This window comes from Mobula birostris, chromosome X, assembly GCF_030028105.1.
Source record: "Mobula birostris isolate sMobBir1 chromosome X, sMobBir1.hap1, whole genome shotgun sequence".
Lineage (NCBI taxonomy): Eukaryota > Metazoa > Chordata > Chondrichthyes > Myliobatiformes > Myliobatidae > Mobula > Mobula birostris.
In genome coordinates, this window is record NC_092402.1 from 26,616,587 (window position 1) to 26,688,675 (window position 72,089).

Sequence of the window (72,089 nt, forward strand, 5' to 3'; positions counted from 1 at the left end):
TGAGCCAATTACTCTTTGTGTAATAAAACTCATCAATATTTCCAAAATAGCCAGTCTTTTCTGATTTTTTTTAATGATTATTATCACCCGGTACTCACTCTTTGGGAACCCATGATTTTTTCCGTTTTCTGACTTGCAAAAAAGAACTCAACTGTGTCTTCCTTTCAAAGACTGACTCTCCATGTGCTGGGCTGCATTAAACTGTTTTTCACTTTGAACATCTCACTCCACTTTAACAGGTCGGCAGCTGTAACAGGTTCATATTATAAATACCTTGTCACCAATGTTATGTTTTGTAACTTCAAAATGTTAAATTTATTCAAGGAAAAACACAGGAGTCTGAAGAACGTGGGTCTGGCGTCGAATATAAGCACCTCACCTCGTGCACGTATCATGTGGCATCCTGCTGACATATGCAATGGATGTATTTTATATATAACCCAAAATCAATTATTTAAACAAACATAAGTGCTTAATTAAACAATATATACATGTAAAAGATTACTCAAATGTTATTTAAGTATTAAATACACAACAGCTTTGATCCGGTATGAAGTCTGCTCCAGCAATGGCCACCACAGCCTTACTTGCATTCTCGATGTATTGTTCAGGATACCATAAAAATGCCAGGTCACACAGATGGTTCAAAAGCACAGCCCCCAAAAGGGAAATTACAGGCTGAAGATTGTAGTAACCATAGTCCAAAATGTGTAATAATAGAATAATTCATAGAATCGTTAGTTGTTTCGTTGGCTACCCACAAAGCATTGCCATATCTCACCAGTGCCATGTTTGTCAGAGAAATGTTTCAGCATGGGCTTATTAAAAATTTTGTATCCAACAAAACAACTTTCAATTATCATCAATTTTAAGTATCCCTTTCCTAGTCACTGATAAAATATTTAACTGCTAAAATAATTTTACATCATCTATTAAAAGTTTCATTAATTGCAGGAAAAGAAAATTGCTATTTTGAAATTCTGAGAATCACTTAATTAATCCTAATTATCAATGCCATTTTTTTATTTAGAGTAACAGGCCCTTCTGGCCCAATGAGCCTGTGCTGCCCAATTACACTCATGTGACCAATTAACCTACTAACCCATACGTATTTGGAACATGGGAGGAAATGGAAGCAACAGAGAAAATCCATGTGGTTACGGAGAAAATATACAAACACCTTACAGACAGTGATGGAATTCAACCTGGGTCGCTGGCTCCACAATAGTATTATGCTAACTGCTACACTACCATCTCACCCCTAAATGAGCTCCTATTCAGGGAGAAAGTTTGGTGTTTCTCCCTATCTTCTAGCAGCTATCTTCTGCTTTAAACAGTAGTCAGCAGTACTTGGGAAGGACCAGGAAGAATGCAGATTTTTTGTCAAAGGGAGATGAAAGTCACCATCATGACCTGGGTTTATTAAGATAAGTGAACATTGCTCTTATCTCCAACACACAGACAGAAACACTGTCAGCCAGCTGCATAAGATACTATCTTATCTTTACACATCTCTATATCCTTTAAAATGTTAGAACAAATCAAGACATCCCTCATGCTTGATGTACCTTTCACCTTCTCTGGAAGCAGCCCGGAACATTAAGGATGTCCCACTCATATGTTTCAGCCATGATTTTAACATGTAATGTCCATGTAGTGTGCAGGAGTTGGGCTGAGTAGGAAGTATGAATAATAATGTTCCTGTGATGTCCAGGCCATTTTAATTCCCCAACCATTCCCCCAACATTGAGAATGTCACTGGACACGAGCATAAAGTTTTACAGCACAAAGCTGCCTCTGGAGAACCAAGAAAACAGCTCCCTGCTCTAAGGGAATGAGGCGTAGGAAGGGGCACTGGGTAATGATGTTTGGGAAGAGGGGATTTGATGCATGTGAGATTATTGAAGAATGGGACAGAGTACATTTGTAAAGAACCCTGCATCCCACTTCTTCAACTTTTCATCAAGTTAATCTTTGTGATGCTTACATATTTTTTTAGAAACATTATACTTTATACTTCATTGTCTCCAAACAATTGGTACTAGAACATACAATCATCACAGCAATAATTGATTTTGTGCTTCACACTCCCTGGATTACAAATATTAAATATTAAAAATAGTTAAAATTAGTAAATATTAAAAATTTAAATTGTAAATCATAAATAGAAAATAGAAAAATGGGAAGTAAGGAAGTGCAAAAAAAACAAGATGGAAACTTGGCTACACATCATGGGTGTACAGTGAGTACAGCAGGGGGCTGAGTACAGAGCCTTGTGGGGCACCGGTGCTCAGAGTGATTGTAGAGGAGAGCTTGACCCCTATTTTTACAGCCTGGGTCCTGTCTGTGAGGAAGTTGAAGATCCAGCTGCAGATCTGAGTGCTATGGCCCAGGTTCCGGAGCTTAGGAATCAGTTTATTTGGAATGATGGTATTAAAGGCAGAGCTGTAGTCAATGAAAAGGAGCCTTACGTATGCGTCTTTATTCTCCAGGTGTTCTAGGGAGGAATGTAGGGCCAGAGGGATGGCATCTGCCATTGACCTGTTGCTCCGGTAGGCAAACTGCAAAGCGTCGAGGTTGACTGGTAGGCTGTGGTTGATGTGTGTCATAACCAATCTCTCAAAGCACTTCATAGCAATTGATGTCAGAGCCACAGGTCAATAGTCATTCAGGCATGCCACCTTGCTCTTCTTCGGCACTGGGATTATCGTTGCCTTCTTAAAACACGAGAGGATCTTAGACTGAAGCAAGGAGCAGTTGAAGATGTCAGCAAACACTCCAGCTAGCTCGCTTGCACAGGCCCGGAGAACCTGTCCTGGGACGCCATCTGGGCCCATCGCCTTCCTTGGATTTATCTTCAGGAAGGCTCTTCTAACGTCCTCCTCGTTGACAATGAATCTCGATGCCACCAGGTCCAGTTCATCCAGAAGGAGCGGGACGCTTCTCTTCTGTTCGAATCTTGCGTACAACACGTTAAGTTCATCAGGAAGAGAAGCGCCACAGCTATTGATATTCCCAGCCTTTTCTTTGCGCCCAGTGATCTCACTTAGACTCTGCCATAGTCTACTGGCATCCCTTTGGTTAGCCTGGGCTTCCAACTTGGCTCGATATTGTCTCTTGGTGCCCTTAATGGCTTTCCGGAGTTCACGCCTGGATTCCGTGTAGCAATTGGTATCCCCGGACCTAAAAGCCACAGCTCTAGCCTTTAAAAGGGACTTGACCTCATAATTCATCCAAGGTTTCCGATTAGGGAATACCCGGATCGTCTTGCGAGACACACAGTCCTCCGTGCATTTCCAAATAAAGTCCGTGACAGCTGAGGCATACTCATCGAGGTTAGCTGCCGAGTCCTTGAATACTAACCAGTCCACCGATTCAAAGCAGTCACGGAGGACCTCATCCATTTCCTTGGTCCAACGCTACATTACTTTTGACACCGTGACTTCCTGCTTCGTTTCTGTTCGTACGCCGGGAGGAGGAGTACAGCCTGATGGTCCGATTTTCCAAAGTGAGGTCGTGGGACGGAACAGTAGGCATCCTTGACTGTTTTGTAGCAGTGGTCAAGTATAGTCGGGCCTCTAGTGGGGCAGGAGACACGTTGGTATAACTTTGGCAGCGCCTTTCTGAGGTTGGCCTGGTTAAAGTCCCTGGCTGTAATGAGCAAAGCCTCCGGATACCTGGTCTCAAGTTCACTGATGTTGGCATACAGTATGTTCAGAGCACACTCCACGTCCGCCTGGGGGGGAATGTAGACTGCTGTCAGTATGACCGAGGTGAATTTCCATGGCAGATAGTAGGGACGACATTTCACCGACAGGTGTTCCAGGTCCGGGCTGCAGGAGCTTGTCAGTGCCACTGTGTCCGAGCACCACGCAGTGTTGATCAGTAGGCAGATACCACCTCCCCTCGCCTTGCCCGAAGATGCCGTACGGTCCATCCGATGGATCAAGAATCCCTCCGGTCGGATGGCACAGTCAGGGGTGGCAGGGGAGAGCCAGGTCTCGGTGAAACAGAATACACAGCAGTTCTGCATCTCCCTGCAGTAGGTGAGTCTCCCTTTAAGATCATGCACCTTGTTCTCTATGGCTTGCACATTAGCTAGTAGAATGGTGGGCATAGGGACCCTGAAGCCCCTCAGCTTCAATCTGACCAGCAGCTCAGCTCTTTTCTGATGCTTCCTTGGTAAGTAGTGCATCTTTCCAGGTTTCCATCGATGCAGTGTGCTGTTGGCAACTCTTCGATGTTGCTGGACGTGCCCCGCAGGAATCGATCAGCCGGTTGCATCGTCATGCTCTCCAGGTCGGGCCGAGTAATGGGGGAGGCTCCGCTGCCACTTCCAGTTGCCGGGGGCCCGGGCTTTCGATTGGGTCGGACCCCGAAGCCGACACTTAATTCCGAATTGCCGGGCTCCTGGCTGAAACAAGTCCGTAAACTGAGTCATGGTTGCGGAGGCCTCTGCTCCAGTCAAGCCTTGGGCTCAATTTCCGAGGTCAGCGGCGGAGGCCTCACTTCCGGCAGCTGTGGATGGCCACCAACGGGGCTTTACGGTGGTCGCTCCGGGGGAACGTCTGGGGCACCTTGAGGTCTCCACCGTCACTTCTGTATAGTCGTCTGCTCTGGAGAGGTGCTGGTCGGAATGGGCCATGTCTCCAAGCGCTCCGGCACGGTAGCAGACCACGGGTCTCCGGGAACGTGGTCGGGTCCAGGTGCGGTCCGGAGTTTAAGAGGCAATTCTGGCGTGGTGGTCTCCAGCTCGGTCAGTAGCTTCGCCAGGGTGTTGTTGATCTTTATCTTGCTAGATTGGAGGTTTAGAAGGGCAGTGACAACTATCCATAGCCCAGCAATCATGGAAGTGAATGACTCCACATTGGAAACATGGAGATCACATTGGCCATGATAGACTTTTTCCCCAATATTACCTTTTCTATTATTTGACTCTTCATGGAGGGTCAGGGAAAACTGGTAGGTGTGCACACAGGTATTCAGTTGTGTAAATTCACATGTTTGTGAATTAAGGAAATAAAGCTAGTTGTCAGTAAATGCAGATTCTCTCTGTGCCTAACTGATCATTATTATTATGGGTTTAATATCTGAGGAGTAGTCTATGTAACAAGGAAATCAAGGGATATGGGTATTTAGAGATCAGGTGGAAGATCAGCTGTGCTCTTGCTGAATGGTAGTGTAGACCTAAAAGGCCGTATTGCCTAATCCAGCTCCTAATTCTTATCAAAATGTTCTTAGTGAGTTTTAGTGATATATTAAGAAATAATTGCTGCTTACCAAACTTGCTAATCCGAGAAGCTTTATATGTGTGTTGTAATTTCCTTACATAAATATTCAAACATGAAAGAGACTTTAATTATATTTACTTTGGTAGTTTGTTTATATATCAGCTTCTTGATTTATCACTGATAATGATAATTATGAAGTGATTCCAAGTTCCCTGTTGATCAGAATTCTTTAAGGGCCTGAAATTTTCTCATACCACTTGACAACTCTGTTTTTCTCTTGGCTACTTCCCATACCTGCTCCTAACTTCAGAAGATTCCCCTGGAAGAAATTCCTCACGGAAACTTGCTCCATTCTGATTACCTGATCGTACTGGGGCATTTCATTCACAAATGGCCATGGAATTGCTTTGGTAAGTGCTGAAATCCTGATTCTAGCTGAATCAACTCCCAAAATTCATAAGCATTCAAACACTATTAAAATTAAACATGCAATTAAAGCTTATAAATATTACAATATTTATAAAAAGTAAGAACACTGAAAATCACCATGAAACAATCAAAAGAAAATAAAAGCTATTAAAAATTGCATATAAAATTTTAAAATATTTAAATTATTACAATTTAAGAATAATTAAGGTAATAAGAGTCATCATAAGTTAATTAAAATCAATTAAAATAACTGAAACATTAAACATAACATTTAAAAAATATAAATCATTCTAATGTTTTAAAAGTTTTAAAAAACTAAAAATCACCATAAATTATGGAATACCATAAACACCTTAAAAGCAACTGAGTGTATCAAAATTAATTCAATCCATTCATATACTGTAACCTACCTGAAACTTGCCTGTCTCCATCAACTACTCCCCATTGAAATGAAGGAGTTGCATAGCCTAATTTGAGTAGTTTATACTCCATCATAGTAACAGAGTCAAATGACACCAGTTCAGCATAGAGCTGACAACTTTTCAACAGATATTTTTGGCCAGTATTATTGGTTGTTCGGCCAGCTTTAAGACATCTGCTGTACACTTGAGATTCTCTAATCTTATGCCTGACTGCATGAGTATTGGAAATGCCGAAGTCCTTTGCCACAGACTGTCAAATCACTTTGAGAAAATTTTTCTCCTGATTAGTGAGAAGCACACTCACTGACTACAAATTGCCAGACATTAGTGGTATGTATCAGTAAGTATTCAAAACATCGCCTTTCCAGCATGAATTTACCCAGACCTCTTTTTGTTGAAGTCTGAAGTATTTCCCCCTTTTTTATATATTTTAGTCATTCTCACTTCCAAATGAGCATTGTTGTAAACAACATCTATTTTTCAATTGCAGTAATCTCATCCACGTGGACACAGTCATAGAGTAAATTATTTATTTATTGAGTGAGATACAGTGTGGAATAGGCCCTTCCAGCCCTTCAAGCCGTGGCGCCCAGTCACCCCCAACTTAAACCTAGCCTAATCACGGGACAGTTTACTATGACCATTTAACCTACTAACTGATATATCTTTGGACTGTGGGAGGAAACCGGAGCATTCGGAGGAAACCCAGGTGGCCACGGAGAGAATGTACAAACTCCTTACGGACAGCTGCAGGAATTGAACCCTGGTTGCTGGAACTGTAAAACGTTGTGCTAACCACTATGCTATGCTACGCTATCTCTGTTATTCTCCTGGAATAAAAATAACTCCTGTTGTATTCTTTCCTCTTTTTTCGAAGACTTCCAAAAGACAATGCAGTATAAATTTGGTATAAATGAGGAGCCATTAACTTTAAACAATCAGTCTGTTTATCTCACTATAGATGCCGCCTTAAAATACTGGAACTCTTCCATACACGTAGCCTGAGATCCGTCAGCAGGACCGTGACACCAATCTGGAAGTCCTAGAAAGAGCAGATAGCACAAGCAATGGTTCAAAATGGCCCTGCAAGTACAGCTTTGCTGGACATGGTATGTTATTCACATGGAGGATTCCAAAATACCCAAAGAATTGCTATATAGAGAGCTGTTGCAAGGAAGAAGAGACAGGGGGTGGCCACCTAAGAGGTTTAAGGACTGTGTGAAAGCCAATCTCACGCATGCTTGACATGGCACCTAAGAGCTTAAGCTGCTCAGGACTGCACTGGATGGTATGCTCTGGTGAGACGAGCCTCCAGCAACTTTGAGGATAGTCATCATGCAGATCTGATCACTGCTTAAGAGAGGAGAAAAATAGCCACATCAGTTGCTCTAACAGTGGCTGGGTGGTTTACTTGTCCTTAATATCAAAGCTCACACCTGTCTAGAATCGGACTGAGGAGTCACCTCAGAACGCACAACTGATGAGCTGCACAGATAAATGTCATCGTTAGTAACGATGGACAACCAATACAGATGCTGCCTGACCAGCTTACCAGGACTTGTTTTTTTTTTCTGTTTCGAGTCATACAGCACAGGCCCTTCAGACCAAATTGTCTGAAGAAGTTGTCTGTCTGAACTCGTCCTATTTGCTGCATTTGGCCCATAGCCCTCCAAATCATTTTTACCCCTGAACTTATCTAAAAGTCTTTTTAGCCTCTTAATTATGGCCTATTCAACCTTCTAACTCTTAAAAAACTCTCTCAACATAAACACCTGTGACCATGTGTTTGAGATTGACAATCATCATAATATGTACACTGGGGCATTAGTCATAGTCATAGTCATAGTCATACTTTATTGATCCCGGGGGAAATTGGTTAAATTGCCCTGAGTTTAGCAGTGGCCTGCACCTTTGATAGGTTTGCAGTTTTCTCTAGACAGCTGGTCACAGCTCAGGACAGCATAGTGATGGGCTATACTAAAAGAATGGCTTTGACAGCAAGGGCCACCCTCTCCCCAGGTTCAATGCCAGTCAAAGCTGCCTTTTAAATTGAACTTCCATAAATGTTATTGACTTCAAAATTATTATAAATTACTTGAAAACTGTTAAAAATTAAAATTATTAAAACTTATATTTGTAAAGGCAAACGCACATAAAATAACTAAAAAGTTCAAAGTAACTTAAGTGAATTAAATCAATTCATCTCATCACAGTACATGCAGGTCATTAACCTGTTGCAGCTTTAGCAGATGGGATACATAGTTACTTTCTTCACAGTTACGCTCTGGGATCTGGACCAGCATTTATTGCCCTTCCCTAACCACCCTTGAGAAGGTGGCAAAGTGTCACCTTATGGAACCATTGCAATCCCTCAGGTGAATGCTCCTACCTCATGGGACAGGGGTTCCAGGATTTGGGCCCAGCAGTGCTAAAGGTCTGGCAACCTGCAGGTGGTGCTGTTCCCATGTAATTGCTGTCCTTGTCCTTCTTCCTGGTAGAGCTCATGCATTTTGGAGATGCAATCAGACTGATGATTCTCTGATGGGTTTTGTAGATGACAAATTGTGAAGGGAATAAATGTTAGTGGGGTTAGATGTAGGTTCAAATGTTTTCTCCTGGATGGAATCACACTTCTCTGGGCTACTTGGAGCTTCACTCATTGTTGAGTAGAAAATATTCCATCATGTTCCTGACTTGTACCTTATAAATTGTGGAAAGTCTTTGTGCTGTCAGGAAGCGAGTCATGCTACAAGATACCCAGCCACGCACCTGTTCTTGGAGCCACATTATTTTTATTTCTAATCTAGCTGAGTTTCTGGTCAGCAATGGCTCATGATAGTAGTGGCGGGAATTTGGTGATGATTATGTTATTGAACGTCAAGGAAAAGTGATTAGATTTGGCCAACAACAGTGATGTCACCAACAAACAAATATGGCATTGGAACTGCACGTAGCTTCACAGTCATAAATATAAAGTGAGTAGAGCAGAGGAAGCAATCATAGTCATAGTCATACTTTATTGATCCCGAGGGAAATTGGTTTTCGTTACAGTTGCACCATAAATAATGAAATAGTAATAAAAATCATTGCCTGGCACTTCTGTGGTACAAGCGTAATCTATATTGAATCCTGGAGTTTTTATGATCCAAAGGTTCATAACACTATTGTTCCCTCAAAGCTATTCAATAAGCTCCAAAACCTTGGCCTCAATGCCTCCTTGTGCATCTTTGATTTCCTCACTTGCAGAGCCCAGTCAGTTTGGTTTGCAACAACATCCCCTCCCACAATCTCCATCAGCACAGGTGCACCACAAGCTGCGTATTAGTCCTCTGCTCTACTCACTTTATATTTATGACTGTGAAGCTACGTGCAGTTCCAATGCCATATTTGTTTGTTGGTGACATCACTGTTGTTGGCCAAATCAAAGCATACAGGAGAGAGACTGAAAATCTGGGTGAATGGTACCACAGCTATTTGTCGTTCACTGTTAGCTAAACCAATGAGCTGATTATTGACTGCAGGTGGAGGAAACCAGAGGTCCATGAGCCAGTCCTCATCAGGGGATTAGAGGTGGAGAGTGTCAGTAACTTTAAGTTCCTCAACACACACAAAATGCTGGTGGAATGCAGCAGGCCAGGCAGCATCTATAGGAAGAAGTACAGTCGACGTTTCGGGCTGAGACCCTTCATCAGGACCTCATAAATTCCTCAGTGTTATTATTTCAGTGCATCTGTCCTGGGTCCAGCACATAACTGCCATTCCAAAGAAGGCACAGCAGCTGCTCTACTTTCTTAGGAACTTGCGAAGATTTGGCATGTCATCTAAAACTTTGACAAACTTCTATAGATGCATGACGAAAAGTATATTGACTGGTTGCATTACAGCCTGGTATGGAAACACCAATTCCCTTGAATGGAAAATCCTACACAAAGTAATGGATATGGTCCAGTCCATCACAGATAAAGCATTCCTCACCACTAAACACATTTACAAGAAGTATTATTGCAAAACAACAGCATCTATCATCAAGGACCCCCACCATTCAGGCAATGGTCTCTTCTCACTGCTGCATCAGGAAGAAGGCACAGGTACCTCAAGTCCCGCACCATCCGGTTCCGGAACAATTATTACCCCTCAACCCTCAGGCTCCTGAATCAGAGGGGATAACTTCACTCACCTCAACACTGAACTGATTCCACAACCTACCGACTCATTTTCAAGGATTCCACAACTCATGTTCTCAATATTTTCTAATTTATTTATTATATTTTGTGGGGCTTTTTTGTAATTGCACAGTTTGCTGGTTTTTGCGCAGTGCTTGTTTGTCCATACTAGTTTATGTGCAGTTTTTCATTGATTCTATTGTACTTGTATTTCCTGTGAATGCCCACAAGAAAATGAATCTTTTCATTTGAGAAAATGAGAAAGTGATTTATATGCATTTTGATAAAAAAGTTATATGGACTTTGAACTTTTAACTTTGAATGGTTCTACAGAACTCAAGAATGAATTGCTTATGGCCATTTTGTTAAGTGCTATAAGAACGATGAGTGAGCAAAGAAAAAAAAAAGTTGTGATCATCTCATACTCATTAGAGAGAAGCAAAATGCCAGTGATAACAATTAACCTATAAAATAGCCAGATTCAAGTGGAGTGACAGTTACTACAGAAAAAACTAAGAAGCTTCTAGAAAAATACAGAAGCAACTATACTAAAAATACTGTAATATTCATTGAACAACTACATGTATATAGGTGATTATATAAAAAATAAGGTAAGCGTAGGAGAGTTCTACAAGAAAAATAACAATTCTGCACCCTAATCCAACACTTGCATTTATTAGCCCATTTGTGAAAGCTGTCTATGCATTGCTCATTGCATTGTCTATGCAGTCCTCATTGCACACATGAGGAGTTACAAATAGACTTGAATGTTGTGCAAATATCAGTAATTACCCTCACATCTGAGTTTAGGAAGGTCATAGATGAAAATTAAAATAGTTGGACCCACGTAGGTCATTGCTCTGAGAAAGCCTTTCAGTAATAACCTGGGTAATTTCCAACAACTACAAGCATCACTAAAGACGCTTGCAAATGTCTATGGATGAATGATGGTGAATATTCTGACAGGCTGCATCACCATTTGATAGGAACCTCCAGTGAACAGAATCACCAGTGGCTGCAGAAGGTTGTAGACTCAGTCATTTCCATCATGGGCACAGCCTAACCTACCATTAAGGACATCTTCAAGAGGCAGTGCCTCAAGAAGGCTGCTTCTATCCATCCACCCTTACCATCTGTGACATGCCCCCTTCTTGTTGCTATCATTTGAGAGGAGGTACAGGAGCCTAAAGACTTATACTTAACGAATCAAAAACAGCTTCTTCCCCTCCATCATTAGAGTTTTGAATGGTCCATGACATTATTATTCCTTTCTTCTGTACTAATTGTTTTTTCTTTAATTCACAGTAATAATTATTCTTTGTGTGTACTGCTGCATCAAAAGAACAAATTTCATGTTATGATTGACAGTTATTACAAACCAGATTCTGACTTTAAGTTGACCAGGGCTTCTTTATGCCATACTTAGTCTGGCAGACTGGCAGGCACTCTGTGAGCCACATGGAGAGGATATCGATGGGCTCACAGAGTGCATCACTGATTACATCAACTTCTGTGTGGACTGCAATGTTCCAACAAGAACTTTCCTTTGTTATCCAAATAACAAGCCATGGGTGACAAAGGACATTAAGGACATCCTGAACGCTGAAAGAGGGCATTTAGAGATGGAAATAGGGAGGAGCTGAGGGCAATACAGAGGGACCTGAAAGCCAGGATCAGGGAAGATAAAGATAGGTACAGGAGGAAGCTTGAGTGGAAACTCCAGCAGAACAACATGAGAGAGGTCTGGAGGGGGATGAGGACCATCACTGCGTTCCGGCAAACTAGCAACAGAGGAGCTGAAGGCAGTGTGGACAGGGCCAATGAACTTAACCTGTTCTTTAACAGATTTGACAGTGTGGCCCCTGCCCACCCCCACATGAGCCATCTGTTGTCGGCCCCCAACCAACACATATTCCACTCTCCCCTCCTACCCCTCCTCACAGTCCCCCACCCTGCTCTCATAACTATACCCCTTCCCCACATGAAACCACCACGGTGGGCTTCATAGCTGAACAGGTGAGAAGACAGCTGAAACGTCTCAACCCAAGCAAGGCTGCAGGACCGGATGGTGTCAGTACCAGGGTGCTCAAAGCCTGTGCCCCTCAGCTATGTGGAGTACTTTGCCATGTATTCAACCTGAGCCTGAGGCTCCGGAAGGTTCCTGTACTGTGGAAGACGTCCTGCCTCGTCCCTGTGCCGAAGACGCCACGCCCCAGTGGCCTCAATGACTACAGACCGGTGGCATTGACCTCCCACATCATGAAGACCCTGGAGAGACTTGTTCTGGAGCTGCTCCGGCCTATGGTCAGGCCACACTTAGATCCCCTCCAGTTCACCTACCAGCCCCGACTAGGAGTTGAGGATGCCATCGTCTGCCTGCTGAACCGTGTCTATGCCCACCTGGACAAGCCAGCGAGCACTGTGAGGGTGATGTTTTTTGACTTCTCCAGCACGTTCAACACCATCCACCTTGCTCTGCTAGGGGAGAAGCTGACAGTGATGCAGGTGGATGCTTCCCTGGTGTTATGGATTCTTGATTACCTGATTGTAGACCACAGTACATGTGCTTGCAACACTGTGTGTCCGACAGATTGATCAGCAGCACTGGGGCTCCACAGGAGACTCTCTTGTCTCCCTTTCTCTTCACCATTTACACCTCGGACTTCAACTACTGCACAGAGTCTTGTCATCTGCAGAAGTTTTCGGATGACTCTGCCATAGTTGGATGCATCAGCAAGGGAGATGAGGCTGAGTACAGGGCTACGGTAGGAAACTTTGTCACATGGTGTGAGCAGAATTACCTGTAGCTTAATGTGAAAAAGACTAAGGAGCTGGTGGTAGACCTGAGGAGAGCTAAGGTACCGGTGACCCCTACTTCCATCCAGAGGGTCAGTGTGGACATGGTGGAGGATTACAAATACCTGGGGATATGAATTGACAATAAACTAGACTGGTCAAAGAACACTGAGGCTGTCTACAAGAAGGGTCAGAGCCGTCTCTATTTTCTGAGGAGACTGAGGTCCTTTAACATCTGCCGGACGACGCTGAGGATGTTCTACGAGTCTGTGGTGACCAGTGCTATCATGTTTGCTGTTGTGTGCTGGGGCAGCAGGCTGAGGGTAGCAGACACCAACAGAATCAACAAACTCATCCGTAAGACCAGTGATGTTGTGGGGATGGAACTGGACTCTCTCACGGTGGTGTCTGAAAAGAAGATGCTGTCCAAGTTGCATGCCATCTTGGACAATGTTTCCCATCCACTACATAATGTACTGGGTGGGCACAGGAGTGCATTCAGCCAGAGACTCATTCCACCGAGATACAACACAGAGTGTCATAAGAAGTCATTCCTGCCTGTGGCCATCAAACTTTACAACTTCTTCCTTGGAGGGTCAGACACCCTGAGCCAATAGGCTGGTCCTGGACTTATTTCATAATTTACTGGCATAATTGACATATTACTATTTAACTATTTATGGTTCTATTACTATTTATTATTTATGGTGCAACTGTAATGAAAACCAGTTTCCCCCAGGATCAATAAAGTATGACTATGAATATGACTAGTCAGATGCTGCCTAGATGTCTAGGTCAATCACTCTCAGCTCACCTTTGAAATCCAGCTCTTTTTGGAGCAAGGCTGCAAATCTGTTTGGACCAAAATGGCCTTGGCAAAACTTTAATTAGACATCAATGAGCAATTTATTGATGGTAAGTGCCTCGTGATAGCACTGTCAATGACATCTTCTGTCACTGACGCTGGCTGAGGTTAGACTGATTAAATTTTAAATTAATTAGGCAGATAGGTTTTCCTATTTTTGTGAATAGCATATACAGAGCAATTTTTCACAATGTTGTGTAGATGCCAGTGTTTTAACGGTGCTGGAACAGCTTTGCTTGAGGCACCACTAGTTCAGGAGCATAGGTCTTCAGTACTACAGTTGAGATACTTCCTGGTCCCTTAACACTTGATTTATCCAATGCTCCCAACTATTCTTTGATACCACATGAAGTGAATAGATTTGGCTGAAGAGCGGTTTTGTAATGGTGGGACTCTCAGAAAGAAGCTATTTCACACTTCTCAACATGGCTTGAATGTCTTGCCTTTAGCACTCACATGTTGACTTTCACCATTGATAAGTGTGAGTATATTTCTGTGGCATTACCCTCCCATTTCATTGCCTATTACAATTGACAACTCAAATTGATAAGACTGCAGAACTTCAATCTGATCTAATGGGTTGTAAGACCACTTAACTCTATCTATTCCATGCTGGTTTTGCAACAACATGACCTTCTGCATTTTCCTAAATGATCCAGAATTAATCCTCTAGTTTGATAGAAATGGTAGAGTGAGTTATATAAGACCCTAAGACACAGGAGCAAAATCACCCATCAGGTCTGCTCTGGGATTCGATCAGAGCTGATTTATTTTCCCTTTCAACCCCATTCTTCGGCCTTCACCCTGTAACTTTTGGTGCCCTTAGTAATCAAGGACCTATCAACCTCTGGTTTAAATGTACCCAATGACTTAGTCTCCACGGGTATCTGTGGCAATAAGTTAGCCAGATAACCCTCTGGCTAAAGAAATTTCTCCTTATTTCTGTTCTAGAAGGACGTCTTCGACTCTAAGGCCCTCTAGTCCCAGACTATCCCACTATTGGAAACATCCTCCCCACATTCGCTCTCTCTAGTGCCCTTCAAAGCTCTGATATGGGTTTTTAAAACCCTGCTATGCCCTACCATGAGGTTACGTATTGTGCCGGAGTTGATTTCTGCTGTTGCTATTGGCCCACAATGACTCATGGATTTCAGGTTTTAGATGTCACATTTGTTCAGATTATATCCATTTTTCTACATTGTAGTGCCACACATCATAATGGAGGGTGGCCTTGGTTTAAGGGTGGGAGCTTGTCTCTACAAGTTCTATGTAGTAATTTTACCAGTACCAACATGGACAGGAGTGTCTGCCATAGGTAGATTGATGTGGGCAAGTAAAATCATCCCTTGTGTGTTGGTTTTCTCACTTTCTACCCAATACAACAGCTGTGTCCTTCTGGCAGCTTGGCCTGTGGGGGTGCAACCAAGCTGCCCTTGGGGATGGATGTTGATGTTCCCCATTCAGAGAACATTCTGTGCTCTTGTTACATTCACTACTTCTTCCCAGTGCTTTTCAACATGGACAAGCATAGATCCATCAGCTGGGGGAGAATAGAAGGTGGGAACGAGTAGGACTAGCAGTTGGCATGGTGTCCTCAGGTCTGGAGTTGAGGTAAAAGATTTCAAGGACTACCCTTTCCAGTCAGTAAACCACTGTGCTGCCATTTCCAGTGTATGTGCCCTGCCAGTGATACAGGACGTACCCAAGTTTTATGATGGAGGAGTCTGGAACATCACCTTTCAGATTTTACTCTTGAAGTATGAATATATCAAGCTGTTGCTTGACTAGTCTGTAGGACAGCTCTCCCAATGTAGACGGTGCCCAGGTGTTTGGGCAGAGAACTTTGCAAATTTGACTGGGCTTTAAACAACCTTGCAAGCTCTAATTTTGGTGACTACTGCATTAGAGATACCAAATGAAGATTAGATGATCACTTTGTGCGAATGGCCCTGAGCTTCTGATTGCCTGACACTTCTACTTACCATCACACTCCCACTTTGACCCTTCTATCTACACACCACTGCTTTGCTATGATGAGGCTCAACTCATCTTTTGTCTGGGCTTGTAGTTGGCTTCAAATTCTCCAGCTTTAGGTACCTCACCCTATCTTGGTGTTTTTAGTAGAGTTGATTGTTTCTATTAGTCACCCATCTGTGATTTTCACTCAGTTTTTCTCTTTCTTTCTTAGTTTCATCTGGGTTTCTGGGCACATTCTACAGTTCTGTTATTAGCAACACATAACAACGAAGCATAATCTGGTCCTCACTGCCATCTTAACTCATTGTTCTCTTTGTCCTACTCAGCCTTACTCCATCTTCCCTGCTCCTGAAAACTAACATGCTGAGTTTCTAGTATTTTCTGTTTTTATTTCAGATATCCAGCATCTGTATTTTTTTCACAGAATCATAAACTGATTGCAGCATAGAGGGATATAATTTGGTTATTTGTATGGTGTTTCTATGTAATGACAATCCAACTAATCCTGCTCATCAGCACCCTCATTGATACCTTTGCATGAATTTTCTAATTCACTTTTAAATGCTACAATTGACACTGCTTCTAGAGACACTGCTGGCAATGCATTCCAGAGCCTAAGCATATGTTGCTTAAAAAGTTTCTCCTTATTTCATTTGTATTCTATTCCTTTATTCTATGTCTTCCTTGCCTTAATCCATCTGTCAACAGAAAGTCTATCTTACCACAATTCTGATGTTACCGTAATTCTGCGATTTATGGATTGAACTGGACTTTTTTCAGTTTTATGTCTGTTATATTCTGTGTTTTCGCCTGTTCTTTCTGAGCTGTTTAGTCTTGATCTCTATTTGCTTTGCCCATGTCCATAATTTGAGATATCTCAGTCAAATCATTTCGCAACATTCTCCGGTGCACGGCGAACAGCCCCAGCTTCTGCAGTCTAACCACATTACTCAAGTCCCTCTTCCCAGAATCAGTTTAGCGTTTCTTTTTCACACTCTTCCTAAAGTCTTTACAACTTTGGCTCCCAAAATATGGCACCCAAAATGAGAAATAATAGTTCAGCTGTGGTTGAAGCTATATTTTATAAAAGTTTGCCATGACTTGCTTGCTCTTGTATTTTATGCCTTTATTTATAAGCTCACAATTCCTCATGCCCTTTTACCAGTTTTTCAACCTGCCCTGCCATGTTCAATGATCCATGCGTATTTACCCTCAGATCTAGTATGATCTTGTATCCCATTTACGTTTATGCAATTGCTTCTTATTCTTCCTACCAAACTGTAACACTTCACAATTTTCAGTATTAAATTTCAGCTGCCATCAATTTGCCAATTTTGCCAACCTTTCAGAGTATTACTATCTTTCATTGTGACTGCAAGAGGCAGAGCGTAAAAAGAGCTACCTTTCAGGTCAGGTCTGTGTTTGAGATTTAAAAATCAGAGCTTCGAGCCACTTTTCTCTGAGTTGGACAATCCACACCAGAGGTGCATAAAAGGAGCTACTTTTTAATCAGGGCAGTGATCGAGATTTTAAAGGCAGAACTATGTGGCAGTTTTTCTGATTTGAGGAGCAACCAATCAGCAAGAGAGCAAACACGAGGAAATCTGCAGATGCTGGAATTTCAAGCAACACACATAAAAGTTGCTGCCTGGCCTGCTGTGTTCACCAGCAACTTTTATGTGTGTTATCAGCAAGAGGGATTCATTAGAAAGAGCCAATAAGAATAATTTAAGCGCAAGCAGCACAGCCATTGGTTTGGAGTGTGTCAGTCTTCAGAGTGGCTTTGGCTCAATGGGCTTGGGCGAGATCACGCTTGGGTGAGGAAAATTGTCTTGTAAGTTACTCTCTCTCTCTCTCTGTTCGTATTTGTTCATTCCTCAGCTATTAGTGCATAGTACAGTGAGAAAGGGTCCGGGGCAGTGACTTGTTCTGCGTGTGAGGTGTGAGGATTCTAGGAGACTTCCAGCCTCCTGAATAAACACGTCTGCACCAGGTGCACTGAGCTGCAGCTCCTGACAGAACGTGTTAAGGAACTGGAGCTGAAGCTCGATGACCTTTGACTCATACAGGAGAATGAGGAGAAACATAGAAACATAGAAAATAGGTGCAGGAGTAGGCCATTCGGCCCTTCGAGCCTGCACCGCTATTTATAATGATCATGGTCGATCATCCAACTCAGAACCCTGTACCAGCCTTCCCTCCATACCCCCTGATCCCTTTAGCCACAAGGGCCATATCTAACTCCCTCTTAAATATAGCCAATGAACTGGCCTCAACTGTTTCCTGTGGCAGAGAATTCTACAGATTCACCACTCTCTGTGTGAAGAAGTTTTTCCTAATCTCAGTCCTAAAAGGCTTCCCCTTTATCCTCAAACTGTGACCCCTCGTTCTGGACTTCCCTAACATCGGGAACAATCTTCCTGCATCTAGCCTGTCCAATCCCTTTAGGATTTTATACGTTTCAATCAGATCCCCCCTCAATCTTCTAAATTCCAAAGAGTATAAGCCTAGTTCATCCAGTCTTTCATCATATGAAAGTCCTGCCATCCCAGGAATCAATCTGGTGAACCTTCTTTGTACTCCCTCTATGGCAAGGATGTCTTTCCTCAGATTAGGGGACCAAAACTGCACACAATACTCCAGGTGTGGTCTCACCAAGGCCTTGTACAACTGCAGTAGTACCTCCCTGCTCCTGTACTCGAATCCTCTCGCTATGAATGCCAGCATACCATTCGCCTTTTTCACCGCCTGCTGTACCTGCATGCCCACTTTCAATGACTGGTATACAATGACACCCAGGTCTCGTTGCACCTCCCCTTTTCCTAATCGGCCACCATTCAGATAATAATCTGTTTTCCTATTTTTGCCACCAAAGTGGATAACTTCACATTTATCCACATTAAATTGCATCTGCCATGAATTTGCCCACTCACCCAACCTATCCAAGTCACCCTGCATCCTCTTAGCATCCTCCTCACAGCTAACACTGCCACCCAGCTTTGTGTCATCCGCAAACTTGGAGATGCTGCATTTAATTCCCTCATCCAAGTCATTAATATATATTGTAAACAACTGGGGTCCCAGCACTGAGCCTTGCGGTACCCCACTAGTCACCGCCTGCCATTCTGAAAAGGTCCCGTTTATTCCCACTCTTTGCTTCCTGTCTGCTAACCAATTCTCCATCCACATCAATACCCTACCCCCAAAACCGTGTGCTTTAAGTTTGCACACTAATCTCCTGTGTGGGACCTCGTCAAAAGCCTTTTGAAAATCCAAATATACCACATCCACTGGTTCTCCCCTATCCACTCTACTAGTTACATCCTCAAAAAATTCTATGAGATTCGTCAGACATGATTTTCCTTTCACAAATCCATGCTGACTTTGTCCGATGATTTCACCGCTTTCCAAATGTGCTGTTATCACATCTTTGATAACTGACTCCAGCAGTTTCCCCACCACTGACGTTAGGCTAACCGGTCTATAATTCCCCGGTTTCTCTTTCCCTCCTTTTTTAAAAAGTGGGGTTACATTAGGCACCCTCCAATCCTCAGGAACTAGTCCAGAATCTAACGAGTTTTGAAAAATTATCACTAATGCATCCACTATTTCTTGGGCTACTTCCTTAAGCACTCTAGGATGCAGACCATCTGGCCCAGGGGATTTATCTGCCTTCAATCCCTTCAATTTACCTAACACCACTTCCCTACTAACATGTATTTCGCTCAGTTCCTCCATCTCACTAGACCTTCTGTCCCCTACTATTTCTGGAAGATTATTTATGTCCTCCTTAGTGAAGACAGAACCAAAGTAATTATTCAATTGATCTGCCATGTCCTTGCTCCCCATAATCAATTCACCTGTTTCTGTCTGTAGGGGACCTACATTTGTCTTTACCAGTCTTTTCCTTTTTACATATCTATAAAAGCTTTTACAGTCAGTTTTTATGTTCCCTGCCAGTTTTCTCTCAATCTTTTTTCCCCTTCCTAATTAAGCCCTTTGTCCTCCTCTGCTGAACTCTGAACTTCTCCCAGTCCTCAGGTGAGCCGCTTTCTCTGGCTAATTTGTATGCTTCTTCTTTGGAATTGATACTATCCCTAATTTCTCTTGTCAGCCACGGGTGCACTACCTTCCTTGATTTATTCTTTTGCCAAACTGGGATGAACAATTGTTGTAGTTCATCCATGCAACCTTTAAATGCTTGCCATTGCATATCCACCGTCAATCCTTTAAGTGTCATTTGCCAGTCTATCTTAGCTAATTCACGTCTCATACCTTCAAAATTACCCATCTTTAAGTTCAGAACCTTTGTTTCTGAATTAACTATGTCACTCTCCATCTTAATGAAGAATTCCACCATATTATGGTCACTCTTACCCAAGGGGCCTCTCACGACAAGATTGCTAATTAACCCTTCCTCATTGCTCAAAACCCAGTCCAGAATATAGGAGGTGATAGACAGGAGCTGCAGTGAGGTAGTCACCACGAGGTTGCAGGAGACAGGTAACTGGGTGACTGTCAGGAGAAGGAGGGGAAAGGCACAGTCAGTGCAGAGTACACCTGTGGCCGTTCCCCTCAACAATAGGTATACAACTTTAGATACTGTTGAGGGGGATGACTTACCAATGGGGGAGGGGGGATCCACAGTGACTGGGTCGCTGGCACTGAGTCTGGTACTGTGGTTTAGAAGAGCAGAGAGGTGAAGAGAACTGCAGTGTTGAAAGGAGATTCTTTAGTCAGAGGAACAGATATGAGGTTCTGTGGATGCGATAGAGACACCCGGATCGTATGTTGCCTCCCTGGTGCCAGGATCAGGGATGTCTCCTATGGGATCCATGGCATTCTCAAGGACAAGAGTGAGCAGCCAGAAGTCTTGGTACATATTGGCACCAATGACATAGGTTGATAAGGTGAGGAGGTCCTGAAGAGAGAATTTAGTGAGCTAGGTAGAAAGTTGAGAAACAGGACCTCCAGGGTAGTAATCTCTGGATTGTTGCCTGTGCCACACACCAGTGAGGGTAAGAATAGGATGATTTGGCAGATGAATGTGTGGCTGAGGAACTGGTACAGGTGACTAGGGTTCACACTTATGGATCATTGGGATCTCTTCTGGAGAAGGTATGATCTGTACAAATGGGACAGGTTACACCTGAACCCGAGGGGGGAGCTTGGCCAGTGGGTTCAAGCTAATTTAGCAGGGGACGGGAACTGGAGTGATAGTGCTGAAGATGAGGTAGCTGGTTTACAAACAGAGGCAATGTGTAATGAGACTCCTGGCAAAGAGAGGTCAATGATAGGGCAAAATTGCAGTCAACAGGATGAGCTGCAATGTTAAAGGTGGACAAAATTGAAAAAGGTGAATACAGGACTGAAGGTGTTGTATTTGAATGTGTGCAGTATACAGAATAAGGTCGATGAACTTGTAGCACAGTTAGAGATTGGCAAATATGATGTTGTAGGCATCACTGAATCATGGCTGAAAAAAGATTATAACTGGGAACTTAGTGTCCAAAAACACACATTATATCAAAAGGACAGGCAGGAAGGCAGAGGGGTGGCCCGGCTCTATTGGTAAAGAATGAAGCTAAGTCATTAGGAAGAGCTGACATGGGGTTGGAAAGTGTTGAATCTTTATGGATAGAGCTAAGGAACTGCAACGGTAAAAAGACCCCAATGGAAGTTATATGCAAACCACCAAACACTAGTGAGGAAGTGGTCTACAAGTTTTAAGGGGAGATAGAAAATGTGTGCCAAAAGGGCAATGTTACAATATTCATAGGGGATTTCAATGTGCAGGTAGATTGGGATAATCAGGTTGGTGTGGAATTCCAAGAGGGGGAATTTCCAGAATGACTGCAAGATGGCTTTTTAGAGCAGATTGTGGTTGAGCCCACTAAAAGATCAGTTATTCTGGATTGGGTGTTGTGCAATGACCTAGAATTTCCCTTAGGGAAAGTGATCATAACATAATCAAATTCACCCTGAAATTTGAGAAAGAGAAGCTAAAGTCAGACGTTATTATGGTCCGGATCGGGTTCCCTTGTCGGGTTTCGGTGGGACTCAAGTGCAGACCAATGAATACTTTTTCACCAGGATTTATTAGGGAGCACAAAGGCAACAGTCTTTAAAAAACAGAAGACAGGCACGAATTTGAAATGGCAGGTAGAGGTCTTACCAGGAAAGGCAGTCAGGCGAGGGCAGACAATCCAGAGCGCACAGGCAAAAATCAGGTCCAAGAACGGGCAAAATCCAAAACATTGAATCAGGCAAAATCGGTTGGCAGAAGTCACAATGACAGGCTAGAATGACACAGGTCAGAACGGGGACAAACTGGCAGAGAATGCCAGTCAAGGCAGGGTTTAAATGGACAGGGTAATGAGTGAAAATTAGACACAGGTGGGTGAAAATGAGGAGACAAGCAGGTAGAAACCATAGAAACCATAGAAAAACTACAGCACAGAAACAGGCCTTTTGGCCCTTCTTGGCTGTGCCAAACCATTTTCTGCCTAGTCTCAAGAGCATGAGAGCGTTAACAAAATCACTGAAGGTGGTGCGAGCCAATGTCATCTGGCTGGAGTCTGCTAAGTTTTTTGCCGGAGCAAGCCTAGTCTCCTCCCGAAGCAAATGCCAGCAAGCTGCCTTCCCTTGCCAGAGTGGGTCAGTCAAAGTTAACCCGTCGGGGTGAGTCAAGAGCTCACCGCTGCTTAGAGCATACTTGTGCCCAGTTATAGTTCTGTCCATCGTTGTGTGGTTTCCATATCCATGTCCTACATCTAAAAGGGGTCCCAGCCCTGTACCCTGGAAGGGTCCTGACCCTGTGTCAAGAAGAGTCCCGACTCCGTGCTGTGTCTGAGGAGGATTCCCGGCTCAGTGTTTTATGTCCTGTGCCTGAGTCTGTCCCGTGAATAAGAAGAGTTCCTGGCTCCGGAGGCTTCAAGTATCAAGTCCTGGCTCTGGAGGTTTCAAGTATCAAGCCTTGGCTCTGGAGGTTTCAAGTATCAAGTCCTGGCTCTGGAGGTTTCAAGTATCAAGCCCTGGCTCTGCTGGTTTCAAGTATCAAGTCCTGGCTCTGGAGGTTTCAAGTATCAAGCCCTGGCTCTGGAGGTTTCAAGTATCAAGCCCTGGCTCTGGAGGTTTCAAGTATCAAGTCCTGGCTCTGGAGGTTTCAAGTATCAAGCCCTGGCTCTGCTGGTTTCAAGTATCAAGTCCTGGCTCTGGAGGTTTCAAGTATCAAGCCCTGGCTCTGGAGGTTTCAAGTATCAAGTCCTGGCTCTGGAGGTTTCAAGTATCAAGCCCTGGCTCTGCTGGTTTCAAGTATCAAGTCCTGGCTCTGGAGGTTTCAAGTATCAAGCCCTGGCTCTGGAGGTTTCAAGTATCAAGCCCTGGCTCTGGAGGTTTCAAGTATCAATTCCTGGCTCTGGAGGTTTCAAGTATCAATTCCTGGCTCTGGAGGTTTCAAGTATCAATTCCTGGCTCTGGAGGTTACAAGTATCAATTCCTGGCTCTGGAGGTTTCAAGTATCAATTCCTGGCTCTGGAGGTTTCAAGTATCAATTCCTGGCTCTGGAGGTTTCAAGTATCAAGCCCTGGCTCTGGAGGTTTCAAGTATCAATTCCTGGCTCTGGAGGTTTCAAGTATCAATTCCTGGCTCTGGAGGTTTCAAGTATCAAGCCCTGGCTCTGGTGGTTTCAAGTATCAATTCCTGGCTCTGGAGGTTTCAAGTATCAAGCCCTGGCTCTGGAGGTTTCAAGTATCAATTCCTGGCTCTGGAGGTTTCAAGTATCAAGTCCTGGCTCTGGAGGTTTCAAGTATCGAGTCCTGGCTCCGAGGTCTGTGTTCCGAGTCCTGGCTCCGAGATCCGTGTTTTGAGTCCTGGCTCCAAGGTCCGTGTTCCGAGCCCTAGCCCAGACCCTTAGTCCGAACCTAGTCCAGGGCCTGAGTCCTTGTCCATTACGCTATTCCCGCTTCTGCTTTGCTCTCCTTGTAACGAGCAATAAACTCAATTTAGTTAACCTCACAAGAAGTGTTTGTGTCTTGCATTTGGGTCCGCTCCCAGTATTACAGTGAAATAAAGGGAATTACAGAGGCATGAGAGAGGAGTTGGCCGGAATTGATTGGGAAAGAACACTGGCAGGATTGATGGCAGAGCACCAGTGCCTGAAGTTTCTGGAAGGCACAGGATATATAGATCCCAAAGAGGAAAAAGTATCCTAAAAGCCAAATGATATAACTGTGGCTAACAAGAAAAGTCAAAACCAACATAAAAGCTAAAGAGAGGGCATGTAAGGCGGGAGGAGAAGATGGCTGATATTTATGTTCTTCTTCATATAACTTCCTTGCTCTTCAATACATTCCTGATCACACAAAATAAGTGTGTAGTGAGACTGTAAGGAAGGACCGACAGATGATGGGGCAAAATTGCAGTCAGTGGGCTGCATTGAAGTGTAACATGGAGGCAAAATTGAAAAGAGTGATAAATACAGGACTGATGGTATTATATTCGAATATACACAGTATATGGAAAAAGGTAGACGATCTTGTAGCACAGTTAGAGATTGGCAGGTATGACCTTGTGGGCATCAGAGTCATGGCTGAATGAAGATCATAATTGGGAGCTTAACATCCAAGGATATGCATTGTATCAGAAAGACAGACAGGTAGATAGAGGGGTCGGGGTGGTTAATTGGTAAAAAAATTAAATCAAATCATTAGAAAGAGATGACATAGGATCTGAAGGTGCAGAATTCTTGTGAGTGAAGTTGAGAAACTGTAAGGACAAAAAGACCCTGATGGGAGTTATAGACAGGCCTCCAAACAGTAGCCAGGATGTGGGCTACAAATTATACTGGGAGATAGAAGAGGCGTGCAAAAAAGGCAAAGTTACCATAGTCATGGGGAATTTCAATGTGGAGGTAGATTGAGCGAGTAAAGTTGGTGCTGGATCCCAAGAGAAGGAATTTGCAGAATGCCTATGAGTTGACTTTTTAGTCATTGAGCCCACTAGAAGAATGAAAATTCTAGATTGGGTGTTGTGTAATGAACTAGATTTGAGTATGGAGCTTAAGGTAAAGGAGTGCTTAGAAAGCAGTGATCATAATATGATAGAATTCACCGTGCAGTTTGAGAGGGAAAAGCTAAAGTCAGATGTATCAGTATTACAGTGGAGTAAAGGGGATTGCAGAGGTATGAGAGAGCAGCTGGGAGCAATTTAGAAGGCACAGGATAGATACATCCCAAAGATAAATAAGTATTCTAAAGGGAAAATGAGGCAACTGTGGCTGACAAGGAAAGTCAAAGTCAGAATGAAAGCAAAAGAGAGGGCATATAATACTGCAATAATTAGTGGGATTAGTGGATTGGTAAGTTTTAAAAAACCAACAGAAGGAAACTAAGAAAGCCATAAGAAGAGATAAGATTAAATATAAAGGTAAGCTAGCCAATAATATCAAAGTGGATAACAAAACTTTTCTCAAATATATAAAGGGTTAAAGAGATGTGAGAATGGATATTGGACCACTGAAAATTAGCACCAAAAAGGTAGCAATGGGTGGGGGGGGGGGGGGAACAAAGAAATAGTGGATTCACCTAATAAGTCTTTTGTGTCAGTCTTCACTGTGGAAGACGCCAGCAATATGCCAGAAGCTCGAGAGCGTCAGGGGGCGTAAGTGAGTGTAGTTGTTATGACTAAGGAGAAGTGCTTGGGAAGTTGAAAATTTACCTGGACCAGGTGGACGACACTCAGGGTTTGGAAAGAGGTAGCTGAGAAAAGTTTGGTGGTATTAGTATTCATCTTTCAAGAATCACTAAATTCTGGAATGGTTCCAGAGGACTGGAAGATTCCAAATGTCACTCTACTCTTTAAGAAGGGAGGGAGGCCGCAGATTAGAAATTATAGGCCAGTTAGCCTGACTTCAGCATGGATAGAAGATTGGCTGACTGGCAGGAGGCAAAGAGTGGGAATAAAGCAGGGCTTTTCTAGATGGCTGCCGATGTTCTGCAGGGGTTGGTGCTGGGACTGCTTTTTTTCACATTTATGCCAATGATTGGATGATGGAATTGATGGCTTTGTGGCCAAGTTTGTGGATGATACAAAGATAGGTGGAGGGGCAGGTAGTGTTGAGGAAGCAGGGAGTCTGCAGAAGGATTTGGACAGATTAGGATAAAGGGAAAGAAGTGGCAGATGGAATATAGTGTACGGTCATGCACTTTCGTAGAAAGAATAAAAGTGTAGACTATTTTCTAAACAGTAAGAAAATTCAAAAATCAGAGGTGCAAATGGACTTGGGAGTCCTCGTGCAGGATTCCCTAAAGGTTAACTTGCAGGTTGAGTCAGTGATGAGGAAGGCAAATGCAATGTTAGCATTTATTTTGAGAGGACTAGAATATAAAAGCAAGGATGTAATGCTGAGGCTTTCTAAGTCACCAGTGAAGCCTCACTTGGAGTATTGTGAACAGTTTTGGGCCCCTTATCTAAGAAAAGATGTGATGACATTGTAGAGGGTCCCAAGAGGATCATGAGAATGATTCCAGGAAAGAAAAGGTTAATGTATGAGGAGTGATTGATAGCTGGGCCTATACTTGCTGGAGTTTAGAAAAATGAAGGGAGATCACATTGAAGCCTCTCAAATATTGAAAGGCCTGGATAGAGTGGATATAGAGAGGATGCTTCCTATAGTGTGGGAGTCTAGGACCAGAGGGTACAGCCTCAGAATAGAGGGACATCCATTTGGAACAGAGATAAGGAGGGATGAGCCAGAGGATAGTGTATCTGTGGAATTCATTGCTACTGACATCTGTAGAGGCCAAGTTATAGGTATATTTAAAGCACAGATTGATAGTTTCTTGATTAGTCAAGGTGTCAAAGGGAGAAGACAGGAAAATGGGGTTGAGAGGGGTAATAGATCAGCCATGATAGAATGGTGTAGCAGACTTGATGGGCCGAATGGCCTAATTCTGCTCCTATGTCTTATGTTCTAGAATAGGTGCAAGAGTAGGTTTTAGGGCCTTCAAGCCTGCTCCACCATTTAATATGATCACAGCTGATGTCTGCTCAACTTCTCTTCTGTGCCATTTCTTCATACTCCTTTGTTCCTTGATCTATCAAATATTTCTACACCTTTATTTTAAATTCTTCTAATGATCCAGCTTCCATCACCTTCTAGATCACAGAATTCCAGATATTCATCACACTTTGTAATAAATAATTCCTATGTATCACGGTGTTAAATAACCAGTCTCTTATGCTGCTGTCATGTCCCCTTGTTCGAGACTCTCCCACTAGTGAAAACATCCCAGTATCTACCGTTGACATTTTCTGTGCTTGTTGAAAAGTCATCACGTTGTTCTAAACTGTAAGGAATACAAGCCCAATATATTTAAAATCTCTTTCGGACAACCGACTCATCCCAAGAATTAGTCTGTTGAATCTCCTCGGACTACCTCCAATGCCCCCATTACTTTTTTTCGGAAAAGGGACCAAAACTGTACACTATTCCAAGTGAGGCCTGATGAACACCCAGCATGGATCACAAGTCTCCTTGTTCTTAAACTCTATCCCCTTTGTGATAACTTGCTTCTCTTCCCAGCTTTCAGTCACCCGCCCTCATGTCACCGTTTCTGACTTCTGTTCATGAGGCATGTAGAATTGACTACTGTATGTCTACTAGGAGGTTAAATAGAGGGACATGTTCAACCTGCCGTGACCTTCAGTGGCATGGAAAAAAGTAAAAGCTGAGATTGTTCTCATTAAAGAAAACAACATCATGGGAATATTTAATAATACTCGGGTTTATAATGTTTTTCATTTATTTGCACGATGACTGGTAATCAACGGAAAATGTGTAGCAGTGGCAAGCCTAAGAGTGTGGGTAGAAAGGTTGGGAGGTTGGGGTAACACAAGTTTGGAGTAGATAAGTTTTGTTCCTAGATGAACGATGATAACTTGGAATATATTACTTAAAATCGTGGTGGAAGCAGATTCCACAGTAGCTTTCTAAAGGTTATTAGATTTATTTATTTTATAATGGGGAAAAAAGGTGAGGCTTATCAAGATAATAAATTATTCATCATGGTCCTATAGTTTTAATCACAAAAGCAAGCAAGAGAAACTTTGATGGTACTTATGTGAATAGTCTAATATGTATGTTTAGCACTAGTGAAGATGATGCATTATTTGTAAAATGGTAATTTGTACAAGTCTAAGATAAGTGTTCAGTTTGTAGCAAACTTGTGTAATCCTAGCAAACAAGAAGTGGTTACTTTGATGAGATGAGAGCATTAAAGAGAATAATTAGAAGTGTCATATTTGATGAGGCATTAATCATTTTTAAATTGTGCTGATTATTAGAGAGAAGGAAAATGATCTGTAAACAATTTTGATAATTTGAAAAATCTTGATTATAAACTATGCCACCTGCTTATTAGAATTATCATGCATAATTATCTACCTAAGAATAAGCAAGTACTAATAGAAGAAAATAATCGTTTTCAGAGAAAACCCTGAGCATACAAATAATGGTCCATAAATCTATTATTGTGGCAGCATTAAACTAAGGGTAGAATAGGGCTCAAGTATTTAGGTATCATTAAACATACAGAATATGTCAGATAGGAGAAGACTATTCAGTCCATCCAGCTTGTAATTCAGTGCAAGTTTCCCTCTTTAAACTTTTCAGTTTTTCCAACTCATTTGTGTTCTTTTAGATGCTCCCCCCCTGCCAACATAAAAACAACATTTGATCTTGTATCTATTTCTTATACTCCATGCCCATTTTTATCCTGTCACTTTCCTTCAAGGAGTCATAGAGTTGTAAAGTTACACAGGACAGTAATAAGCCCCTTCAGCCCAACAAATGCACACCAAACATTAAACAACCATCTGAGATCCACCATTACTCCTGTGTGTCCTCTGATCACATGGCTTGGTAATATTTGCACAAAGTTAAAACATGAAGAATAGTTATAGTGGGAGCGAAATGAGGGTGCCAGATAGGATGTTCTATGTCAGTCCATGTTTGAAATATCTTTCACTCTCCAAATGAGCAAGCCAGAGTGAGATGAACCAGAAACTCAGTAGGCCAAGCAGCATCTGTGGAAAAGAATACAGTCAATATTTCGGGTCAAGGCCCATCAGCCCAAAACATCAACTGTGCTCTTTTCCATAGATGCTGCCTGGCCTGTTGAATTCCTCCAGCATTTTGTGTGTGATGCTTGGATTTCCAACATCTGCAGATTTTCTCCTGTTTGTGAGATGAACCAGTGCCAGTTTAAAGGTGATGAGTAGACAGTGAAACAACAGAAAGTCACTTCCAAATCTAGACCTGGAGCAAAGGCACCTTTCACTAGAACAATTGGTCAGACGTGGTGCTACTTCAAGCCAATGGCTGAAGAGCAGATGATGAAACAAATCAAGTCCTTGTTTTCAACAGAAGGAGCCAAGACCAGATGTTGGGTGGATGTGCTGAGGAGAGTTGTTCAGGGGCAGCAATTGGGTAAATGGTGAGAGAAGAGGTAACTGGAAATCAAGGTCTCTGTTTGCACTGTCAGGTGACCCTGAAGTGGGATGTTTGGGAAGATTGAAAGGGCTTTGGGCTGATTGGATGCAAGGTGATACGGTAGAGGTCTGGACCTCAGAGGCCCAGTAGTGACATTTGGGAAGTGATAGGTGGGGCAACCACATTGTTGGAGGGTGGAAAAGAAGAATGAAAAGTAAATAAAAGAATTACCTTAGTGGGATCACACGTCAGTGTTGCATGCAAAGACTTAATTGGCCAATGATAGTGTCTTCCAGGACAACTCCTCTAAATGTCCATAGAAATGTGCTAAACACAGCGTATCATGGGAAATGAAATCATCCTGTGTGCAAAAAGCATTGAAATGGCTTTAGTGGCATAAAAGCAACTAAATTCAAGAATTACCTGGCAGAATTTTGGGGTTAGAAAGGAGCCAGGCTTTGGCTTATAAAAGCTTCAGTGTAGAGAGGTAAAGGCTATAGTTAGATTTTTTTTTGTTTAATTTTTCTTTCTTTCTTTCTTTTTTTCCTATGGCACAGTTAGAACAGTAGGGGTGCCAGGCTGGATAGTGGAATGCTCCTCATGTGGGAAGACAAGGAGACCTCCAGTGTCCCTGACGACTACACCTGCAAGAAATACATCCAGCTGCAGCTTCTTTCAGACTATGTACATAGAACATCGAACATAGAACAGGACAGTACATTACAGGCCCTTCGGCCCACAATGTTGTGCCAACCCTCAAACCCTGCCTCCCATATAAGCCCCCACCTTAAATTCCTCCATATACCTGTCTATTAGTCTCTTAAATTTCACTAGTGTATCTGCCTCCACCACTGACACAGGCAGTGCATTCCACGCACCAACCACTCTCTGAGTAAAAAACCTTCCTCTAATATCCCCCTTGAACTTCCTACCCCTTACCTTAAAGCCATGTCCTCTTGTACTGAGCAGTGGTGCCCTGGGGAAGAGGCGCTGGCTATCCACTCTATCTATTCCTCTTAATATCTTGTACACCTCTATCATGTCTCCTCTCATCCTCCTTCTCTCCAAAGAGTAAAGCCCTAGCTCCCTTAATCTCTGATCATAATGCATACTCTTTAAACCAGGCAGCATCCTGGTAAATCTCCTCTGTACCCTTTCCAATGCTTCCACATCCTTCCTATAGTGAGGTGACCAGAACTGGACACAGTACTCCAAGTGTGGCCTAACCAGAGTTTTATAGAGCTGCATCATTACATCGCGACTCTTAAACTCTATCCCTTGACTTATGAAAGCTAACACCCTGTAAGCTTTCTTAACTACCCTATCTACCTGTGAGGCAACTTTCAGGGATCTGTGGACATGTACCCCGAGATCGCTCTGCTCCTCCACACTACCAAGTATCCTGCTAGTCTTCTGGTCAAGATGGTGACTGCATACAATTCGCCTCCGGTTGACATCTTCTGGATAGATCATGAAATCGTATATTTCACTTCTTTTATGTCTTTCACATTTGTTTTTTTTTGGTCTTAGATGTGATTCTCGAGCTGTTGGAGCCTGAGATTAGCAGTTTGGAGATCATTTGAGTGTTTCAGCACTCTGCAGTCATCGAGAGGATTCCAGGAGACAGAGACTGTGTGCACGAACCTCATGGCGAGAAGGCTGCAGGACAGCTGTGGGGTGCGAGGCAATGTTTGACTTCATTTAAATGCGGAAGGTGAGTGTCTGCTACCTGCCTTTTGGCCGCTCTGCCATCAGAGAGGTGAGACGGCCTTCAATCGCTCTGCTATCAGAGAGGGGAGACTGCCTTTGATCGCTGGTGGATTGCTCTGCTGCCAGAAGGGGGAGACTGTCTTTTGATTGCTGAAGAGATCACTCTGCTGCCGCAGAGGGAAAGGATTGCCACTGTGCTCAGAGAATGTTACCCAGGTTTCTGCATTTTGGATATGGACTTGGACTATAGACTTATTTTCAGTCTTACAGTTTGTTATATTCTGTGTTTTTCACCCAATCTTTCTCATCATTTTGTGTATGAGGAGGGGGGATTAGGAGGCAATGTGCCTGTTCTGTTTTTGTTCATTTTTCCTGCAGGGAGAAGGGATTTGGGAGTTGATGATCATACTGCCGTTCTTTTCTTTCTTGGTTTCATGGCTATCTAGAGAAGTAGAATTTCAAAATTGTATACATTAATAATGAATGAATCTTTAAACGTTTGTTAAGGAATTGGAGCTGGGTAGGAATGGTGATGAGGTCTTGCAAAGTGAGTTCAGGGTGGTAGATGTGAGGTTAAAGGACAGGACCTCCAGGGTTGTGATCTCAGGGTTACTACCTGTGCCTTGTGCTAGTAAGACCAGAAAAAGAAAGATCATACAGTTTAACACATGGCTTAGGAGATGGTGCAGGAGGGAGGGCTTCAGATTTTTGCATCATTGGGCTCTCTTCCTGAGAAAGTGGAACCTCTACAGAAGGGACCATTTGCACCTGAACTGGAAGGTAACTAATATGCATGTGGAAATATTTGCTAGTACTACTTGAGGGAGAGGGTTTCAACGAGAGTTGTAGGGAGAAGGCAACCAGAGCGCCAGAGCAGATAATGGAGCGGTTGTGGGGAAAGATGTTTTTAAGCTTACATTCTGTCATGATCTCGTAACGTACCAGTAGCAAGAGGTGACAAATTGAGTCGGGTTTTAATATTAAAACCATTATATTTATTTACATCTACTCAAAAATATAGAAAATTAAATAAACTACTTTCTTAAACAGAAGTTAACAGTGTTATGTATCTATAGCTCCCAAACAGTCAAACTTAGAACCTGTTCTTAACAAATCTTACTCAAGCACAGTCTTAAAGTGGCAGTTCGGAGAGTCTCAGTAATTCACAAAATAGGTGAGAGGAGAGACTTGTGGATTCACAATGCAGCAACGAAGCGATCACCACGAATTCCAAAGATTCCACAACTAGCGAACGAAGAAACGGTCACCAAAGATCCCAGCTGAGGAATACTGTTCTGAAGTCCACAAAGAGCGATTTCACAAAGTGACTGTCATGAAATCCACACCCATGGATCATACGAAGGACAGACACGTCTCCACAATGCACAGTGTGCCGCTGATTAACCCAATCCTCTGGGTATGGGTAAGCATTAGACTTTACCCTTCTCGATCGTGAGCTGTTCCCGGATAGCTCGAAGCCTGCGATCTTCACTGTCTCTCTCTTTCCTTTGACTCCCTGTCAGCAAAATGTCCACATTTCTTTTATGCCGTCGGCACATGTCATAAGGCAACGCTCACAGAAACAAAACTGTGGACTCAAAGTAAAACGAAACTGGGGACACATGACGCTCGCAGTAAATGAAACTATGGACTCCCAGGAAAACAAAACTGTGGATGCGTAACAATTCAAAGTCAGGAATTGAACATTTGAGCATAGTGGGGCTAATGTTCTGAGTTGCGCGTATTTCAATGCAAGGAATATTGTCGGAAAGGTGAGTGAGCTCAGATCATGGATCAGTACATGAAATTATGATATTGTAGCCATTAGTGAGACTTGGTTGCATGAAGGGCAGGGATCTCATTGTTCTATATGAGATAGAGCAAGAGGAGTTAAAAGGGAAGGGGTGGCATTACCAGTCAGGGAAAATGTCACGACAATGCTCAGACAGGATAGAATGAGGTTATATGGGTGGATTAAAGATTAAAGTCTGTCACGAGCCTTGTGGCCCATCAGGCTGGTGCTTATGCTGGTTTCCGTGGCGTGAAGCGACTGAGTGTACGAGACTCCCCCCCCCCCCCCACCGGGATAGGACGCCAGTCAATTGCGAAGTTAACCCCCAGCATTTTTGCCGGTACCCATTCTCAGCTGGGTAGACCGGAGCATTGTGTGGTTAAGTGCCTTGCTCAAGGACACACACACTGCCCTGGACGAGGCTCGAACCCAGGACCTTCAGATCGCCAGTCCAACACCTTAACCACTTGGCTACGCGCCACACATATGGGTGGAACTAAGGAATGAAAAAAGCCTATCCGTGATTTATTTGTTTATATACACACATTCTTTTTCTCTCTCTCCTTTTTCTCCCTCTGTCCCTCTCACTATACCCCTTGCCCATCCTCTGGGCTTCTCCCCTCCCCCTTTTCTTTCTCCCTGGGCCTCCTGTCCCATGATCCTCTCATATCCCTTTTGCCAATCAACTGTCCAGCTCTTGGCTCCATCCCTCCCCCTTCTGTCTTCTCCTATCATTTCGCACCTCCCCCTTCCCCTCCCACTTTCAAATCTCTTACTAGCTCTTCTTTCAGTTAGTCCTGACGAAGGGTCTCGGCCCGAAATATCAACTGTACCTCTTCCTAGAGATGCTGCCTGGCCTGCTGCGTTCACCAGCAACTTTTATGTGTGTTGGTTGAATAAAAAAAGCATGACCACTTTTAAGTATTTAATATTTCAAATATATTTTAGTAATCTTGCAAATATGCTGTTGATTAAGCCTTCTTGTTCATTTAAAATAATTCATGACCAGTTATATGTAAAATATGTTAATTAATTATGTTAATTACATATATTATCTTGCTACCAGGTAACACATGCATGCCTTTCTGAAAGTAAAGACAAAGTTAGACCTGCATTTCAGACCCCTGTGTCTTCCTTTGAATTAGTTTAATGTTTTGAAGATGCAAAACATAACATTGGTGACGAGGTATTTTTAAAACAAATCCAAGACGGCTAGCAACCTGTTAAAGCAGAACAAGATATTTCAACAAAAAAAAAACACTGTGAGGAATGGACTAATTTAAAAGAAAGAGCCCGGCACGTGGAGAGATGTTGAGTTTTGAAAAGGTCATAATCGGAAGAATTCAGGGTTCATAAGAAGGGAAGAAGGCAAAAAAGAGGAAAGTATAGGCCAGTTAGCCCAACCTCAGTGTTTGGGAAAGGGTTGGAGTCTATTATTAAGGATTAAATTTCAGGGTACTTGGAGACCAATGACAAAATAAGTCAAAGTTAGCATGGTTTCTGTCAAGGGAAATCTTCCCTGACAAATCTGTTAGAGTTCTTTGAGGATGTAACAAGCAGGGTGGACAAAAGACAGGTAGTGATGTTATTAACTTGGATTTTCAAAAGACAATTGATAAGGTACCACACATGAAGCTGCTTAACAAGACAATATCCTAAGGAGTGTCAGAAAAAGATATTGGCATGGAGAGAGGAAAGGCTGACAGGCACGAGACAGCAAAAGGGGGTCTTTTCTGGTTGGCTGCCAGTGACAGGTGGTGTTCCTCAGGGATCAGTATTGGGGGTACTACTTTTCACATTGTTTGTCAGTGATTTAGATACTGGAATTGATGGCCTTGTGGCAAAGTTTGTGGATGATGCAAAGATAGGTGGTGCGGTAGGTGGTGCTAAGGAAGCAATGCAATTGCAGCAGGACTTAGACAAATTGGAAGAATGGGCAAAGAAGTGGTAGATGGAATACAGTGTTGGAAAATATATGATAATGCATTTTGGTAAAAGGAACAATAGTGTGCAGACTATTATCTAAGTGGACAGAAAGTTCAACTATCAGAGGTGCAGAAGGACTTGGGAGTCTTCATGCAAGACTCCCAGAAAGTTACTTTACAGGTTGAGTCTGTGGTAAAGAAGTCAAATGCAATGTTGGCATTTAGTTCAAGGGGATAATACTGAAGATTTATGAGGCACTAGTCAGGCCACACTTCGAGTACTGTCAACAGTTCTGGGCCCCGTATCTCAGAAAGGATGTTTTGTCATTGGAGTTCCGGGAATGAACAGGTTAACATATTAGGGGTGTTTGGCAGCTTTGGGCCTGTACTCATTGGAATTTAGAGGAATGAAGGGGGGATCTCATTGAAACCTACCAAATGTTGAAAGGACTAGGTAGAATGGACGTGGAGAGGATATTTCCTATGGTAGGGGTATCCAGAACTAGAGGGCACAGCCTCAAAATTGAGGGGTGACCTTTTAGAACAGAGGTAAGGAGGAGCTTTTTTTAGCCAGAGGGATGAATCTGTGGAATACTTTGCCACAGACTGCAGTGTAGGCCAAGTCCATGGGTGTATTTAAAGCAGGAGTTGATAGTTTCCTGATTGGTCAGGGCATCAAAGGATATGGCAAGAAGGCAGGTGTATGGGGTTGAGTGGGATCCGGGATCAGCCATGATGGAACGGTGGAGCAGTCTCAATGGGCTGAATGGCCTAATTCTGCTCCTATGTCTTATGGTCTTATAATAAAGAGTGAGTACCGGGTGATAATAATTATTTTTAAAAACTCAGAAATGATTGGCTGCATCAGAAAGGTTGATGAGTTTGATTACACAATGGGTAATTGGCAAATGTATGCTGAAATAATAGAACAGTATTTTGATGCAAATGAAAGTCAATGAAAAGGAAGTGTCAATTATGCTGAGTGTATTGGGTATTGACTGCTCCAATCAAGCCATGTGAAATGAGCATTGCTGCTGTTGTAAAAGTATTGCAGAAACACTTAGAACCGAAGCCACTGTTGATTGCAGAGCTCTTTAGTTTTCATAAGCAGAATCAAAAGGAAGGAGAGTCTATTTCAGCATATGTGGCTGAGTTGAAGAGATTGTCTGAGCATTGTTAGTTCGATATTGGGCTTAACGGTACACCAAGAGATTGTGTAGTTTGTGGGATCTTAAAAGAAAGCATTTAAAAACAGCCCCTAACTGAAGCACAATTTACATTTAAAAGAGCAGTTGAAATCACTGTTTCAATGGAAACAGCAGACAGAGACGCAATTGAGTTGCAGTCAGGAATGAAAGTGAGTATGAACAAAGTTTGTGTTGTCCAAACAGAAACTAACCTCGCCAAAAAAATTGTGCTACCATTGTGACAGGGGCTCAAACAACACACCAATGGAGATTTAAAGGTGAAACTTGCAGAAAATGCAACAAAGTAGGACACATATGAAGAGCATGCCTGTCAGACAAAAATAAGTGGACTGCTCAGGGAAAAGTACAGCTAAAAAGTCAAGTTGCAGTTTCAAAAAGAGCACTACTACACGCTATTGATCAGAAATCTGATAATGATGAGAGTGACACAGGAATGATTTGCCTTGAGATTTACAGTGTAAAAATTAACAATAGACAAGAAATATGGCTTACACCAGAAGTGAACGGCAAATTAATTAAAATAGAATTGGACCCTGGTTCAGCTGTTTCACTCATTCCAAAATTGAGTCTGAACAGCATTTCAAAGATACTAAACTGAAGTCTGTAGATCCAACTAAGAACTTATACTGGAGAAAGGATAACTCATATGGAAATGACATTCATGACTGAAATACAACAACCAACAAGCCACGTTGAGCTGGTATATGGTAAATATAGAAGGACTAGCATTGTGGGTGCATGATTGGCTGAGACACCTACAATTTGATTGGAAATCCATCCACAATTTACATGCGACATCCCCTGCAATTAAGCCATATGAAGGTAAAATAAGAAAGGTGCTGGATGATGCCATAGTAGTGTCCAAGGGTGGCACTGGAAAACTCAAACATATCAAGGGTAAAATAGTGTTAAATGAACATGCATGCCCAAGTTTTACAAAGGCCCATCCAGTTCCTCACACCATCCATGATAAAGCAGCCAGTGAGTTAGATCGCATGGAAGCTGAAGGAATTCTGTTCAAGATTGAGCACGGTCCATGGGCAATGCCAGTGATCCCAGTAGCCAAGAAGAATGTGGATCCGAATGTGAATTAGGATCTGTGGTGATTTTCAAGTTTACTATTAACACAGTACATTAATTAAATCAATACCCTCTGCCACCAGGATAGAAGATATCTTTGCAAACCTTTCTGGAGGAAAATACTTCAGCAAAGTATACTTAGCAGAGGCCTACTTGCAAATGAAGATGGAAGAATATTCCAAAGAATTTCTCACCATAAATTTTCACAAAGAGTTTTATACTATAATAGGGTTATTTTTGGAGAGGCATCTGCACCCGCAGTCTAGCAGAAAGTTGTGGACCAGATGCTGCAAGGGTGCCCAGGCACCCAGTGTTACCTGGATGCCATTGTTGCTGGTAAGTTTGCTAAGGAACATCTCCAAAACCTCAAAACAGAGTTAAGAAGATTAGAAGATTACGGGCTCTGAGCTCTACGCGACAAATGTGAATTCTTTAAACCAAACATCTACTATGGTCACACAATTAATGCACAGGAATTACACAGTGTGCTGAGAAAATTCAAGCAGTGGTGGATGCCCCAAGGCCGTGTGGTCCGTTTTATGATTGGTCAATTACTATAACAAATTCCTGTTGTAACGCCCTTTGCCCCCACTGATTCCCATTGCCTAGGGTGAATAGCTGTCGACCCCGCCAAACAGTGCAAATACCTTGGTGTGGATAAGGTGTGAGTTGCCCAATGATCAGCATGACGCAAATATGAAACAATATACTAAGTGCGAGTAAAGAATTATACTTTATAGCAAATTTTGGTGATGGGTTAGTAGCAACAACTAAAAGAAAGGGAACCACATAAGTAACTTATCAGTCGTGTGCACATAATGTTTAAATACGTTGGAGCTCACGCCTCCGATTCCACCGACAACGTCATTCCGAAATTCTGGCCACCCTCCAAACCCCCGAGGTCTGGTATCTGCCGCCCTAGAACCGCTGTCCATTCCCCACATGTCCGTCCTCTCCACACGCCTCCCAAAAAAGCCCACGCTCCTCAACTCAGCACACATATACAAGATAACATAACATGACTTCTATTGGCTAGCAAATGAATACAATTTCCATTATCACATTGTATAACCCAAACATTGCTGTTACAGAGAACAGCAGTTAACAGTAGGAGAAGCCATTTTAATATAACACCTCAGAAAAGCCATTTTGATAATAAGCGATTAACAGTTAACAGTCTGTCTAGTATTACTGAGAGCCCTACACTGTCAAACCTGGCTACTGTGCTCCACACAAAATGCTGGAGGAACTCAGCAGGCCAGGCAGCATCTATGGAAAAGAGTACATTTGACGTTTCCGGCCGAAACCCTTCTCTAGAAGGGAAGGGGAAAAGTCTCATTAAGAAGTTGGGTGGAGGGGAGGAAGATGTACAAGGTGTTAAGGGAAACCAGAGGTATGGGGGAGGGGTTAAGTAAGGAGCTCAGAAGTTGATTGGTGAAAGAGACAAAAGGCTGGAGTAAAGGAGGAATCTGATAGAGGATAGAAGACCATGCAAGAAAGGAAAGGGGAGGAGCACCAAATGAGGTGATGGGCAGGCAAGGAGATAAGATGAAAGAGGAAAAAAGAGTGGGGAATTGTGAAGTGGGGGTGCAATTACCAGAAATTCAAGAAATCGATGTTCATGCCATCGGATCAGATGAAGCTTTTCATTCCGAAAATCTGGACTACACCTCTTCCCAATCTGTCACTTGTAAAAATGCCATTCTCTTCTCTCAATTCCTCCGTCTCTGCCACATCTACTCTCAGGATGAGGCTTGTCATTCCAGAACTACAGAGATGTACTCCTTCCTCAGAAAAAGGGGCTTCTCTCCCTCCGCCATCAATGCTGCCCTCACCCACATCTCTTACATTTCGTGCACAACTGCCTTCACTCCATCCTCCCGCCACCACACCAAGGATAATGTTCCTCTTGTTCTCACTTACAATCCCACTAGCCTCTGCATCCAGGATATAATGCTCTGTAATTTTCGTCATCTTCGATGGGATCTGACCACCAAACACATCTTTCACTACACCCCACACCCCCACTTTCTGCATTCCACAGGGATCACACCCTACATGACTCCTTGTTCACTCATCCTTCCCCACTGATCTCCCTCCTGGTACCTATCCTTACATGTGGAATGTGCCACACCTGCCCCTACACCTGTCTCACACATCCTCCTTCACTATCATCCAGGACCCTGGACACTCCTTCCAGGTGAGGTAATCAGCAACAATGAATATATAATTGAGTCAGGATTTTATAAACAAACAAACATTTATTAAACTCTGCTCAACAATAGCGAGAAGTATTTAAACGACTAACTAAACCAAAAGTTAACTGCTATACGGCAGCTCTGGAACAGTAATTCAAGTGGTAAATTCGAACACAGTTCTTAAAGTGGTAAATTCAAAAGTCCAAGTGATCTACACAGTCAATAATGAGAGACTTCGCTGGAAACGGATTTCTTCAAAGACGTGATGTTACTGCTGATTCTTCAAAGGATTCACGACGAAGGAAATAAAACGGCTTAAAAGAACTGACCTTTTTCTGGCGAGTGAACACTGCACAAACTTCCCTGTTCTTGCAGGAGTTATCTCAGATGCATGTCACTATTTCTGAATGAACATTCAATAAGGTCGATCCTTTATAAAACCGCCGAACGACTCCAACTTTATTCGATCCTTCAGGTTCCCGTACTTTAGTAAGGCCTTCACTCTCCAATACTACTGTAAAGGAAAAATTATAGGTGCAACACACAAAACTGGCAGCGATTGGCAAAACTGCCAGCACCAATCTTTGCACCATAAAATAGAAAGTAAAACTCCGTTTTAAAACGAAACTGCATCATGAGACAAATACGCAGCATAACGGAGTAACTGAAGAACTAAAAAAAAGTGCGTAACAACAGGAGTTTTCCATTATATACTTGTTGAGAACAGGTCATCATGTGACCTCACACTAGTGGGAAAATTACATCATGTGACCTCCACAAGACCATTACATCATGGTCACAAGACACTCAATTACATCATGGTCATAAGACAGTCACAAGATACCCACGAGGTATGTAACACAGTGCATTGGACCACAGTTTGTGGGGGATCAGTTTCAATAATTCCAAAAAATAAATGGAATAAGATATACTACATCTGCACCAGAATATCCAGCTACTAATGGCTTGGCAGAAAAGTTTTGTCCAGAGTCTAAAGAACACACTGCGAACAATGTCAGCAGAACACACTACAATGACACTGAATCACAAGCATGCTAATTTCTTCCTTGCATATCACAATGCAGTACACTCCACAACCAACACCTCACCAGCTATGCTGTTCCTAGGTTGTCCTTTGTGTTCACCATTGGATCTCCTCAAATCCAACCTCAGAATGAGGATGCAGGACAAACAGCTGAGACAAATTGAAGTCTCCTCAAAAGAGGAGGTCGGATGTTTCACTCCTGGACAAGTGGTCCTGGTGAGGGACTACAGAGGTAATCACAAGTGGGTACTCTGAAAGACTAAGGTCAGAACTGGACCACTCCCTACACAGTGGAGATTACATCTGATATCATCTGGAGAAGACACATCAGTCAGATGAGGAGAGCAGAGTCAATTAGAGAAGAAAGGTGGCTACCGCTATCAGAACCATTTCCTGCAGTCCCAGAGTCAACTCCTGCATCCACCACGAAGGAGGCTCCAGAACCTGAGATTATTTTCACAACCACAAGTCTCACCTGCCAAGCAGAGTGAATTCCACGCCCCCACCCCCAATCAGGAATGACATTATAAAACCATAAGACCATAAGATATAGGAGTACTGGGTACAGGACTTGAAATGTTATGTTGAATTTGAATAAGACGTTGATTATGCTTAATTTGGGGTATTGTGAGTAGTTTTGGTCACCTGTCTCCATAAAAGATGTCAATAAGATTGAAAGAGTGCAGAGAAAATTTACATGAGTATTGCCAGGACTTGAGAACCTGAGTTGTAAGGAAGGGTTGAGTAGGTTATGACTTTATTCCCCAGAGCGTAAAAGACCTTGGAGAGATTTGATCAAGGTGTACAAAATTATGAGAGGAATATATAGGATAAATGCAAGCAGGCTTTTTCTACTGAGATTTGGTGAGTCTAGAACTGGAAGTCATGGGTTAAGGGTTAAATGTGGACTATTTAAGGGGAACATGAGGGAGAATTTCTTCATTCATAGGATGGGGAGAGTAAGGAACGAGCTACCAGCGAATGTGGTGGATGTTGGTTTGATTTCAGCATTTAAGAGAGATTTGGATGGAAGGAGGGCTGTGTTCTGGGTCCAGGTCAATGGGACTAGGCAAATTTATGGTTCAGCACAGACTAGATGAGCCAAAGGGCCTGTTTCTGTGCTGTAGTGTTCTATGACTCTATGACTCTAAATTAGCCATTTGACCCATCTAGTCTGTGCTGAACTATTTAAACTGCCTTCTCCCATCGACCTTCACCCAGACTAAAGCTCTCTATACCCCTACCATCCATGTACCTATCCAAACTTCTCTTCTTTAACAGTTTATAAATTGTCTGCACCCCTTTCACTTGTGATAGAGAAGCAATTACAAATCATAAAATGCTGAGACAAATGATGTCCTGCAATTGACTTTGAGGTAAAGAGGGGATCTGAAGATAAAAGTCTCTGCCAACAGTCTCATTCTGAGAGGTGTGTGAGTGAAATTAATGGCACTAACATGGAGCAGGATGAATAACAGGTGGCAGAAGTGACTTCTTGATTCCCATTCCTGCCCAATCCTCACTTCACTCATTCTGTTCCTGAAGAACACTCATTTTCTGGAACACACTATTCCAATCTGAAATACAAAGGATTGGAGATTTGTTTGATAGAGTGTGACAATCCTTAACCCTGTATATGTGCCTAATTTGTAACTGAACAACATAAGTTTACAAGATGAGTTCTTGGAGACTAGAGATAAACAAGTAAGAAATTATTTCTATTAATTGACTTACTGGTGTGTTAATTCACATTCACACCACATACTTGACTCTTAATTCTCTCAGTGCAACTAGAGAAGGACAATAAATATGCCTTTTTATCCCACAGGCAAAGAAGACTAGTAAAGCTAAAGCCATTAATGGGAGCAACAATTGGGACACAAGGTCTTGCTGGATGATAAGTTGCAATGTTTTGTAAATCCATTCTTTATGACTTACTTTTACAACACTGGTTCTAAGTGTTTTTGTTAGGTCATCACACTGAAAGTGTGTACTAGGCAATGTTTCCTTTTAGAATCATAGATTCATTTGGCACAGAAAGAGGGCCTTTGACCTAATTTAGCCATGCTGACCAAGATTTTCATCTAAGCTAGTTGCATTTTCCTGGATTTGGTCTTTATCCATCTAAAATTTTCTTATCTGGTACAAGTACCTTTTAAATATTGTTAATGTACCTGCTTCAACCATATCTTCTGACAGCTTATTCCAATCTGTATACTGATCACTCCCTGGGTGAAAAAGTTGCTCTTTAGATTCCTATTTCATTTCTCCCCTCTGAACTTAAACCTATGTTATCTAGCTCCAGATTCCCCAATCCTTGCAAAAAAAAACTGTGCAGATTCATAATTTTACAGATCTCTATAAAGTCACACCTTATTCTCCTACACTCCATTGAAAAAGTCCCAAGCTGCTCAAACCCCTTCCATAGCTCATTTCTTTGAATCCCAGCAACATCCTTGCAAGTCTCCTCTGTACTTTTTCCATCTTATTGGCATCTTTCTTGTAGCAAAGTAACTAAAACTGAACATGATATTCCAAATGCAGCTTCATCAACATCTTTGAACATCTGCAAGACACACAAAATGCTGGAAGAACTCTGCAGGTCAGGCAGCATCTATGGAGATGAACAAACAGTTGATGTTTCAGGCTGAGACCTTTCTTCAGGACTGGAAAGGAAGCGGGAAGATACTAGAATAAAAAGGTGGGGGTGGAAGTAGGATAGCTAGAAAGTGATAAGTGAAGCCAGATGGGTGGAAAAGGTAAGGGGCTGCAGAGGAAAGAATCTGATAGGAGAGGAGAGTGAATCATAGGAGAAAGGGAAGGGGAAGGCCCAGGGGGGAGAGATAGGTAGGTGAGAAGAGATAAGAGGCCAGAGTGAGGAATAGAAGAGGGGAGGGGGAGAGGAGTGAGGGGGAAGGAGGTAAAGATATGGTTAGTAGTAGAATTCCTTTGGAAATGGTGGAAGTTGTGGAGAATGATGTGCTGGATGTGGAGGTTAATGGGGTGGTAAGTGAGGACAAGAGGAACTCCATCCCTTTTAAGGTGGCAGGAAGATGCAGTGAGCATGGATGTTCAGAAATGGAGGAGATGTGGATAAGGGCAGCGTCAATGGTGGAAGAAGGGAAACCTAGCTCTTTGAGGAAGGAGGACATCTCGGGTGTCCTGGAAAGGAAATCCTCCCTCATCCTGGGAAAAGATGTGGTGGAGACGAAGCAACTAAGAAAAGGGAATAGAATTTTTATAGGAGACAGGTGCGAAGAAGTAAAGTCAAGAAGGCCATGGGAATCAGTCTGTTTATAAGATGTCTTTGACACTCTACTTGCTCATAAAAAGTAAAATGTAAGTGTTATTATTGTGCTGGAACAATACTGCATTTCTCAATTCACTGAACAGATTTTTATAAAAACATTAGCATTTGCATTTGCATGGTCTGTCAAAATGCAACCTTTTCCTTGCTTTAATGTACAGACAGTGGAAAGTCTTTCTATTAAATTCTAATCAATAAAATGAATGTAAAGATGAGCCAGGCTATCACAAAAAAGTGCTGGAGGGCAAAATGCCTACATACAACTCTCAGAAATGCATCACTCAACTTTTTGCATCATCTCTTCCCATTTTCTTCTGAATTATTTCACTGGGACTCCAGAGTCCCGCCTCTTGCAGGTTATTTTACAGTGGAAGGTATATAGCATACACCCTCAGGATGACAGTATAGTGGATTCCAGTTAGTTAGGCCATCAGTTAATTGGGAGAATTAAATGCTTATTTGGGACAACTCCTAAAGAAGAAAAACTAATCAAGAAAATAGCCCTTCATTTATCTACTACGCCGTGCCATTTAATTGGGGCAGAAGATTGTTGCCCAATAGTTTCTAAGCAGCATGAGTCATGTGCACTTGCATGGTTGTTAGAAACAACACCGTGCTGTTTTTCAGGAGGGTGAACTCTCGCAAGGTAACAGGCCCTAACGGAGTGTCTGGTAAGGCTTTGAAAACTTGTGCCATCCAACTGGTGGGTCAATTCAAGGACATTTTCAACCTCTCACTGCTATGGGTGGAAGTTCCCACCTGCTTCAAAAGGACAATTATACCAATACCCAAGAAGAGCAGTGTGAGCTCCCTTAATGACTATCGTCCTGTAGCACTCATATTTACTGTGTTGAAATGCTTTGAGAGGTTGGTCATGGCCAGAATGGACTCCTGTCTCAGCAAGGACCTGAACCCACTGCAGTTTGCCTATTGCCCCAATAAGTCAACGGCAGACACAATCTCAAAGGCTCTTCACACTGCTTCAGATCACCTGAACAATACAAGCACCTATATCAGGATGCTGTTCGTTGACTATAGCTCAGTGTTTAACACCATCGTTCCTACAGTCATGATTGATAAGCTAGAGAACCTGGGCCTCTGTACCTCCCTCTGTAATTGAATCCTCGACTTCCAAACCAAAAGAGCACAATCTGTGTGGATTGGTGATAATATCTCCTCCTCACTGATGATCAACACTGGGGCACCTCAGGGATGTGTGCTTAGCCCACTGCTCTACTCTCTCTATACCTATGACTGTGTGGCTAGGTATAATTCAAATCTCATCTCTAAATATGCTGATGATACAACCATTGTTGGCAGAATCTCCGATGGAGACGAGAGGGCGTACAGGAGCGAGCTATACTGGCTAGTGGAGAGGTGTCACAGCAACAACCTTGCACTCAATGTCAGTAAGACAAAAGAGCTGATTGTAGACTTCAGGAAGGGTAGGACAAGGAACCACAAACCAATCCTCATAGAAGGATCAGAAGTGGAGAGAGTGAGCAATTTCAAGTTCCTGGGTGTCAAAATCTCTGGGGATCTTTCATTAGAAGTTTGAGGAGATTTTGTTTGTCACCTAAAACACTCAAGAACTTCTACAGATATATCATGGAGAGCATTCTGAAAGACTAATAAAGAGGGTGGGGGGGGGGGTTACTGCACAGGATTGAAAGAAGCTAAAGAAGCTACAGAAAGTTGTAAAATCTATCTTGGGTACTAGCTTCCATAGTATCCAAATCATCTTCAAGGAGTCATGCCTCAGAAAGGTGGCATACATTATTAAGGAACTCTATCACCCAGGACATGCCCTTTTCTCACTGTTACGATCAGGAAGGAGGTACAGAAGCCTGAAGGCACACACTCAGCAATGCAGGAACAGCTTCTTCCCCTCTGCTATCTGGACATTGAACCCATGAACCCACCTCACTTCTTTATTATTCCTGTCTTTGATTTAACTATTTAATATACATATATATATATATATATATATACTTACTGTAATTGATTGATTTATTTATCTTTCTATATTTATTTATTGTACTGCTGTCACCAAGTTAACAAATTTCATGACATACTGTATGCCAGTGATATTAAAGCTCATTCTGATTCTGACTCTGGAAACGAAGACTTGGAAGATGCAATCAATCAAAAAGTTTGTATGAAGGCAGTCCATTATCTGACTAGGTGTTTGCATTGGTTTTGTTCATTTACACTCAAAGGAATGTGGCGTGGATGAATTCCTCCGTCAATAAATATTAGAGACTACTACATAGTTTTATAGTACTGCAGTAGTACTGATAGAGTTCTAATTTGTTCTGTATTTTATTTAAATATACAATTTGTTACTCAGTTTGTCTTTTTTATACCTTTTTAACTATTTCCATGAAACTTCAGCTAATTGGGCCAAAATGTACTGGTCCCGTTGTGTCCCAATTAACCAGAATTCACAGTATATCCAAAAGAGTAACATAAAACATGATTGCCAAAACTGGTATGAGAAATTAAAAAATATTCTCCAAAATACAGCACCACTTCATCTGTTCAAAACAAGCTGACAATATTGTTTTTCTGCATGTTGATCTGCTTTGGACATATTAGAAGGGAGCCCAAGAACAAATTTTCTTCAAACAGAAACTGAACAGTTGTGGGATCTGTTTGCAATTCAATTACTTTAAGTGGAAAAGAATATTTCAACAAATTGTTTGCATCAACAACAGTTGATGAGACCATGGACAATAATTTGCTGTTTTCCCAGGTGACATCACAGAACCCAAGCATTTATTCCTAGATGGCTGGAAACACATTTTAAAATAAATGCAATGTTCAAATATTATACAATAAATTGGGAATTGTTCTCACTCAGGTTGGTGGGATGTCTCCGTGCAAAAAAAATCTATTGGTGTGTCCTCTATCTCTTTTGCAGCCTATCAGTCAATGACTATTGCTGCAGCCCTCAAATAATATTGGCCAAATCTTCTTATTATTTCATTTTAAACCTTGGGTCTTTCAGCATTCTGAAGATAACTTCTGATTTAAGAGACAATGATATTTCCAGAAATCCTTCCTACCACTTCAACTAATATATCCCAGGACCACTTACATGTATGGCTTGATACTTCAGATTTCTCCTAAAATGTTAATCAACTGATTTTTATTAAGCACTAATTTCTCCCTCATTAAAATTAAATTTAGATAATACTGAAGTGCAATTAAAGACAACCATTAGTCTTGTGAGACCATTGATCTGCGCCTGGAAAGTCTTCACTCTCCAGGGCGCAGGCCTGGGCAAGGTTGTATGGAAGACCGGCAGTTGCCCATGTTAAAGTCTCCCCTCTCCACTACACCAATGTTGTCCGAGGGAAGGGCAAGTGCCGATACAGCTTGGCACCAGTGTTGTCGCAGAGCACTGTGTGGTTAAGTGCCTTGCTCAAGGACACAATACGCTGCTTCGGCTGGGGATCGAACTCACAACCTTCAGATCGCTAGTCCAATGCCTTAACCACTTGGCCACGTGCCCACACTGAAGTGCAATAGTTATTAGTATTCGAAATAGAAATTTGACTACATTTGCATAAATGGCATAAACTTTCTGGATTATATCACATCTGTCAGACACACTGCTGTAGTACAGAAGAAGCTGGAAAGTCACAGCCAATTAATTACTGACAGTATCTGGAATAGTTTCTCTGCACCCTTACCAAACTGAGAAAGGCAACATCCATCCCATCAGATTGGACGAGAGGAGGGCAATAATCTCTTGAGATTTGATAGGGAAAAGCTAAGATATTAGGAGAGGTGTACATAAGGATATTTCTCATGCTTAACGATGAATTTTCAGCCTATTACTTTCTTCATGAAGACTAAAGCAGAGGACCCCTCCGCCATTATTTGACATTAAAAAAAAGTTTATACATGGAAACATAAAAAGTTAAAGGCTAATAATAGTTTTTTTCAATTTTCCGAGTAATATTGTCTAAGTAATACTCCTTTCTCTTTCGCTCTCTCTCACTCTCATTCTCACTCACTCTCACTCTGTCTCCCTCTCACACACACTCTCATTCTCACTCTCTCTCTCTCACACACACACTCTCACTCTCTCTCACTCCCTCAAGTCCAACCTTCAACAATTTCACAGAGGATATTTTTCCTTTCATTTCTTACTGCTCCTCAGGAATTCTTTCTTATGCTGTAACCATGTAAAGCACTAGCTACACTATATCTTGTCAACATATCTTGTCATTATATCTCTGTCAACACTGGAGAGGATGTAGAGGAGATTTACAATGATTAAGCAAGAAGCTGCAGATTAAAAAATCTGAAATTAAAACAGAAAATGCTGGAGATACTCAATAGATCAGGCAACATCTGAAGAGAAAAAAAGATAACTTTTCATCAAGACTGAAACATTGAGAAAACGGAAGTTTAGTTGCAAAGAGAAATGGGGATGGAGACTAAAGAAGAAATGGGGCAGACCAAGATTCTACAGATGACAAAATTTTCTGTTGATTAGAAGAGTGTGATGAAAGCTTAATAGTCAGAGCTGATGTGTATAAAGGAATTTAAATACAGGGAGGTAAATAGAAGGCATATTGAAGCTTCTCCAGAGTTACTAACTATGATTAATAAGCATCTGCCACTCTCTCCCGATTACACCAGCAATATCCTAGTCACCTTAGTAACCAAGGTCCTTATCCAATCGCAGACATTTGCTTTGCAGTATTTGAGTTTGAATCATACTGCTTAATCAAAATTTCATGATACAGTGACTCCCTCTTTCAGTCATGCACCTTTGGACCTTATCCTTGATTTCTTATCATAAAGTCTAATTCTGTCAGATTTGTACGTTAGCTTTTTACAGAGATTACTCTATGGATGTCACCATGTGAAGAATCATGATCGAACATCTCATTCTCTTAAGTTCCCTTCTTCTTTGCAATGAAATAAAATGAAATAGGCTAGGAATACTCAGCAAGTCAGGTAGCATCTGCAAAAGAAAAAATAGAGATTGCATTTCAGTTTGTTGACTTTTCATCACAATTAGAAGTTGTGTGAAATGTTATGGTTTTTAAGCAACAATAAAACACTGGAAATGCTATTTCCATTTTCTCCATATATGCAGCGAAGGGCTCCCATACACAATTGCACACTCTTAGGCTGTCTATATTCTAAGTATATATTCAGCTCAGATTTTTTACCTGTATTTTCTCCAGTTATCAACATTTCTCTGCTCCTAACTGATCATTGATGCCTTCTGAATTGTGACTGCCTGAGTGCAACACACAGGTTTATTGAACTACTGTTGACCAGTGGTCAGTGAAAGCTCAAATATCCCAATTATCATCTCTTGCATGATGGGGCAATTTTCAGGTTCTGTGTTTAATGACATCAGCCACCAACCTGCAAATGATTCTTCAAAATATGCCTTTGTTTCCTTCACACGGGAAGTACTGTTGTTTTTCTTGACCAACTTCATCATCACTTGCAGAGCTGGGAGGTGATCGTTGAGCCACTGATGTAGAGCTGGTCAGTAATGTAATTAGCAACACAATAAGGAGGAGGCAGCATCAATGGAGGGGGATAAACAGTGAACATTTTGGGCCAAGGCCCTTCCTTGGGACTGAAAAGGAAGGAGGCAGAAGCCAGAATGAAGTTGGTAAACTTTAAACTTTAGCAGGCACGAGAAGCTTCTGAACTCTTTACTGATTATCAATAACTTACGTCGCATGCACAATCACAATACATCACACACACACAAGCCTCGTGAAAATAAACACAAATCTCAGCAGGTCAGGCAGCATCTATTGAACTGAATAAATAGTGAACATATAGGGCCAAGACCCTTCATCAGAAAGATTTTGTGTGCGTTACTCTGTTTGTGATACCACTGAGGTTAAAATGGCTCCAACTGAAGATTGCAGCGTTGGTCAGGAAACAAAGGGGTAAGTGTTAACAGTGAAGAAACAGAATAAAAATAGATTTGTGAAAAGATGTTTTAGTATTAAGAAATAAACTTTTATTATTGATGTGGACACTCAATGAGTCAGGCAGTGATCTTTCACCAAACTAGATTTTCTAAATTCATTTATTAATCGGTTGTGTACAATGCTGTTTTTGCCAACATGAATGAAACATTCTTAATTGTGGCTTGAGCTGAGTGTCAGAGGGTAGCTTGGAGTTGGCACATGGCGTAGTTAATAGGGCTGCTCTCTGTCAGCTCCAGTGACCCAGGTTCAAACCTGACTTCCGTTGCTCTCTGTATGGATTGTACATTGTACGTTCTTCCTGTGGATATATGCATATTCCCAGTGTTCTGGCCTTCAACCGCATCCCACAATATGCAGGTTGTTAGATTAATTGGACACTGTAACATGCTCATAGTGTGGAGGTGAGTGGTAAAAACTTGGGAAGTTGAGGAAGTTGATGGGAATGTGGGTATAATAGGTCACAGGGAAAATTAGAGGGGGTTGTGCTGTTCTGTGAGCTGGCATAGATTCAAAGGGCTGAAATAGCCTCCTCTATAACATAAAGGAATAGTTCCTCATTGGTGGATTTGGAGTCACTAATGGGCCACAGAATTAGCAAGCAACCTCAAGTCTGACTTTATGATGAAAGAAAAATCATTGATGAAATAGCTGATGGTTGAGCAATGACAGTGATCAAAGAAACTATTTCAGTAATATCCTGCACGAGGAGGAGCATCCTCCAGCAACTGTGATTCCATACCTTAAAGTTTGACGTGACACTAACCTGTGGATAGAATTCTTTATTCTTATGATTGACATCAGTTTTACTCAGGCACTTAGATGCCACACTCAATGAAGTGTTGCCTTGATGTCAATAAGAATGGTCATCGCTTCAAATCTGCATACCCAAGGCATCATCAAAATAATCTGTATAGACACAAGAGATACTGCGGATGCTGAATCATGGAAAAGTTTTTCCAGAAAAACCCCTTTCTCCACATCCATCCAGCAGAAGAACGATGGATCCAGTGCACAAAAATCCACACACAAAATGCTGGAGGAATTCAGCAGATCAGGCAGCATCTATGGAAAAGAATAAACAGTCAACAATGAAGGCAGAGACCCTTCTTCAGAACTGTGAAGGAATGGGGAAGATACCAGAATAAAAAGGTTGGCGGAGGGGAAGGAGGCTAGCTGGAAAATGATCAATGAAGCCAGGTGGGTGGGAAAGGTCAAGGGCTGGGGTAGAAGGAATCTGATAGGAGAGGAGAGTGGACAATAGGAGAAAGAGAAGGAGGAGGGGACCCAGGGAGAAGAAATGAAAGGTCAGAGTGGGGAATAGAGGAATGGGAGTGGGGACTTTGTAACTGGATGGAGAGATCAATGTTCATGCCATCAGACTGGAGGCTATGTAGATGGTGTTGCTCCTTCATCCTGAGGGTGACCTTGTTTTGGAACAAGAGGAGGCCACAGTCTGACATGTCAGAACAGGAATGTGAATTGGAATTAAAATGTTTGACCGCCGGGATGTTCTGCTTTTGGCAGAGGGAGTGGAGGTGCACAACGAAGCAGTCCCCCAATTTTCAACGGGCCTCAACAATATAGAGGAGGCCACATCAGGAGCACCGGATACAATAGACGACTCCTGCAGATTTGCAAGTGAAGTGGTTCATCACCTGGAAGGACTGATTGGGGCCCTGAATGGAGGTGAAGGAAGAGGTGTATGGGCAGGTGTAGCACTTTGGCCGCTTGTAGAGTAAGTGGCAAGAGGGAGATTCGTGGGAGGGACAAATGGGCCAGGGAATCATGGAGGGAGTGGTCACAGCAGAAAGCAGAGGTGGGGGGAAGGTGCAGTTATGTTTAGTTGTAGGGTCCCTTTGAAGATGGTAGAAGCTGTGGAGAATGATGTGCTGGATGAGGAGGCTGATGGGATGGTAGGTAAGGACAAGAGGGACTCTATCAGTATAATGAAGGCAGGAAGATGGGGTGAGTGTGGATGTACGGGAAATGGAAGACGTGCGGGTGAAGGCAGCATCCAGTGGGCTGGTTTCGCCAAGCGGACTGTCAAAACCATTTGACAGAATGCCTCATCACTGGAACTCACCAACAACCACCAAGCTTTTGTTTGGCTGTAAGTCAGATGGAGCTTACCCATCAGATCCTTGCTGCACAACTGACATCTCATCCACAATGTACACTACCCTCAAGGAAGCTGAGATGAGGATGAAAAAGTCATCCACCTACTTTGTGAACCACAAAGAAGGTCTGTAAAGGGGTTCAAAGGTCCTTGTCAGGGGTTATCCCATGTAGCTGCATTACAAAGGGACCTCGGATCCATGGTGGTTCCCAGGGACTCGTACTGAGACAAACATGTGCTACTAGAACATCACCAACTCAGTAAAATATGTTCTTTGATCTGCCTGATTTTCCAGTACAATGAGATATCCATAAGGAAATTCTGCTTACTGGCAGATTCCAGGTTGTAAGGGCACATGCTGAGGAATGTGCTGAGGAAGGTTGGTATAGCTAACGTAAAGGTGTTACTTGAAAGAACTGGTCACTGAGTGTCTGGGCCCTGTGTAACAGCCTCCCAAACATTTCAGGGGCACATTGTTCCATCAGCAAACATGAATAGCATTGACACATCAGAGAACGTGTGGAATTTTTGGGTCAATCAATGTAGGGAAAGATATGTGCCTGCTATTATTATCACCCTTCCCTCTATTATTGAAATAGTTGGTCTGTTGCAAATCATCTAACCACTTTCAACACAGAATAGTCTTGCTATTTTTGCTGCACTTATCGTTGAAAATTCACCAGAGTATTCCTTTCACACCCCCTTCACCAGTCCAAACATAAAGGCTGAAGGGAGGAAGAAGACATTTGAGGATTGGAATATTTGAAGGAGGAAGGACCCAAAACAACACTGTGCCTAACCTTGCTAAACACCAGCTCCAGTGCTGGACAGAAGAGATTAGAAATGCATACTGTAAGTGGAGAGATATAATATAACCATATAACAATTACAGCATGGAAACAGACCATCTCGGCCCTTCTGGTCCGTGCCGAATGCTTATTCTCATCTAGTCCCACTGACCTGCACTCGGCCCATAACCCTTCATTCCTTTCCTGTCCATATATCTATCCAATTTTACTTTACATGACAATATCGAACCTGCCTCGACCACTTCTGCTGGAAGCTCCTTCCACACAGCTACCACCCTCTGAGTAAAGAAGTTCCCCCTCATGTTACCCCTAAACTTTTGCCCCCTAACTCTCAACTCATGTCCTCTTGTTTGAATCTCCCCTACTCTCAATGGAAAAAGCCTATCCATGTCAACTCTCTCTATCCTCCTCATAATTTTAAATACCTCTATTAAGTCCCCCCTCAACCTTCTTGTCACGGTCCGGTCCGTGAAATCTGCATTCCAGTTCACAGTCCAGTCCATGCTCCTTATTCCAGGTTTTCTGGTTTTCCCCAGTTTCTGTTGAGGCAACTGATTCTTGTTTGGGCTGGCTTCATAAATAGCTTCAGGATTCAGCCCTGGGCTGTGGTGTGACTGGTTCAGTTGGAGATGGGGGCTATGAGGTAAGAGGTAGTCTGAGGGAAAACTGATTTCAGGTGGTTGATTGTGGAGCTCACTGGAAAATGGTGGAGAGAGAGAACATCAAGGAAAGAGCCAAGCTGTTGAAGGAATTTTTTGGTGAGAGTGGAAGTGAACTAGAGATGGAGGTTGGTGGGAAAGAGGAATGGAATTGAAAGAGGAAGAAAAGAAAGTAGATGTATGGGATATCAAACTCTGAGGAGTCAGTGGATGATCATATTACTATTTAACTATTTATGGTTTTATTACTATTTATTATTTATGGTGCAACTGTAATGAAAAACCAATTTCCCCTGGGATTAATAAAGTATGACTATGACTAAAACAGGACAGCAAAACAATGGAAAGAAGATGAGATTAAAGCAATTATAAAACTAAGTGAAGATGGGGTGTCTTTTGGTGATTGGAACCTGATTTGTTTGATGAAGGTGCTCAACAAAATTGTAGGTGAGATTAAAAGAACATAGATTTTATGAAATGGATTGCAATTAGTGATTTGTCGGGATAGTGCTCAGCAAGGCAAAGTGATAAGATTAAGTAAAATAGACAGCAAAGAAGTACAATGCTCAATACCCAACAATAGAAAGTGGACTAGAGGAGTTACTTCAGGGATACCAACAAAAGTTACTATGGGTGAGATTAAACAGAACATAAAAGGAGCAAAAATTATTGAGGCCAAACGTTTGAAAGCTACAAGAAATGAGAAAAAGTGTGATAGTTTATCAGTAATGATTAACTTTGATGAAGAGAGATTGCTGACTAATATTTACTTAGGGTATATGTGTTATGTGGTTAGAATACATATACCACCGCCTTTAAGATGCTATAAATATCAGAAATTTGGGCACATTGCGGTGGTCTGCAGAGGAAAACAAAGATGTGGGAGATGCGCTGGAGAACATGAATATGGGAAATGTGAAGTGGGAGCTAGGCTGAAATGCTGCAATTGTGGTGAGGAACACAGCACAGCTTATCGAGGGTGCATTTATAGCAAGAAGGCGGCTGAGATACAATATGTAAAAGTAACTCACGGAATCAGTTATGCAGAGGCAGTGAAAGAATTTGATGAAAAAAAGGCTGTCAAGCAAACAAGTACAGAGAATAATAAACTGGTGAATTGTGAGAGCTGTAATATGAAAAATAAGGATGCCCTATTAATGAGTAGAAAGGATTTTATGCTTTTTATGGTGGATGCAATTAACTATTCAGCGCAAACAAGCAAAACAACTGAGAAAATTAAAATTATCCTGAAGTCTGCAGAAAAGTATCTTGGTATTAAAGGGATTAGGTGGGAAGAAGTCAAAGGAATGCTGAATGGAGGATCCAGCAGTTCACAGGCAGGGGAGATGGGATCTTAATGGCAGTATATTTATCGCAAATGGTCAAGAATTTAAGAAATGTTTCAGAACTTAAGGAAAATCCTCAAATTTTATGGTTGAAGCCCAGGGTAAATGTGCAGAACTCCAACAACAAATAGAAGTACCCGACAAGAACAACGGTGAGTTGGAAGGATATTGGAAATGGTTGCGAAGTGAATTATCTACATTCAGATTATAAAATGAAAACATGGAAGCAAATGAAGAAGAACTCCGAGGTCTCAGTAAACAACTGCAGGCTACGATCCAAGAAAAGGAAAACCTGAAAAAGCAGATAGACTTGGAAAAACAGCAATTTTAAAAGTATAACGTGTGATAATTACTATTCTTTAACAAGACGATTTTAGTCTTACAAGTGATGTAGATGTAATCAATGTAATTGAGGTAATGCGACTACATGAAAATGTGACAAAATGAGGGAAGAATAGCAGTTTGTGGCATTATCTACTGAGCACATTAAGCATTCACGAGAATTGCAACTACAGAGTGATGCTAATAGAGAATTTCAGGCTGAACTGGATTGTCTAAAGTAGAGAACTCCAGGACATATATTTGGTTGGAACACCACAAGTCTAGCAGGTGGCGGTAATGCACTGAAAACTGGTTGCCAACCGCCATAAAATGAAGAAGAAGAAGAAGCCTCGAGCTGCTGATCAGGAGTCAGGGCGAGACGTTGCAAAACTGGTGGCGACTGAAGAGCCTGAACCTGAGGGTGGGCGAGGGTTCCGGTCCAAGGGGCGACCAAGCGACCTGCTGAGGTGCTGTGGGGGACATTCTATGGGAATATTGACTGACGGCCTGTATAGGTCCGGAACGATATTCGTACACGGTCCCTTGCAAACTCTGATAGGATGGCAGGGAGGGAGGCTGATGGTGACAGCAATAGCACGGAGTTTGAGTGGGAAGAGGTGGGGAGAGGGACTGAGAACAGGAAGGTGAAGGGTCGGAAGAGAAAGAAAGGAGGTGAGTCTAGTGTAGGTGGATCAGAAAGTGAGGGAAGAGAAGTTGAGGAGAAGGGCCCGAGGGCAAAATTGCTAAATGTAGTGGTAAGATTTGAGGAGGAAGGGGGAGTAAAGAAAATCGATCCACTTAAGCTAACAAAAATCATCAGGGGGCAAGTAAGGGAAGTGAACCATGCCAGAATTTTAGGAGATGGAAACCTGCTGGTAGGATGTAAGACCAAAGAGCAGATGGAGAAGGCAATGAAGGTGACTAATGCTGGGAAAGTCAAAGTGTCCAGGGTTGTAAGAGTTGGATCACAAAGGGACAATGATTGCAAGGGGGTGATATCTGGGGTTCCCCTCAGTGTTAATATGAAGGAGCTAGTGGAGAACGTGAGGGTGAGGAATAGTTCAGTGAAGAGTGTGAAAAGAATGACAAGGGGAGCAGAGAAAAGGGAGACTGAAACCGTTCTGGTAGAATTTGAGGTTAAGGTGCCTCCAAATGAGTTATGTTTTGGATTTCTAAGTGTTACATGCCTCAAGGAGATCTGTGATTTTTTTTTTGTGAGAATGATGTAATGGTCTTTTGGAGGTCAGCTGATGTAATTTTCCCGCAGATGTGAGGTCACATGATGACATGTGCACCACGGGTATATAAGGGAAGACCCCAGATGACGCAGTTAATTTTTAGTTTTCCAGCTAGAACGTAATGTGTCTCCGTTTCTGTTGCATATTTGTTTCCATGACGCAGTTTCATGTTTAAAACGGTTGTACGTTCTGTTGCAAGGCACAGTATTACTGGACTGGAAATTTTTGGCTAGATGTGCTGATTTACCTTATTCCAGCAGTAGAAGGGAGAGTGAAGACTTTATCGAAGTACAGGACCCGAAGGATTGAGAGGAGTCGGTATCGTTCGGCAGTTTAACAAAGGATGGACCTTATTGAGTCTTCGTTGAAGGAGTAGTGACCTGCATCGAAGATGACTCTTGCCAAAAGAACAAAGAGTTCATGCAAAGGTTTGCTCTCTCTAAAAGAAATTAAGGTCCATTGTTTTAAACTGTTTATTTATGGCATCGTGAATCCTTTGGACAGAACCAGCAAGAAAGTCGTGTCTATGAAGAAAACCTTCTCCAGAGAATTCTTTCCCAATTGAACGTATAAATCTGTTAGACTTTCGAGTTTACCATTTTTAAGAACTATATCTGACCTTACCATTTTAAGAACTGTTTTCGCATTTAACGCTTTAAGAACCAGTGCCAAGTAAGATTTGTTGAACGGCTGCATAGCGGTTAACTTCCGGTTAAGGTTTTTGTTTTCTTATCGTTTATCCATGTTTAATAAATGCCTAGTTGTTTTTATATAACCTGTCTTGATTGATATTCATTGTTGCCGGTTACATAACACTAAGATACAGTGTAAGAGAATATATATTAAAACCTATGAGGTGTTTCAATTGCCAGGAGTTTGGGCATGTGGCCAAAGTGTGCAAAGGAAAGAGAAGATGTGTAAGGTGTGGTGGGGAACATGAATACGGAAAATGTGGAGAGGGAGTGAGACCAAAGTGCTGTAATTGTGGAGGTAACCATAGTGTAGCATACTGGGGATGTGAAGTGTTGAGAAAAGAGGTGGAGGTGCAGCAGCTGTATACATACATCTATTGATGCTTCTGGACACATCTTCAGTGATGGTCCTGGAATCATCAGGTGTTTCGGGTCTTTCAACATCATACAGCCTCCTCCAGGTGACCCAGCCGGGGCTGATCAGACCCCAGCTTGTGTCCAGATGGCTAGCTACTTATGACTCCATGGCTCCCCTCTTTTGAGCCACAGCCATCTTGAGGCCCTCTCTGCCGCATCGGTGGTACTGCGGATGGCTCTCCTTTTCCTCTCTCCCTCGATGCCCAAAATGCTGAAGGCTCTAACTAAAGAACGGGCTATGAATCCCCTACAACCAACCATAGTGTAGCATACTGGGGATGTGAAGTGTTGAAAAAAGAGGTGGAGGTGCAGCAGATGAGGTTGAAGGAAAAAATCTCATATGCTGAGGCAGTCAAGTTGGCAGGACAGAAGAAAATGAATGAGGGAGGATGTAGCAAAGAGCAAGCAGCAGCTAAAGAAAGGCAAGATAAGAAGAATGCATGGATAGAGAAGAAGAAATTCGTGACCTTTATAGCAGGAGTGGTAAACACAATTTATGAGATCAAATCTAAAACTGAAAGGATTCAGATTATTGTGAAAGCTGCAGAGCACCAGTTGGATATGATAGGATTAAAATGGGAAGAAGTAAGCGATGAACTCAGGGTACAGTCAAGTCAAGAGGCAGTAGGTGTGGGTTGATATTACTAATAATTTTACTACTTCAATGGAATGCAAGAAGCCTGATTGCTAATGGACAAGATTTCAAGCAGTTTATAGCTAGTAGGAGAGAAAAGCCAGATGTTGTGTATATCCAGGAGACCTGGTTAAAACCTAATTTAGATTTTGTTTTATATGGTTATGTGACTGTAAGGCGAGACGAGTGGGGGGGGGGGGAGGAGGAGGAGGATGTGCAACTTATGTAAAGCAAGGTATTCCTTATAGAATACTAGGTGTAGGAAGTGAACAAGAGTATGTGGTAGTAAAGTATGGGCTGAAAGGAAAGAGTTGGTGATTGTGAATTATTATAATCCATGCAAAAGACTAGAGTTAAACAAGCTTAAGGAGATAGAAGGGCAGGATAGTAGTAACGTTGTTTGGTGTGGTGATTTTAATGGACATAATGTATTATGGGGGAGTGACAGAACAGACATCAATGGTCAGGTAATAGAGGGGTTGCTAGATGAGAAGTATCTAGTGTGCCTAAATGATGGCAGTAGTACTAGAATTGATGTTAATACAAGTAAAGAATCTGTGCTTGATCTTACATTAGTATCAAACTCCATTGCATCAGTGTGTGATTGGTTAGTGTACCAAGAAGGAACTGTAGGGAGTGATCATTACCCAATCTGGTGCAAGATAAATATTTCTGCCTAATTGGTCACAGAGAATACAGGTGGGAAATGGATCCTTGAGAAAGCCAATTGGGAGAAATTTCTGGAAAAAAGCGATAGATATCTAAGTCAGGTCAGTGATGGAATAGACATAGAAACACTTAACAGCATATTAAAACAAGGTATAATATCAGCTGCATTAAAATCCATTCCTAAAAGTAAAGGAAGAGCAAAGAAGAGAATAATACCATGGTGGGATGATAATTGTAAGGAAGCAGCGAGAAATAGAAAAAGGCATTTAAGCTGGTTAAAAGAACTCATAACTTCCAACATATGATTCAGTACAAACAAGCTCGGGCAGTAGTACGGAGGACAATAAGACATGCTAAAAGGACGCACTGGAGAAAGTATTGTGATTCAATCGGAAACAGGACTCAAGTAGGAGAGGTGTGGGGGATGACAAAAAGGATGGGAGGGGACAGGAAAGAGTGGAGGTACCCAGTTCTGGTTGATGGAAATCTGACTGCAGTAACATAAGGAAAAGGCAGAGTTGTTGGCAAACACTTTTGTTATGGGACATAGTTCCGATAATTTGTCTGAGAAGGGAAGAAGAGGTAGAGAGAGAACAAAAGCTGAAAATATGGATGCTTTATGTAGGAAAACTAACCTTGATGGTGTGCAAGATGTCCCTTTCAGCATGGGAGAATTAAGAAAGGCACTAGATAAAACAGGAAAGACTGCACCAGGTAAAGATGAGATATGTTGTAGTATGGTAAAACACTTAAGTGAAGCAAGTGTGGAGAAACTACTGCTTCCGTATAACAAAGCCTGGGATGAAGGGAGAATACCAGGGAGCTGGAAAGAGGCAATAATTATTCCAGTAAGGAAACCTGGGAAAGATGCCAGCAGGCCAGAAAACTACAGGCCAATTGCCTTCATGTACTTCTTGGAAAGTAGAGGTATGGTGGCTATGTATCAAAGCGAGTTCAGGAAAGGACGGAATACTATGGATCCAGTGTTGTGTCCAGAGGACGAAATAAGAAAAGCTCAAGTAAATAAAGAGACAGTGGTTGCAGGTTTTTTGATGTTGAGAAAGCTTATGATATGTTATGGAAAGAGGGGCTCCTAATCAAGCTACATTTAATGGGAATCGGGGGGGGCGATGTTCAATTGGGTTAAGGACTTTCTGAATGGGAGAACTATTCAGGTGAAGATAGGATCAGAGCTAACAAGCCAGTATGTTGTAGAAAACGGGACGCCTCAGGGGAGTGTAGTGAGTCCAATTTTATTCTCCATTTTGATAAATGATATATTCGTAAATATTCCAAAGGAAGTGGGGAGGTCATTGCAGATGACGGGACTTTGTGGAAAAGAGGGAGAAGTATTGAACATATAGTTACGAAAATGCAAGATGGAATTAATCAAGTTGAAGAGTGGGGGACAAAGTGGGGTGTTAAATTTTCAGTGGAGAAGACAAAAGCCATGTTCTTTACAAGGAAAAAGTTCAGGGGACTTAATTTGAATCTGTATGGAGGTAACCTGGAGAGAGTTGAAAGTTTTCGGTTTTGGGGAGTGCACTTTGACTTGAGATTAACATTGAGAGAACATATTAGATATGTAGTTACTAAATGTAAAAATGTGATAAATGTCATGAGGTGTCTTGCTGGATTGGAATGGGGCACTGATTTTGCATCACTGAAGTATATTAATGCAGCATTAATAAGATCAAGATTAGACTATGGAAGTATTGTATACGGGTCAGCAGCAAAATCTGTGCTGGCAGAACTGGATATCGTGCAAGCTCGGGCTCTAAGGATGTGCTTGGGAGCGGTTAGAACTTCCCCAGTGTGTGCACTCCAAGTAGAAGCAAATGAAATGCTATTGGGGCTGCGGTGTAAACAGCTGGAGGCCAATAACTGGATTAATTTAAGGGGGCATGGTGATAGCCATCCTACAAAAACGGTGTTGCAGACATGCTGGGAGAAGGAGAGGACACAAAGAAAGTTTTGGTTGGACAGGAGAGCAAACAGCAAAAGATATGGGTGTACACGATAGAGTTTTGTCCAAGTGTGGTGTGACGTGGCCTGTCAGACCTTTCTGGGTGTTAGAAAATCCCTCTGTAGATTTGGAATTGCTTAAAATTAAACACAGTAATAAGATGGCTGATATACTCAGTGAATATCATAGTTATAGGGAATGTAAATATAAAGGCATACAGATTTTAACGGATGGATCAAAGGATCCAGAAACAGGTGCAACAGGGTCTGCAATTGTTGTGCCAAGTTATCAAGTGGAAATTAGCAAGAGAACACCTGATTGCTTGAGTGTATATGCAGTTGAAATGTTTGCCATATTGATAGCACTAGAATGGAGTGAGCAGGTTGATTGTAATAATATTCTGATATGTAGCAGTTCTGTATCGGCCCTTGCAAGCATTAAGACTGTACAGCTAGAGGTCACCAGGATCTGCTTTATGAAATCCTGTTTGCAAATTCAAGACTGGCTAGACAAAGCAAAAGTATCACATTCATGTGGGTTCCAGCACATTTGAGTATTATGGGAAGTGAGAAAGCAGATAGGCTGGCAAAAGCAGCAGTCAAAAAAGGATCTATAGAGGTCAATATTAAACTATCAAAATCAGAGGGGAAGAGCACAGTGTGGAGAAGGATAGATCAACAGTGGCAGCAACATTGGGACAGAGCAATAAAAGGAAGACATTTACATTCAATTCAGAACAGAGTAGATGTGGGAAGAAGTAGGGGAGTCAAGTGGAAGGAGCAAGTAATTTTCAGTAGACTGAGAACTGGGCACAGCAACCTTAATGGTACTCTGGCCATCATAAATAAATATCCAGTAGGTTTTTGCGATCTGTCAGGAGACTGAAACAGTAGAGCATATCCTTATTTCATGCGGGAAATTTGCGTGGAAAAGACAACAAATGTTACAACAATTACGCAAAATTGGACTGGTAGAGAACAGTGTTAAAGGTTTATTGGAATGTGGGGAGAGTGATCAGGGGAGGAAATGGTTGTTTAGATTTTTAAGGGTGATGGGACTGGAAAGACGGCTTTAAAGTGAATGGACAATGAGGGACAATAAATCCTGAAGATGGCAGTAATGCAACAGTGTGGATGCCAACTGCCGTAAAAACTCAAGGAAAAAGAAGCCTTGGGCAGCTGGATTGTTCCTGTCTATACCCCCTGTCTGAATACCTTCCCTTCCCCTTCTGTTGCCTCGCCTGAAGCCTCGCCTCGCCTGTAAACATCGCTTGTACCGCTGTCAAGTTCATCGTCGGAGCAAGATAAGGAACCGTCTATCGTTGTTTTGAACTGTCTCTGTGTCCACACCTTCACTAGGTAGGTCTGGCTGTTTGCCGCTACTTAGTGTTGGGTTCTGTCTTTGTGCCCTTGCCTTCACTAGGTAGGTCCGGCTGTTTTCCACTACCTAGTGTTGGGAACCGTCTGTGTCCATGCCTTCGCTAGGTAGGTCCGGCCATCTGCCACTGCCTTGTGTTGGGAACCGTCTTGTCGTATTCTGCATTCTGTGTAATGAATCCTGGACCTATGTCCTGTACCCAAAGAGGGGTCCCAGCTCTGTGTTCTGTGTATGAGTCCCGGCCCTATGTCCTGTTCCCAAGGAGGGGTCTCGGCTCTGTGTTCCATGCTCCTGTCTCTCCCTTGACCAAGGCTCTGTGTTCCTGTCTCTCCCTCAACCAAGTCAAGGCTTCGGGGTCCCATCTAGTCCTAGCCACGATCCAAGAACCTTCTCCTGTCCAAGCCATGGCTTTGTGTTCTCGTCTTGTCCATGTGTCTCGCTCAGCCCAGGAGTACCTTGCCCAGCCCAGTGCTGGGGTTCCCTTGTACTGTCCAGGAGCCTCATGTCCAGTCCTGTTGCCTCTCCTCGTACTGTAGCCCCGTCATGTCTTCACCTAGATCCAGGGTCTGAGCCCAAGTCAAGACCCAGGTTTCGGGTCCTTGTCCAGTCTCTGGCTCAGAGTCCAAGCTCAGGATCCTAGTTCCAAGTTCCATATCCTGATTCCGCTATCCTAGTCAAGCCCTAGCCCAGGCCCTGTATCTTTGTCTCATCCAGGGCCTGTGTCATGTCCAGCGTCCCTTCTTCCCCACTTCCCTTGCTTGCTTAACTCTAGTGCTAGTCCTGTTCCTAATACGTCAGTGTCTGTGTCTTACATTTGGGTCCACCACCAGCACCCCCCTTTATGACACTTCTATGCTCCAAAGAATAAAGACCCAACTTGTTCAACCTTTCTCTGCAACTTAGGTGCTGAAATCCAGGTAACATTCTAGTAAATCTTCTCTGTACTCTCTCTATTTTGTTGACATCTTTCCTATAATTCGGTGACCAGAACTTTACACAGTATTCCAAATTTGGCCTTACCAATGCCTTGTACAATTTTAACATTACATCCCAACTCCTATACTCAATGCTCTGACTTATAAAGGCCAGCATACCAAAAGCTTTCTTCACCACCCTATCCACATGAGATTCCACCTTCAGGGAACGATGGAACATTATTCCTAGATCCCTCTGTTCTCCTACATTCTTCAATTCCCTACCATGTATGTCCTATTTTGATTAGTCCTACCAAGATGTATCACCTCACATTTATCAGCATTAAACTCCATCTGCCATCTTTCAGCCCACTCTTCTAACTGGCCTAAATCTCTCTGCAAGCTTTGAAAACCTACTTCATTATCCACAACGCCACCTATCTTAGTATCATCTGCATACTTACTCATCCAGTTTACCACCCCATCATCCAGATCATTAATGTATATGACAAACAACATTGGACCCAGTACAGATCTCTGAGGCACACCACTAGTCGCCAGCCTTCAATCTGACAAACAGTTATCCACCACCACTCTCTGGCGTCTCCCATCCAGCCACTGCTGAATCCATTTTACTACTTCAATATTAATACCTAACCATTCAACCTTCCTATCTAACCTTCCATGTGGAACCTTGTCAAAGGCCTTACTGAAGTCCATATAGATAACATCCACCGCTTTACCCTCATCAACTTTCTTAGTAACCTCTTCAAAAAATTCAGTAAGATTTGTCAAATATGACCTTCTACGCATAAATCCATGTTGACTGTTCCTAATCAGACCCTGTCTATCCAGATAATTATATATACCATTTCTAAGAATACTTCACATCAATTTACCCACCACTGAAGTCAAACTCACAGGCCGATAATTTCTAGGTTTACTCTTAGAACTCTTTTTAAACAATGGAACAACTTGAGCAATACACCAATCCTCTGGCACCATCCCCGTTTGAAATATTTGAAATATTTCTGTCAGAGCCCATGCTATTTCTACACTAACTTCCCTCAAGGTCCTAGGGAATATCCTGTCAGGACCCAGAGACTTATACACTTTTATATTCCTTAAAAGTGCCAGTACTTCCTCTTTAATTTTCATAGTTTCCATAACTTCCCTACCTGTTTCCCTTACCTTACACAATTCAATATCCTTCTCCTCAGTGAATACCGAAGAAAAGAAATTGTTCAAAATCTCCCCCATCTCTTTTGGTTCCACACATAGCTGTCCACTCTGATTCTCTAAGGGACCAATTTTATCCCTCACTATCCTTTTGCTATTTATATAACTGTAGAAACCTCTTGGATTTATTTTCACCTTACTTGCCAAAGCAACCTCGTATCTTCTTTTAGCTTTTCTAATTTCTTTCTTAAGATTCCTTTTACATTCTTTATATTCCTCGAGCACCTTATTTACTCCATGCTGCCTATATTTATTGTAGATACCTCGCTTTTTCTGAACCAAGTTTCCAATATCCCTTGAAAACCATAGCTCTCTCAAACTTTTAACCTTTCCTTTCAACCTAACAGGAACATTAAGATTCTGTACCCTCAAAATTCACCTTTAAATGACCTTCATTTCTCTATTACATCCTTCCCATAAAACAATTTGTCTCAATCCACTCCTTCTAAATCCTTTCACATCTCCTCAAAGTTAGCCTTTCTCCAATCAAAAATCTCAACCCTGGGTCCAAACCTATCCTTCTCCATAATTATATTGAAACTAATGGTATTGTGATCACTGGACCCTAATTGCTCCCCAACACATACCCCCGTCACCTGACCTATCTCATTCCCCAACCGGAGATCCAACACTGTCCCTTCTCTAGTTGGTGCCTCTATGTATTGCTGCAAAAAACTATTCTGCACACATTTGACAAACTCCAAACCAGCCAGCCCTTTTACATTATGGGCTTCCCAGTCTATGTGTAGAAAATTAAAATCTCCCACAATCACAACCTTGTGCTTACTACAAATATCTGCTATCTCCTTACAAATTTGCTCCTCCACTTCTCACTCCCTATTAGGTGGTCTATAACACACCCCTATAACTGTTACATCTTTCCCATTCCTCAATTCCACCCAAATAGCCTCCCTTGATGAGCCCCCTAATCTATCCTTCTAGAGCACCGCTGTAATATTTTCTCTGACAAGCAATGCAACACCTCCCCCTCTTGTCTCTCTGATTCTATCACACCTGAAGCAATGAAATCCAGGAATATTTAGTTGCCAATCACACCCCTCCTGCAACCATGTCTCACTAATCGCTACCACATCATACCTCCAGGTATCAATCCATGCTGTAAGCTCATCCACCTTTCTTACAATGCTCCTAGCATTAAAATAAATGCATTTAAGAAATTTTCCACCTCTTACTCTCTGTTTATCACTAACGGTGCAAACAACTTTAATATTTTCTTTTTCTTCCTTCTCCCCTACATCTGTTCCTGCACTCTGGTTCCCCTCCGCCCCCCCCCCCCCACCCCTGCATCTAGTTTAAAATCCATGGGAACCTCTCTAGCAAACCTACCTGCAAGAATATTTGTCCCCCTCCAGTTCAGATGTAGTCCGTCCTGCCGGAACAGGTCCCACCTTCCCTGGAAAACTGCCCAATTATCTATAAATCTGAAACCCTCCCTCCTGCACCATGTCTTCAGCCACGTGTTGATCTGCGCTATCTTACTATTTCTAAACCCGCCTGCATGTGGCACTGGTAGCAATCCTGAGACTGTTATTCTGGAGGTCTTGTCCTTTAACTTGGCACCTAACTCCCTAAACTCACCTTTCAGGACCTCCTCACTTTTCCTACCCACGTCATTGGTCCCTATATGGACCACGACATCCGGCTGCTCACCCTGCCCCCCCCCCTTGAGAATACTGGGAGCTCGATCCGAGATATCGCAGACCTTGGCACCAGGGAGGCAGCAGACCATCTGGGATTTTCGATCTCTTCCACAGAACCTCTTATCTGTCCCCCTAACTATCAAACCCCCTATCACTACTGCTCTCCTCTTTTCCCTCCTTCCCTTCTGAGCTGAGGGTCCATTCTTGGTGCCAGATGATGCAACCACTGCAACTTGTCCCTGGTAGGTTGTCCCCATCAACAGTAACCAAAATGATATACTTATTATTAGTGGGAATGGCCACAGCGGCGCTCTGCTCATTCTGTCTATTCCCTTCCCTCTCCTGACAGTCACCCAGCTACCTGTTTCCTGACTCTTAGGGGTGACTATCTCTCTGTAACTCCTGTTTATTTCTACCTCTGCCTCCCGAATGATCCAAAGTTCATCCAGCTCCAGCTCCAGTTCCCTAACTCGGTTTGTCAGGAGCTGCTCGCCCTGATTTCCCACATCCTGCAAATGGAGCACTCAACTGCCCTAACTGCTGCCTCCATTACCTACTCCTAAGGTAATTAGATTTATTAAAGGCACTTACCCAGCCTTACTTCACTTGGAGTGAAGCTCGTCCTCAGCCTCTGCTTGCCAAAGCCTTCCTACTCTGTCTCCCACTACTCCATTGCCCGCTACATCGTCTCCCGTTCTATTAATCTGTTCACTTTTAAACTTTAAAGATCTGGGGAATTAGTTGGTTGCAGACAGTAAGGAGTGTAAGATAATTTAGTTAACCAGCTTTCCAGATGGGAAGTCTATGTACTAATACTGCCACAGAGGACTTCGATGTGGACTTCAGCAGGGAAGCAAAGGTTGCCATGGGTGCAGAGTGAAATACTTGGTGCTTGGCAGATTGAATGAAGAACAAAGAAATCATTTCTTCCACTCTGGAAATGATGCACTGTGCATTTCTGTGCCAGTCTGTGTTGGCACTTCCGTATTACAATGGCTGATGAATCAGGCTTCCAAGGAGGTACAGATGGCCGTTGTTCAAAGTCTTTGTCTCTGTGGAGGGTCTGACTGATCCCATCAGAGCTCAGCTAACTGACACCTGCGCACAGATGAGAGAACTGAGAGGCACTAACTGGAACAGATTACTCTCCACCAGGAGTCCATTGTGTTCAGCATGACAGGAGGGATGATTCCGGAGAAAACTCTGCAGCCATTGGGAAGCGCAGCTGGATTCTTTAGTTCAGGTTACCATGAGGCAGTGGTGCTTCTGAAAGATTTAGGCAACACAGAATGACAAAAGAATGAAGAAGGCATTTGAATTCCCTTTGTACCTGCTATTGGCCCTCAGAAAATATCCCCTCTAGTGGTCCACGAACACGGAGTAAGGGGGAGCTCCAGTGATTCATGAAGAGCTCTAGTCTCTGATAGGGAGCCTGAGTGGGCGCAGTTGATCAACACCTCGCCCTCAGTGGAAATCTAATCTCTCCTCTGCTTCGTGTTTCCTGCAGAAGGAAAGGGAAATATGTTTTTCTCAAGTAGAGAAGTATGTTTCTATTGAGCTGAGGAAAAAAACATGAAAGTGACTGTGATTTGAAAACATTACAGCATTAGAGAGGTCTCATCACAACATTAGATTTCTTTAATACTGAGATGAGCAGAAATCTGAGATCAGCCAATGCCTGAAACGACACAAGATCTAGGAAGCTGAGTGTGACAGTGACCTTAACCTTAATGGCAAGAGTAGTCTTGAGATCTGACTGCACCAATTTTCATGCAAAACACATCAAAGTTTCTGGTGAACGCAGCAGGCCAGGCAGCATCTGTAGGAAGAGGTACAGTCGACGTTTCAGGCCGAGACCCTTCGTCCTGACGAAGGGTCTCGGCCTGAAACGTCGACTGCACCTCTTCCTACAGAGTCCTGATGAAGGGTCTCAGCCTGAAACGTCAACTGCACCTCTTCCTACAGAGTCCTGACAAAGGGTCACGGCCTGAAACGTCGACTGCACCTCTTCCTAGAGATGCTGCCTGGCCTGCTGCGTTCACCAGCAACTTTGATGTGTGTTGCTTGAATTTCCAGCATCTGCAGAATTCCTGTTGTTTGCACCAATTTTCATATTGTTTTTACAAATACTTTTGAAAATCTTAGTCCCCTTGCCATTCTTTGGAGAGTGTGAGAGACCACAATGGGTCTCTGTAAAGTGGGCCTGTTGATATGAGCCTTTTCTGGCTTCTTATCTCAGTGTTACACCAGTGCCTCATCTAACATCTGGTCCACAACTCTGAAGCTTCCAGTATTATCAATAGGATTACCACACACACACACCAATTGTAAGTGGCTGTGGATATCACCTAAAGTCCCCATGGTTCGTCAGAGGTTTCAGAATGAGCAGTCAACTTCCAGAGTGGGTACTGTGCACAACAGATATTAGAACATAAGTTATGAGTGGCCCTTTAAAATGAACAGCAGCAAAGCAAGCAGTGCTATGTAAATCTGCAAGCTGAAACATTAACTCTGTTTCTCTTTCTGCAGATGCTGCCTGACCTGCTGAGGGTATCCAGCATTTTCTGTTTTCATTTCAAGTTTTTAATACCTGTAATATTAGCTATGAAAACCTCTGTGGGTTCAGAGTCACTTATGCGAGGCACCTTTCAGGATGAAGTGAACTCATTTCAACCAGTGCTATTTGAAAGAGGAAGAATGTCTGACATGGCTAACACACAATCAATGAAGCTGTAATTCAAAAATGGATGAATTTGCCAAGTGACATAGTGACCAGGAACCATCATTAATAGTTTCATGAAAAATAATAGCATTCCACAACAATATTCTCAGGGTAGCTCTTATTAAATATCAGAATCTATTAGAGGATGGTGTAATGGGTCTTGATTTGTTCTGAATCACTTCAGTAGTGGAAATGAGAAGTCTAAACTATAAAACTGATGGATTCCCTGAAAGCTCTCAGTTAGAGATAAGATACATTCTAATTTTAAACCTTTTCAATGGATAAGCAAAGTATGAATTCCATTTAACCTCTTTTTAACACAAGAACTAATTTGCTAATATAAATAGGGAACAAAATGAGGACCATCTCCTGACATTTTGTTGTTAAGCTATTATAGGCAGGTCTGAGACTGTGGGTAACTTAATTCAACAGGAATATTAGATTGGTGCACACTCCAGGATGCCATTTACAACCATCTGCAGATTAAGACAGTCCATCATGAATCAGCTAGAATTATTCAAACTGCTTCAACAAGTGGGAATGAGATTTGATATATGCTAATGTATTCCAATTAATGCTAATGAAAAATACATCATAAACCAGGATCTGTATAGACTGTAAAATGGAAAAGAAACAGAATCCAGCTGAGTTGCAACAAATTCATATACACTGTTTATATGTAGTCCTCTGACATATTATTCACAATGTCTTCCTTAGGAGAAATGTGTTTATCAACAGCCAAGTTCAGGTATATTGCAGAGAAATAATAAACAGGAATTTGATTCAAATGAAAAGGAAATGGTAATTTATTTATTTTATATCTAATAATTTTCTAAATATTTCAATGTTTAATTGTTAGAAGATCAATTTGTGATCTTACTGTGAGTGCTGCTGAAGGGTCTCAGCCCAAAATGTCAACTGTATTCATTTCCATAAATGCTGCCTGGCCTGCTGAGTTCCTCCAGCATTTTGTGTGTGTGTGTTGCTCAGATTTACAGCATCTGCAGATTTTCTCTTGTTAGTGATCTTACCATATATTTCTGGATTGGAATTCAACATTTATGTGATGAAGTAGTACTAATTCAGCCTTTAGAAATGAAAGCACAAAAGATGGTAACACTACACACACTTTCTTTTTCTTTGGAATCAAACTTCATGGATCATTTTCATTTTCTCTAGTACAGTAATACCAAATCAGTAATACAGTGTACCAAGCAGCAAAAATCTATCAATTACCTCTTCAGACCTACATATTCTATGTCACAAATACAAATAGAGAAAGACTAAGGTAATAATTAAATATTAAAGATGAAATATTCTATTATACAATGAACATTGACAATAATCTCTCAGATCTTTGCATAATGTGGGCATGGTCTTGGGTCTTAATGACAAGAATCCAACTAGGTATCTGTGCAGACATGCGGTCTGATGTAGGAATCACCTTGGCTTTATCTAGACTTCAGTCCAGGGACTGAGGAGACGTTTGGTGGGCAGGTGATTGTATGGTGGACAGAGTAGACGAGGGAGGGAAGGGCAAGAGCTACCTAATATTGGCTTGCATTATAAAGAGGAATGCAATGTTTGTGTCTGACCTTTCCAGGATGCTTTAAAGCCTTTCAAGGTGCTTTATGAAGTACTTCTGAGATATAGTCAATGTAGCCAACTGAGGGAGCAGACAGAGCCTCAACTTAGTGTTTGAACCAAAGGAACCATTTGCATTTCTCACTACCTTACCTGACAACATGAATTTTGTGGTCCAAATACCCTGAAATGGCCTTAAGCTCACAACCATGGGGTAAATACACCCAATGAAGATATGTTACATGGCCGTAACAAACCTCTTGCATACAGATGTGATAAGAAATATCATTCCAACTGACTTCACGTCCAAAGTAGTTAAAATGTATCTACTTCCTTCCTTGGTTGGCAACATGAGTGCTGACTAGATTTCTGGAAATGGTCATAGGAAACTTATATTGATACTGAATGAGGGCTGTATTTATTTCAGCAGGATGACAGGATAATTTAAAAAAGAGGGTCTAATGACTATACTGGCATCGAAACACATTTTTAAAATGGATCCAGCTTAGTTTGTTGCCAAATTATGCCTCCAAAAGGGAACAAGACCAGCCCTAGAAAATGAATAGAGTTCCAGTCAATTTTGGTGCTGACCAAATACAATTATAGCTATTGTTGTTGTTGACATGTTAGAGTATTTTATGAAAAGATGAAGAACTCTTGGAGCTCTGCATAGTCAGGTATACATATATTTGGTATTGATGCTGGGAAGATTATCAAGATATTTGAGAATGGAAAATGAATTACATTTGTAAATTTAACCCAGAAATTCATCAAATGCCAAACTGTGGCGACCCACTTTCTGGCACACACAAACCGGCTCACAACAGCACGCGCAGGCAGAGGGCCGGCCCCAAAAAGGGCACCAGGCCATCTTCACCAGCAGGGGAAAATTTCGCACGCGGAAAGGGTCTGGGAATATGCATTCCCCACAGCAATCCCACCCAGGGAGGGCGGGAACGGGAAGGCTTTAAAGCAGGCCGCAAAGTTTGAATAAATTTCTTTCATTGCAACTCTAACTCACCGACTCCGTGTGGTTATTCTAGCGCTGTGTGTAGCACACCGCTACAATTGGTGACCCCGACGGCCCAAACGATATTTGGACCAGAGATGACCAACGCTGCATCTGTTCACGCAGTTTCGTTAAAACTGCCCAGCTTCTGGACGAAGAGACCCCATTTACGGTTCGAACAAGCAGAAGCACAATTCCACATTCGGCAGATAACCTCGGAGTCCACTCGCTACTACTACGTGCTGAGTTCACTCGACCAGGAGACAGCTGCACAAGTTGAGGAGTTTATACAGTCTCCCCCGGAGGACGGCAAATACACAGCATTCAAAGCCCTGCTCATAAGGACTTTCGGACTCTCACGGCGCGAACGAGCACGCCGCTTAATGCACCTGGATGGTTTGGGAGACAGGCCGCCGTCAGCATTAATGAACGAGATTCTGGCCCTGACTGAAGGACACAAACCCTGCCTCATGTTTGAGCAGGCGTTCCTAGAGCAACTGCCCGAGGACATATGCCTGCTTCTGTCCGACGCAGATTTCAGCAACCCCCGGGAGGTGGCGGCCCAAGCAGATGTGCTGTGGAATGCCAGGAAAGAGAGAGGGGCGTCCGTCGCACAGATCACCAAGCCGCGTGCCCAACGACAGACCAGACCAGGCCCGGCAGCAGAGCCTACAAAACCCGGCGACGGGAGTGAGGAGCCCAACGAACAATGGTGTTTCTACCACCAGCGGTGGGGCACAGAGGCCCGCCACTGCAGACCACCCTGCAAATTCCTGGGAAACACCAGGGCCAGCTGCCGCTGGTGGCTACGGTGGCTGGCCATCAGGACAGCCTCCTGTATGTCTGGGACAAGCAGTTGGGACGCCGCTTTTTGGTCAACACTGGAGCGGAGATCAGCGTCTTACCTCCAACGAGTTACAACACCCGCAACAGAGAACTGGGACCCACCCTGAGGGCCGCAAGTGGCAGCACAATACGAACCTACGGCACCCGCACGGTGCGGCTACAGTTCAGCTCCAGCCGGTTCAAGTGGGACTTCACACTGGCCGCCGTGGCCCAACCACTCCTGGGGGCGGATTTTCTACGAGCCCA